The 64,804-nt window shown below is 45.4% G+C and overlaps 3 protein-coding genes and 1 pseudogene across 5 annotated transcripts; 3 read left to right on the top strand and 1 right to left on the bottom strand.

The window, feature by feature from the left end:
- The first annotated feature begins 5,245 nt into the window (after positions 1–5,245).
- Positions 5,246–11,293, top strand: LOC123068632 (uncharacterized). Of its 3 annotated transcripts, XM_044491240.1 has the most exons (6): positions 5,246–5,365; positions 7,352–7,593; positions 7,961–8,058; positions 8,529–9,837; positions 9,946–9,987; positions 10,241–11,293. In XM_044491240.1, exons 2-6 carry the CDS (start codon positions 7,434–7,436, stop codon positions 10,939–10,941), a joined length of 2,310 nt encoding a protein of 769 aa, XP_044347175.1. In that variant the 5' UTR covers positions 5,246–5,365; positions 7,352–7,433; the 3' UTR covers positions 10,942–11,293. The 3 variants fall into 3 exon arrangements, with proteins under 3 accessions (XP_044347175.1, XP_044347176.1, XP_044347174.1); XM_044491241.1 differs by lacking the exon at positions 9,946–9,987; XM_044491239.1 differs by having other exon boundaries at positions 8,529–9,987.
- Positions 11,294–13,293: 2,000 nt separating this feature from the next.
- On the top strand, positions 13,294–24,688 carry LOC123068630 (uncharacterized; annotated as a pseudogene).
- Positions 24,689–28,539: 3,851 nt separating this feature from the next.
- Positions 28,540–32,063, bottom strand: LOC123068629 (uncharacterized). Its single transcript, XM_044491238.1, has 6 exons — positions 31,811–32,063; positions 31,104–31,707; positions 29,466–31,018; positions 29,282–29,380; positions 29,138–29,206; positions 28,540–28,905 (listed from the first exon to the last, which is right to left on the bottom strand). The coding sequence occupies exons 1-3, from the start codon at positions 31,996–31,998 to the stop codon at positions 30,101–30,103; spliced, it is 1,710 nt and encodes a 569-aa protein (XP_044347173.1). The 5' UTR covers positions 31,999–32,063; the 3' UTR covers positions 28,540–28,905; positions 29,138–29,206; positions 29,282–29,380; positions 29,466–30,100.
- A 545-nt stretch (positions 32,064–32,608) lies between these two features.
- On the top strand, positions 32,609–33,715 carry LOC123068628 (metallothionein-like protein type 2). The gene is made up of 2 exons (XM_044491237.1): positions 32,609–32,894; positions 33,202–33,715. The coding sequence occupies exons 1-2, from the start codon at positions 32,659–32,661 to the stop codon at positions 33,377–33,379; spliced, it is 414 nt and encodes a 137-aa protein (XP_044347172.1). The 5' UTR covers positions 32,609–32,658; the 3' UTR covers positions 33,380–33,715.
- The last annotated feature ends 31,089 nt before the right edge of the window (positions 33,716–64,804 follow it).

The following is a 64,804-nucleotide window of genomic DNA, read 5'->3' as shown; positions in this document are numbered from 1 at the left end:
TTCTTGTTAATTTCAACGTCTTGGCTGGGGTTGTGTGGCTGCGGCGATGTACCTCAATAGGAATAATGTCACCCATGTTCTATCCCTGTCCTGATGGTGCCTCTAGCTTCATTGGAGGGCGTGTGGAGGTGTGTCTCCATCGGATCTCATGGGATTTGGTCGATGCTGGTCTCAATGGATCTATGTGGATCCGGCCTTTGTTCGTCTTCGTTTGAGTGTTTATAGGTTTGATCCTTCCAATTTACGCCTTTCCTCATCAGTGATAGTTGCTGCTCTGGTGCGCTAGAGCTATGTGGGCTTAGCACGACAAGTTCCCGCATGTCTATTACAAGAAGGTTTGCCCGGCTCCGGCGAGGGAGGGGCGATGATGGCGGCACGCCTTCCGCTCGCTCCAGTGCTTGTAGTCGCTAGGTGGTCTAGGGACCTGGTTGTAATTTTTATTACCTCTGTTGTTCTATGTACTAGCATGATTGAGAATGAATAGATTTAAAAAAGAAGAGATAGTCATCTTTATCATGCATTTAGGCAGCAAATTAATTAAGGGCACACTACCACATTTAATATCAAATCATCAAAGCAAAGTATGGGTGCGAGTAGTACAATAGTATGTGAGCCGTGTTTTCTTCCAGCTCTTCTTTACACCATTTGCTTTATTTTTCTTCTGACAGCGTATTATTCCTAGTGTCCTACTCCTTTTTGTCACCATGTGTACTTGTTTTCACCGCGAAGGTGAGTCATATGAAAATTAAATTTTAATCTGATTTACCCCTCCGCCCCTCGAACTAAGGCCGACGATATTTTCTTTCTCTCAAGGCATATATTAATTTGTTTGTGTTGTATCTGACAACTTTCTTGAATACGCACGAGTATACGTACTATATGTTAAAGGGAGAAAAAAGGGGGGAAGAGCCCCTCCATGTTGGTGTTACATATTGCACGTACCCAACTCTACCGAGACACTTGCTAGTCTAACTTCTCGTCGTAGCCCACGCCGACAACGCTCCTAGGAAGGAGGCTACGTCCCCTTTGATGAGGCCGGCCTGCCTCCACGTTTGCCCTTCGGCTTCTATCCTACTGATTACATGTGCAAAGATCTTGTCGAGTTAGAATAATATGTTTCATAGCTCAACCTCGGTACTCGATTAATTTGCAAAATAATAAGATGGTACTCAATTAATTGTACACGATATAACTTTGGTACGTACTCAACTAATCGTGCAAGAATAATAAGTTTGGTACTAAATTAATTGCACAAAATATAAAAACTTTGGTACTTAATTAATGCAATAATAAAAAGTTTGGTACCAATTAATTGTGCAAAAACAAGAACTTTTGATACTCAATTGTAGTTGTACAGGATATACAAGATATAAATGGACGGATTAATTGTACAATATTTTCTTATTCAAATGGTTGAGTGTAGTGCACGCAGCAGCTACGATCCGATCAAACTTGGCATGTTTTTTGAGACCACTAGCGTATCAAATTGGTCCACCGCATTCACTCATCAAAAAACAGAAGTGAAAATGGGAAGCAAAAGCAAAAAAAAAAAAAATCTTGTGTATATTGACTTGTTCTTGGTCAAGAGGTACTATATGCCACTGGGAAATAAATTAAAAGGGAACCAACAAGAGGTACTATATGGTCAATTTAGGTAGTTCCAAGTATGAAAATGGCAGGTGGTAAATGAACTTTTACTCAGCAGTGCCTAAACATTAATGTTTACTTATCTGGCTTGCAAAACTGCATGAAACCCCCTAAGCTATTATCAGTTTTCACTTGCCTCCATTAGTTTTGGATCCCTGTGTTCCTCCCTAATCTCGTATCTGCTTCTCAAAAAGATTAAACGATTCAGAAAAAATCATATATGATTTTGATACGATAGTGGTCTCAAAATACATGCCATGTTTTATCGGATCGTATATGCTGCATGCACTACACTCAACCATTTGAATAAACAAATCTTGTACAATTAACCCGTCCATATAAATCTTATATCTTGTACAATTAATAATTGAGTATCAAAAGTTCTTGTTTTTGCACAATTAATTGGGTACCAGACTTTTTATATCTTTGTTGCATTAATGGAGTACCGAAGTTTCTATATTTTGTGCAATTAATTTCTGCATGATTAACTGAGTACTACCAAAGTTATATATCTTGTATAATTAATTGAATACCAACCTTATTATTTTTGCATATTAATTGAGTACCAAAGCTGATGTATGAAAATTACAGTGTTCAGACCCTAAATATATTTTTTTGGAGGGGGGGGGGGAGAGCATATTGTTCTTACTCGAGGAGATCTTTGCACATCGCGATCGGATACAACACAAATTTAATATATGCCCAGTGAAAAAGAAAATATCGCCGGTCTTCGTCCGAGGGACGGAGGGGTCAAATCAAATTCACACCAACTTTGATTTTCATATGACCCACCACCCCGGTACAAACAAGTACACACGGTGACAAAAAGGAGTGGGAAACTAGGAATAGTAGGCTTTGGGAAGAAAAAGAAAAGCAAACGGTTTAAAGAAGAGAGCTGGACGAAAACGCGGCTCACATATTGTACTACGCTCACCCATACTTTGCTTTGATGATTTGGTGTTAAATGTGGTGGTGTGCCCTTAATTAATCCGCTGCCCCAATGCATGATAAGGACGGCCACCTCATCTCTTGTCCCGTCACCTTTGGTTCTTTTTTTTTTTTGGAAGATTCGACGATGTGTGTGTTAATTCTCAACAGTGAATTGGCAGCCTCGAAAAATATTGAGTGAAAGGGCTATGTTTGGTTTTTACTCGGTATCAAAGAATAAATATCCAGGATTTGAGCAAGTTAATTGGGGTCCAATAAATGAGCTAAAGATATGTTTAGCATTTACTCGGTATCAAAGAGAATATACTATTCAGGATTTGAGCAATTTAATTGGGATCCAATAAATAAGCTAAGATATGTTTCATTTTTACTCATCATGAAGTACCAAAGAATAAATTCAATATTTTAGCAAGTTTAATTGGGGTCCAATAAATGAGCTAAAGATATGTTTCATTTTCACTCATTATACCAAAGAATATATTCAATATTTTAGGAAATTTAATTGGTGTCCAATAAATGAGCTAAAGATATATTTGGTATTTACTCGGTGCCAAGAATATATCCGGGATTTGAGCAAGTTAATTCGGATCCAGTAAATGAGCTAAAGATATGTTTGTTTTTTACTCAGTACTAAAGAATATATGCGGGATTTGAGAAAATTAATTGGCGTCCAATAAATGGGCTAAAGATATGTTTAGCATTTACGCAGCACCATCCAATAAACGAGCTAAAGATATGTTTAGCTAAAGAAAACATAGTTTGACACAAAATTATTAGTGTCCAACCAAAGGATTAACATGCAATTAAACATGTTTCTTTCTTTTGAAAGAAACTTGGTAAAAACATTATTGTTTTGCTCAAATTTATTTGTATCCAAATAAGTTGCTATGTGAGTCTTGCAATTTAACACCCCTTTTTCTATTTGAGCTTTTTAAGAAGGATATACAGTTCCGCCCGTTAAACTAAAGATCACAAAAGAAACAAAGAAACACACCTCCATACCATAACTCTATTCGATTTAAAAAAAATACCTTGAGATATGTGAACCAAACCAATAGTACGAACATCTCTAAAAAATTAAGAAACTACAACGAGGTTCCTAGAAGGCTGACCATCTTCCTTGAGTGCGCCGATGGCTTCTGGTGCCATCATATCGTTGCTGATCGAGGACAGAAAGAACCAAGGCCACAATCCTACCTGACCAGTGCCGTGAAAAAGAAGACATAACCATCAGAAGAGTCGCGTATCCAAGAGACAAAATTCTAAAAATTCTCACAAGCCCCACGTGTGGCACCAGAGGTTGAAGTGGCATGATGAAGGACGAGATTGAAGGACCAAACTACAAAGGGGAGTTGCAGTCGCCTCATCACAAATCTTGCAAAGCCTAGCCTCACCGACCAGAAGGGCCAATTGGAATCTACACCACTGCAGACGACATTGTCGACAAACCGAGATGGGGAGGCTAAGGAAATCTTATTCGCAAAGTCAGCTCCACTGTTGCGAAATCATAACCCTAATCTATCTATGGGGCAACATCAAGGCACTGGGTTCCCCACCCGTCGGGAAGCTGAGCGAAGGAGGGAGGAACCTTTAGGCTCGATGTCGATGATTGACGATGGGGGGCAATGGATCTCTCTTATCGCCTCGCGGGGAAGGGAGGGGGAACCGTGGAGTTTGTGTGTGGGGGGAGGGGGAGGGGACGGTATTTCACCGATTTATAGGAAGTTTTAGCTCAGACACAACTTAACACGTGTATGCGTGCACTCACTATTGTCTAACAGTAAATTCTCACTCCCTCCACTCCGCTCACAAAGAAGAAAGAAGCGCACATTCATCGATATTCTGTGGTAATTATAACTCGATCACAACTTCGTATGTGTACATGTCTGATGTATAAAACCCTACTTCCCGACAACCAAATTTTGAAAAGCCATTGCGGTCCGAACGCCTCACTCCCTCGCTCAACTCACGCTAGCGCCTATTTCCTCCGCGAGCTCCCTCCCCTCCTACCCCAACTCTACCCGCGCGGAAGTATAACCCCATACTTCCCGGCAACCGGATTTTGAAAAGCCGTTGCGGTCCGACCGCCTCACTCCCCCACTCCACTTACGCCCCCCCCTTCCGTGAGCTCCTCCCCCCACTCTCCCCTCTTCCCGCGAAAAGAAACTCCGCCCTCCCCGCCACCGCGTGGCCCACCCTCCCCACCCCCAGCGTCGGTAACTTCATCCCGACAAATCCGCACCTTCCCCCGCGCTGCTGTCGACTCCTCCCGAGCCACCGTGTACTCCGCGTCGGCCCAACTCCATTATCACAAGCTTTTCCTACCCGATTTTCAGCGTAAACATTCTATATATATGCTCGAAAATAAAAGGATGGCATAACTTGCACCGAGCACATCAACATGGACAAACAACAATAGCAACTAACAAAACAGTCTAAACCGAACTACCGAAGTGGAGTGATCCCATCACTGTTCGGTGGCGGTCCAAGGGAGGGGAGGGTGGGAGAAGCGTTCAACAGCAGGTGAGGTCAGCACTGGAGGCGAGGCGAGGACCGGGGCGGAGGGAGGGATTTAACCCCAAACCCCCCGCAGCTTTTTCCACCCTCCCCCTCCCGGATCCGTTCCTTCCGTCCTCCCCCTTCCTCCCTCCCTCCACGGCTCCACCCACCAACTCTCCCTCCCTCCCTCCTCCTCCCGGAGGAGCGCCACCCTCGCCTCCCTCTCCGCCTCGTCGTCACCGGCGCGCGTCGCCCGCGCCCGTCCACCGAGGTTCGTCGCCGGTTCCCGCCCGCACCGAGCACGCCTCCACGAATTTCTCTCTGTTTCGTTTGGTTCGGGTTGGGTTTTACGAGCCCGTACGTACCCTGCGTTGCGTGCGTTGCGTCCTCTCTCGATCGGCGCCATGGTTCGCGGCCGGCCCGGCCGGCGCCGCCGCTGCCGCGTTCCCGTGCGGCTCACCTGTTCGCCGAAAGGCGCCTGCGCGCTGCGTGCGTGCGTGCGTTTCTCCTCGCTCGCTCGCTCGCTCGTCCGTTCGCCAGGACAGGATGTCTGTTCCCTCGGTATTTCGGTTGCCTTTTCGCGTGTTCGTTATTCCTCTGTCTGGATCGCTCCGAGACCACTGCTGTGTTCACCGGCCGACGCTCGTGTTTGTTTGTGATTGAGATTTTGCTGCCTGTTGTTGATTTGTCTCCACTCTGTCTGCACCACAGGCCCACAGCCCTTCCGGTCGCTGATCCTGAATGTGTTGGCACTTGGCAGATACTCTCTGCCTGGCCTCTCTGTTTTCCTTTCCATGGTTGTTTCTGGCGTTTTTTCATTTTGACGTCATATGGATCGGGAGTTACCAAGTGGGAAACCTCGAGCTGTTCGTCGTGAATTCGTGATATGTTTTTCATCAACCATCATGCGTCAAGTTACGCATGGACTGAGTCACTGCACTATGTCGACTCCATTCCAGAGTAGATGGGTTGCTGAATCTGATTCTGATGGATGAATTTTTCTCCAGAAATTTAATGGATGGGTTGTGGGATGGAGTGGATTGGTTTTGCATGCAGCAGTCCATGATCTGATTCATGGTAGAAGTACTAATTGTTTATTTTTGACTTTGTTGATGGTTGCTGTTGGTGCTATTGTTTGTAATGGATGGATGGATGGACGGGTTTTTCCTCCAGCAATTGAATGGATGGGTTGCTGAACGGAGTGGATTGATTTTGCAGCAGCCCATGATCTGATTGATGGTACAAGTACTAAGTACTAGTAACTACTTATTTTTGACTCTGTTGATTGAGTAATGAGAGTAGCCCTTTTGGTTGGAGTACAGAGTTTTTCGTCCAAGGAGTCGAGGACAGTATCTGTCACACTGCCTCCACAGTTTCTGTTGTTTAGATTTGTAAGTTGGAGATCTCGTCTCAAGTGAATCAGCCTAGTGATGATATTGAGTAGCAAACCGGATTCCGCCCTCCCTACGTTGTTGATTTCAGAGTCCCAATTAATTAGTACTTCTTTTTGCCTAACCAAGGGCATTGTTTAGTAATTTTTCATACACATGATTTGTTTTTTGAGTCATGAGAAATGGATGTGCTTCCCTATGGTTTTTCTTAATCCTCCTGGGGTCACTCTCTTTTTGTGTCAAGTTACTGAAAAGAGTTCTGAAGAATCACTTGCTTAACATGTGACCAGATTTTGCGCGACAGTTCTCCGGTTCTTCCTTGGAAGCTTTCTCTGCCTTCTTGATTTGCCCTGTTGGTTGGCTGTGCATGTGCTTTCTTCACTAAAGTGGCTCTTCCTAACTACTATAGTTTTATTTCGCGGTCGTCTAATGATTGATTAGTGGTTCAGACACTAACTAACAAGGATACAGATAGGCGTTGTTTAATTGGCGTGTCTTCGGAAATGGTTCGGTTGCAGTTTGGTGGGTGTCTGTGTGCATGTTTTCGGAAAGATGGGTGTTTACATCACCATCATTGACCCCCCTTTTTAATCTAAAAAAGGCGCAAACGACCCTCTTAAGTTACTTCTTATTCGCTTGTTCGTCGGTACTGTGTTACTTTATGCCTTTCCTCATGATTAAGACCTTCATTTGCCCTGCCGATCTTTGTGGATACTTGGCCAGGCACCATCTTTATCTGTACTAAATCTGTTCGGCCATACTCTTTTCCATTATGGTCTTGAGGCAATGATCTGTTTGGAGTTGGAAAAGTCATTAGGTATGTGCTTTGATAGGTTGTTAATCACTGTCCATTATGTTCATGACAGGTCACAGACCTAACCGGAGTCGAGGCGTTGTTCCATAATCAGCACGGGTGGTGCTCTGCTCATAAGGAATCATCCTTCTTCTATGCTGTCGGGCCCAGGACAAATGGCCCAGCTGTTGCACCCTCAGGACTCTGGGTTCTATGGAAGAAAGGAAATGGGGGGCCGGTGGAGCTTTCTTGAGTTGTTTGGCCTTCGCCGGCGCCTACGGTCCACGAGGAAGATGATCTCTGACAAGAAACATGGTAAGGAAAAAAGCGCTGGTGGTAAGTTGGGGTTGTTCTTTAACCGTAACCGAGTGTCCTTGAGTAAATTGATTTGATTCACTGAAAAAACAATAGGAGTACAGTTGTGGTTGTCATTCATGTATTCAAATACTTTGATTTTCCCATTTGACCTTTTATAAGTAATGATAAAATATAAACTCATAAGCAGGGAAGCTTGTATAAACAATGATAAAATATAAATTCGCACGTTGGGAAGTTACTGTTTAGCACTTAGTGTACTGAAGAATTAGAACCCTACACCTTGACCTGAAATATCTACAAGTATGACAGCTTATGAGCCTACACAATATGTTGTAATTTTTATTGACCGTGAAATTGACTGCAGGAAGTAAGCTTCGAGGTTGCTATGTTCCATTCAAAGACGAAGACAGCGGTGTCACGGATGAGCAGAGAGTTGTCATAGATGAGTACAAAAACACAAAAGTATATACCAATTGCCCACCTTGATTATCAACTTCCGAAGTTCTCTTGATACTTGAATACTAGTACTGATATCCTTTGCTCTGTTAATTTTTCCATTTGTATCCAGTAGTCCATTTTCGTCCTCTGTTTACAGTTCAAGAGAAAAGAACTAAAATCATATGCATCACTGGTCCTTCTCTTTATGTATATCAGTACATAAATTATTGTATATTTGTGTCAGCATCTAGTGTGTATATAAACTCGAATCGCCTCTACTCGTTGTAGTAATACATCTGAAACTTGTTTAGGCAAGGGCATGGATTATTTTGTAAGCATAATTATATGATGATCTGCGTGCTGCTACTGCATTGCATATAAGCAGTTTTTACAAGTACTTCTGTCCTCCAAAGTACTTGCACACAGACAACTAGTTTTCCTCTGGATTTGGAGATGTGAACTGATCATATTCCATCAATTTTCTGGTATTTCAGGTTAAAAATAAACAAAAGGGTTCAAAAAGGAGTTCTGGTAAGTCTGGTCTGAAGTCATTGTTTTCAAGAAAATTGCATGGAAAGGAAGATCAGAAAGAGAAGATGCTTCCTGTCGGACCAAAGCTGCTGCGCACCCTTTCCATACATTACTTGGAAAACAATGACTATGTTCTTAATGGTCAGTCAGCTGCCAATGGTGACGGTTCTTCACACGGCGCTAAACTGTCACCACCAAATGACACCAGTACAAACTTGCAACAGGATACGTTAAGCAACCAGGATGGTTCTGGTACTGACCATGTGAAACGGAAGAGCCACCGTAGCATCTCCATGGATGGGGTTCTTCATAAGGTCCCCTATGGGCAGAGGCTTTCTGGAGATAACATTAGACAAGAACTTCCTCGATCAGCCTCTGCCACATATGACAGGGATGGTCTGAAACCTTACATTGGCACTGCTGCAAAGAGACATGGGAACAGCGGTTTTCGGCGTTCGCGTTCCCTATCTGAATCACTGGAGAGCTACTCTCACTTGCTGGATTCCATTTCAAGCAGTGAATCCAAAAGGGTGCTGACAAGCTCGAAGTCCACTAGGGACCACTCTTTGGATGGCCCTGTTGCAGCAACTGCACTGCAGAGAATTTCCAATTCTCAGCTCAGATCAAAAAGTGTGGTTAGACTTGCTGAATTTCTTGTGATTCCAGAAGACACATTGGCATCAGAAGTTTCAGAGGAAGTTGCTGGAGATGTGAAACTTGCTGTGGATGAGGCTTCTTGTAGTGAGGTTGCTGGTGGCTCTGAGAATCCTGTGTCACTTGAAGAGTTGTTGAGCGAGTGTGATGTCATGGAATCATCGACTAAAGACAATTTATGTATTGCTCCTTTAGCTTCAGAGGTGGTTGAAGTTTCAGAAGAACAAGCTCCTTTAGCTTCTTCAGAGATGGTTGATGTTTCAGAAGAAGCTGCAACTTATGATGATGATCTGGAGGTTCTCTCATCGACCCAAGCCAAGCTGTGTACCGACCCTTCAGCATCTGAAGTTGACATCCCAGAAGAACATGCAACAACCTGCAATGATGATGATGATGATGATCTTATTCACTCATCAACTGGAGCTGATCCATGCACTCTTCTTAGTCTTCTGCAATCAGAAGACGTCGACATTGCAGAACAGCAAGTGCCACCTTCTGATGATCAAATTCAGTCATGCATCACCCAACCTTCAGAAGACATGGACATTGCGGAAGAACTGGCAACAATCTCTGAAGACAATCAGATTCATTCATTTGATGCTTTGAAATCAGTGAAAGGTACTAGCTGTGCCCCTGACCCCAATAGAGATACTGAAGATGAGTTAAATTTATGCTGTGAACAAGAAACTGAAAGTCCAACCTCTGTTCTGGATGTGGCCTTCTCAGACCATCCTGCTGCTAGTTCAGAGAACCATATCATGCTGGATGGTGAGATTTTCATCTAGTACATATGCAAAAACCTGCATTAGCTTTCGATAATTTCAAAATAATCTTGACCTGGATTAGCATCTCAGAATGGCATTCTAAACAAGCAAAATAGCAAAACTTATTATCTTATAAAATATTAAAATACAGCAAACTTGCTACCAAATTACCAACGAAATTAACAAATTCTTGAATTTGCTTTGAATTTGCCCAACTTCTTATTTTAATCTCCTTTTCCTGTTCGTCTGTTTCACAGATTCATCGCTGGTGGAAAAAACTGCCCATTCAAATGAAGTGCACGATCATTCAGTTGGCAGTGATGATGATCTCGATTCTAGCACTTCTGTCAAACCACCAACTAGCTCATTGACTCTGGAGAACATACTTCAGGAGAACAACCTCAGCGACCTGAACGCCCTCCAAGAAGCGGCAGCAGACCCAAAGAACGAGGCCGAGCTGGCCTACGTGAAGGACATATTCAACAAGTCGAGCTTCCGCGACGAGGCGCTGTTCGAAGCTTGGTGCTCGCAGAACCGCGCCGCGCTCCAGGAGGACGACTGCCAGCACTACGATGCCGCCGCCGCGGCCATCGACTTCACCGACATGTCGGCCGACGAGCTGCTCCTGTTCGACCTGACGAACGAGGCTCTTCTCGACGTGTACAAGGACTACGCCGCCGGCGAGTCCAGGCAGCCCCGCTTCTCCGCCTTCCAGCGGCCCAAGCCCGTCGGCGAGCGCGCCCTCAGGGAGCTGCGGTCCAGGGTGGGCCGCCGGCTCGACGAGCGGCCGCAGTCCGGCGTGGAGGTCGACGTCGACGCCGTGCTGTCGAGCGACCTGGCCAGGGCGGACCGCTGGAGCAACTTCCGGCGAGAGGCCGACCAGGTGGCGGGCCTGGTGGCGAACTCCGTGCTCGACAGGCTCGTCACCGAGCTCGCGCTCCAGCTCGCGAAGTTTTGAGTCTGCATAGATAGTTAGCCAGCCATTCATTTATTCTGCCTGCCCCCTTTTTTATTGGTTAGTTAATTAATTTAGATGCTTGATGATGATACATATACACCATGGAAGTGTGAGGGGATGTTACATTACATTACATTATCATGTAGATATCAGAAACCATTTTTGGTTCTTTCCTCCTGGGAGAGGAGAGGAGAATACATAGGAACATGAGTCAGGAGAATGTTGTTAGGTCATCTTAGTGAGTCATCTAGACTAGCTGCTGAGAATTGGGTGGACATGGGAAGCACCTGTTTTGTACTAGTGTCTGTTTTGATGTATCTTACTTCAGGTAAGAAAAATCTTGGAACAACCATTTGTCGGTTCATGCCTTTCTGGTCTTGCTCAAATTTACATGAGGAGAATGCAAGAGATAATTCTTCTGGGTTGATTGGGTTCTTTTTCTTTATTGATTGGGTGCTTGTTCTTTACTTCTTTCTAGACCTTTATTACTGCTTCTCCTTTTGGGGTAGCAAGAACTCACTGATGACAGTGGTCACCGAGAGAGGCTCATAGAAGGCTTGAACCTACTGAAGTGTCTGTCACCAGGACCATGATGTCCAGTCCAAACCATCTACTCCCTCTGTCCCAAAATATAAGAGCAAAAACGTTCTTATATTACGGGACAGAGGGAGTATTGGGGAGCAAGGGGGCGAAGCAACACAAGACAGGGGTGTACAAATATACACCCGTTAACTTTGTCTGTCACCGTAAGAATGTGTAGCTGCAAGCTTAATGGAAGTATTCAAGATATATTATTCCATTTTAATTAACCAAGATAACACTAATCTTCATCTCTGTACATCCATTCGTTTAAAAGACTAAAACTCGCTCCCCCCGGCCCCTGCCTTAGAGCCGGCCTCCAGGTTGCCATGGCCGGGCGTGGTCGAGCTCTGATCTCAGAGCATCTTCAATAGATGACGTAAATTTCAAAAAAAAAAAAAAATAGATGATGTAGATGTAAAAATAACAGACTTTTACATCATCAAGTGACAGAAAGATAGCTCTAACAGATGATGTAGATGTATATTTTTTACTTAAGGATTGCCCGTGATGTAAAATAGGGCCAAGTGATGCAAAAATTTGCATCATTTGTGCTTCTCAAGTTAAACTCGACGGGTCGCACGCAGCCCCAGCCGCCTGACCACCCCATGACGCTACCCGTCCCCATGGACGCCTCCTCTGACCCCGCAGCCGCCAATGCCGCTCCTCGCGGTGGCCGCCTCCACGCTTATCATCGCCGTTTCCGCCATGCCTCCCCCAAATCGGCGCGGCGGATTTGCAGCCCCTCGTTCCGCTGTTGCTAGCGGAATGGAACTGTTGGCGATGAAGATGACAGCGGCTTCGTCTCGAAGAAGATGAATGTGACCCGCGACTGCTGCTTCTGCATCATCACTGGCAGCTGCTGCTGCCGTGCCTTCTCCCACACCATCTCCCGTCCTGTCACCGACCGTATAGGAGCCGTTGACGCCCGCCGCTCTTGTCTCCAACTTGCTCGACGCAATGCCGCGGCCATGGAAGAGTAGACCAGACTATCGCTTTTACATCATCTATTAAAGTTGGAGGTTTTTGGTGATGTAAAAAATGCACTTTTAGGTGATGTATATTTTACTCGAACCATAATTTAGTGATGTAAAATACATCATCTATTAAAGATGCTCTGAGACCGCATGTTAGTGGTCGAAGGGGTAAGAAAAATAAAGAGCCAAGGAGGAATTTTTTTAGGTAAAGAAAGAGGAATAGATGTGGGCTTACATGGGAAGCTCCATGAGGAAGCTACACCAACCAAACTTGACTAGATGGCCTCGCCTGGCCCGCCCGGCCCCGGCCCGGGTTATATGGGCCAGGCACGCTAACTGCATGGACCGCACGAGTGCTGCCCTCCCTGGCTGAGACACGACATTACTATTAAACGGGCCGGCCCATCAGCCTGTTTAGCCGCCAGCCCACCTATTATTCAGCCTTTAGGCCTATAAAATTTTGGAAAAAACTAAATGGGCCATGCCGTGTCGGCACGCATGCCCAGCCTCCAGGCCCAGACCGGCACGCTTGCTTACGGGCCGGCCTTCCAGGCAGGGACGAGACTTACATGCTCCCTCCCTGTGCTTCCATCCGTGCTCCCGCGTACGTGGCTTGATTTGATTGGAAGAAAATAAGGTCCGGCCCCATTCCCTGAAAATCAGAGGAAGATGATTAGATTAGAAAAGAAAAAAAATGACAGCCGTAGGATGAAGTGGGAGCACGGATGGGAACATGGGAAAGGAGCAGGCAAGCCGAATCCTCCAGGGCCCAGTTGGCCAGGTTTGACACCAACCGAGCGCAATCGATCGATCGGCCGACCAAATTTCCCCGATATTTCCCTGGAACAAATAATTTTCCCAATATTTTTAAATCCCTAGCGGGCCGCCGCTGGTCTCTGCGCACGCCGGCGCTGGCAGCCCGCCACCCCTTGACCTCGAAGGCTCGACGGGCGACGGATCCGCCTGCCGACCTGCCCACGGCGCCGCTCGTCTCTCCACCCGCGCACGCCGGCCCCGCCGCTCCCTGCCTCCCCCTGCTTTCTGCAGCAGTGCTGGGGAGGAGGCAGAGGAAGCGGCCAGCCGCAAACGGTCAGGCGACACGGCAATTTCCAGCAGCAGCAACAATAACCCGGTAGGCATTATCCTTTCACCGTCCGGATGAAGTGATTAATTCTGACACCCCACCGTTGTAACCAGACAGGGAGAAGCTCTCCTCGTTGCTTTCTCCAGAAATCAGCAACTGGGATTTGGCAAGTACTCCCTTCGTCCCATAATGTAAGATGCTTTTTGACACTACACCAGTGTCAAAAAGCGTCTTACATTATGGGACGGAGAGAGTAGGTGGTTTCCAAGTAGTTACGAAGGAAGTAAAATTCTACCTAAGTCAACTATGCTTGATATAAAATTTTAAAATAGCAAAGAGAGAAAAACCTTCTCTTAAAAGTTGTTGAAGATTTCCTCCAGGCATGAAGTCATAAACAAGAGCTAGGCCCTTTTTATTTTGGCAATATCCTTGTAGAGTCACGAGATTCTTGTGATGAACTTTGGACAAGGCTTGCACCTAGGCAACAGATATGGTAATCAAATATCCTAGAACTCAACCCAATTGCATCATTTCATAGGATATGGACCCTGGGAAGGGTTTTAGATGTCTTGGAGACTTATAGTTTACTTCTTATTGAAGAGAACATTAATTTGACCTAGTTGGTTTTGTCGTATATACCTCAGGGAGGAAGTCTGTTGACTCTGCTATTGATGTCTCTATAAGCACTTTAACAGCTAGTTCATCACCATTTTCCAGTATGCCATGATAGACAGTACCGAAACCTCCTTTTCCAATGATTGACACGAAGTCCTTGGTTATTAGCTTCAGCTCTGCATATGTGAACCATCTAATATCGATATGGAGGGGAGTTTCCTCTTCATACATATTGTAATCCTCATTGTCTCCTGTCTTCCCTTCAAGGTTAGGAAGTCGTGTTTAGATCAAAGATTTTGACTATTGTTTAATGTCTAGCGTCAATTGCATTGATGAAAACAGAATTTTAGATAGTAGCATTTTGTTTTACCTTTCCAGCATAACATCCAGAATATGCCCATGCACTACCAGAAAGGATACCAGTATCGCTAGAGCTATCACTGCAATGAACAATACATGCATGGTGTTCTTCTTCTTACTTTTTTTTCAAAAGGGGGGACTCCCCGGCCTCTGCATCAGAAAGATGCATACGGCCACATTTATTAAATAAAAATAAATAAGTTCAACAGAGTCTAGCGGTCTGCTCCAAGAAGAGTTGGCTCACACAGAGCAACAAAAGCAAAAAAGGCCCAAAAGCCACAACCGGCTGGCAAAAGATGAATAGGTAAACTAGTCATCTATCCTATTACATGACCGCCATCCAAACCGGTTGAAGATATCCCGTGCTACCATCTCCCACCGGAGAGATCCAGTAACCAAACGCTCCCTGGCCTCCGTCGGAGTGAGTAAGGACCACATACGGATTAGTGCAGTAGCCCGGAATAAAACCTGCAAAAAATGAATAGTTGTTTTGTTAAAAGCCAAATCATTTCTGCAGTTCCAAATTGCCCATAACAACGCACACGCTCCTACGCGAATTTGTCTAGCTGTTTCGGACTCTATCCCAACCAGCCACGTTCCAAATAACGACCTAACCGAATGCGGAGGAGGAATGTTAAAGGCAACTTGCACCGAACGCCATAAGACCTTTGCCAACGGGCAATCAAAAAAGAGGTGCTTGATATTTTCATCCCGATCACAGAAACTACACCTAGTAGATCCTGTCCAGTTTCGCTTAACCAGATTATCTTTCGTTAAGATAACTTGTTTATGTACAAACCACATAAACACTTTGATTTTCAGAGGAACCTTAACTTTCCAAACATGTTTGGATGTAGGAATCACACTAGAATTGATGGCATCAATATACATCGACTTGACTGTGAATTCCCCTGATCTAGTAAGCTTCCAACACAACTTATCGGGCTGATGCGTAAGCTGAACCTCCATCAGCCTACGCACCAGATGAAGCCAGTCTTCCCACCGGTCTCCAACAAGCACCCTCCTAAACTGAATATTCAGGGGAGTGGACTGCAAACTCGTTGCAACCAGAGCATCACGACGCTGCACAATACGATAAAGCGAAGGATACTGAAGCGCCAACGGCGCATCCCCCAGCCAAGTATCCTCCCAGAAGCGAGTATTGTTGCCATCACCAACAATAAACTTTGTTCTGTTAAAAAAAGTGGCTTTGACTCTCATTAGCCCTTTCCAGAAAGGCGAATCAGTCGGTCTGACTGTCACCTGCGACAAAGTCTTAGAGTAGAGGTACTTGTTACGCAGAATCTGTGCCCAAGTAGCTTCAGTCTCAGCTGCTAACTTAAATAGCCACTTACTGAGAAGACATCTGTTCTTGACCTCAAGATTTTCAATACCAAGACCCCCTTGGTTCTTCGGACGACAGATGACGTCCCATTTGGCTAAACGGTACTTTCTCTTAAGTTCATCACTTTGCCAAAAGAAACGGGACCGATAGAAGTCCAGCCTTTTCCTAACTCCAACTGGTACTTCAAAAAAGGACAGAAGGAACATAGGCAAGCTCGTGAGCACCGAATTAATAAGAATCAACCGGCCTCCATACGACATGAGTTTGCCCTTCCAGCAACTCAGTTTCTTCTCAAACCAATCCTCGATACACTTCCATTCACTGTTAGTCAGCTTACGATGGTGAATGGGGATAACTAGGTAATTGAACGGGAGTGCTCCCAATTCACACCCAAAAAATTGCTTATAAGCATCCTGTTCCTCTTTGGCTCTACCAAAACAGAACAACTCACTTTTATGGAAGTTAATCTTCAGACCGGTCAATTGCTCAAACAGGCACAGCACCAGCTTCATATTTCTCGCTTTGGCCAAGTCATGCTCCATAAAGATGATCGTATCATCCGTGTACCAGACCACCTACCTGGCCGGCCTCCTTTGCCCTACCTATCAGGATTGCCAACATGTCAACAACGATGTTGAACAAAATAGGAGACATTGGATCACCTTGTCTCAGACCCTTATGTGTCTGGAAATAATGACCGATATCGTCATTCACTTTAATTCCAACACTTCCTTTTTGCGTGAAGGATTCGACTTGTCGTCTCCAAACTTCATCGAAACCCTTCATGCGTAGTGCCTGTTGAAGGAAAGGCCATTTGACTTTGTCGTACGCTTTCTCGAAATCCACCTTGAAAACAACGCCATCAAGTTTTTTTGTGTGAATCTCATGGAGCGTTTCATGCAAGACCACAACCCCTTCAAGGATGTTCCTGTCCGGCATGAAAGCAGACTGAGTAGGCTGCACCACAGTATGTGCAATCTGTGTGAGCCTATTCGTCCCGACCTTGGTAAAAGTTTTGAAACTAACATTGAGAAGACAGATAGGCCAGAATTGCTCAATCCACACTGCCTCTGTGTTCTTGGGAAGTAACGTTATCGTTCCAAAATTCAGTTGAAAAAGGTGAAGCTGGCCGGAGAATAAATCATTGAACAAAGGTAATAGATCTCCTTTAATAATGTGCCAACACTTCTTGTAAAACTCTGCCGGGAAACCATCCGGGCCAGGAGCCTTATTATTCTTCATCTGGGAAATGGCCTCAAACACCTCTTTCTCAAAGAAAGGAGCTACTAAAATATCATTCTCAACAGCCGTAAGTTGAGGCATATCCTCAATCCTAGACTCATCCAGTAACACACAGTTGTCCTCTGGAGGCCCAAACAGCTGCTTGTAATACTCAGTAATATATTGCTTTAAGTTTTCCTGGCCAAGAATCGTTCCCTCGTCTTGTTCAAGTTGAAAGATCCTCTTTCTATGCTTACCATTGGCGATCAAGTGAAAAAATTGAGTGTTTGCGTCCCCCTGAACGACTCTACAGACCTTAGCCCGAAGCGCCCACTTTAGTTCTTCCTCGTGAAGGAGCTCTTTCAACCTCATTTCCGCCTCAAGCTTGGCATGAAGCTCCGAGGCTGGCAGGATCATGGTTTCGACCTTTACATCAAGGGACTGAATAAGCGCAAGGAGCTGCTCCTTTTCAACCTTATAAATCCCGCTGAGATGCTTAGCCCACCCACGTAGGAAGCTTCTCAAATGCCTAATTTTATTCTGCCAGCGTTCGAGTGCAGACTGACCTCCTGCATCTTTAGCCCACTCTCTGGCTACGAGATCCAAGAAGCCTTCTCGCTCAAACCAAGCAAGCTCGAACCAGAAAACATTTTTATTTCCCAAGTGGGTGGCCTCCCCCGAATCGAGAAATAAAGGCGTGTGGTCAAAAATACCACGAGTAAGCGCCTGGACTGTGACATAAGGGAATTTCTGCTCCCACTCGACGCTAGCCAGAACTCGATCCAGCTTCTCAAACGTCGGATTTGGCAAGGCGTTAGCCCAGGTAAACTTGCGGCCCGAAAGCTCTATCTCCCGCAGGTCAAGGCTTTCAATGATTGTATTAAACATAAACGACCATCGTCCGTCAAAATTGTCATTATTCTTCTCATCACTCCTGATGATATTAAAATCACCCCCCACCAGGATAGGTAATTGTTCAGACCCACAAATCCTAACCAGATCGGCCAAGAAATCCGGTTTGAGCTCGGGCTGAGCGGCACCATATACCGCTACCAAAGCCCAGTTAAACCCATCTGCCTTCGACCTCACCCTAAACTTAACCGCAAAATCTCCCATGACCACGCTCCGGACTTCTAACGAATCACATCTAACTCCGAGTAAAATCCCACCCGATCTTCCTCGCGGAGGTAGACAATGCCAATCAAAATCAATACCCCCCGACAGAGTATTAAGAAATTGTGGCGAGAAGTTGGCTCTACCCGTTTCCGACAAAGCAATAAAGTCCAACTTGTGTTCAATAGAAGCCTCAGCAAGAAACCTTCTTTTAGCCAAGTCTTTCAGACCTCTGCTATTCCAAAAGATTCCCTTCATATCTCATCGTGGAATTTTTTCGCCGTCCTAATCCGAGCACTCCTCCGCACAGCGGAAACCGGGTAAATCTTCCGCTTCCATTTGCATTTAGGAGCAATGAAACTCTCCAGCTGGTCCTCACAACCAGTCTCAGAGGTATGCAAGTCGACAACGTCTACTCGCTCATCCTCCTCCTCAGGCTCAGGAGACGGTTGAGCCAGATCCGCACAAAGATTATCGAGCGCCCTGACCCCTAAAGCGTCGATATCTGAATCATTCATGGGTTTGACCGCAGCTAAGTTACGAATCATCTCAAGCGCCCGATCGGCTTCTAAATCCAGCATATCATTAACCGAGGTTGAGATTTCACTATCATTACTACCTAGTGAAATTCCTAACTGATTTGCATTATTAATAATCTCATCATTAGAAAAATGCAAAATAGAATTAGAGGTATTGACCGACATACCAGTAGTGACATCCACGTCACGTAGCTTGGCCGCCCTCATAGCGCACTGCTGCTGTATGTCGTCCACTTCCGGGTGGTCCTGGAGATGGCTACTCAACCGTCGCCCCTCAGAGACCGGATCCGGAATACCCCCGAACGCAATCACCTCCTCCCGAGTTGCTGCAGAGGAGAACTCCAAAACGGGGGAAGGTGGAACCAGGGCCTCCTGCCCGAGCTCCCCATCCATCCCGGCCCAACGACTAGGCAGCGACACCGGCGTAGAAGGTCCGCAGGCCTCCCTAGGCGCCCCCGGAGGAGAGAGCCCCGAGGCCACCTGCCCTGAGCCCTCTCCGGAAATCAACGCCAACGCCATCGCAACCGGCCCGGCCAAAGGGGAGGAGGGATCCCCTCCCGATGAGTGAAGCAGCACCGTGTGGAGCCCGTCCTCCGGAAGCCCCGATGGTAGCGCGGAGGCCTCCTGCCCCACGCCCCCATCAAACGAAGGCACCGCCTTCCGAACCTAAGAGACCACTGATGCAGCGGAAGAATCCGAAATCACCATCTTCGGACCCCCGCCAGCGAGTGCAGTCACCGCCGCCTCAACCCTGACCGAACTCGGTGAAGCACCAATCAAAGGAACCACAGACTCCTCAGACTCCAGCACCGGCAGCGTATGCTCAAACGCCTCATCAGACTCCACGCGATCACTCCAAAGTCTCGGAGACGCAGACGCCGGCTCGAACGACCCGAATCTGAGAGTAGTCGAAGGGACTGTAGAAGATGGTGGCGTACCATCGGCAGACGTCTGAGAGTCAGCACCCGGCACAGTGGACAACTCTCGTCCGGTGTCCGCTGCTGGTGCCTCCTTTAAAGCCGAACCATCATCACCCTCATGCATATCAGTATCCGTCCCATTGACCACCTCAGCAAACAGACTCTCATCCTCGAACTCAATGACAAGGTTATAGATGTGGCCGCGATAAGCCCACTTAACCACCTCAGGTACGTACTCGATGTTCAGCACACTAACCAGAATACGGGCAATTCCATGGGCTCTGGTGAAGTCCATATCCACTCTCTCTGGTCTGCCCACCATGATACCCAAACTGGCCACCACCCGAGCATCCTGCATCGGCTTGGAGGGGGCCCCAGAGAACCGCAACCAAACCTGAGTCAGCGGCTTGCCCATAGGCTCAATCCTCTTCCACTCGTGGAACTCAAGCACCCCATCAGTACCCAGCACCTTGCACATTCCGAAGCTTAGAAGTCTCTGGAGATCCTCCACTGACGGAAACTCAACCCGAAACAGATTGTCCTCGATGGTAACAAGCTCCCACTGGAAATCCCCAGGAGCTAACTCTTTGAGCCTCTGAACAATCTGTGCCTCCGAGACATCTCCTCTGGCCACTTTGACTAACCCAGTCGTTAAGCTCAAAGTCTCGTCAGGAACCCTCACCTCTGCTGGAGATTCAAAGAAAGTAAGCTCGGCACAATACACTCCATACATCACGAGTGCTGGTGCCTGATCTCTCAAAAACGGACAGTCCCCCGAGTCGTGTGCTGATTTTCCACAAGTGCCACAAAGCTCAGCTAAAAAATATATCTTACTTGAGCAGAATATATCTTTGACTTTTGAGCATATGGGACATGATTACACAACATATAAAATAAAAATCAGCTCAGCTAAAAAATATCAGCTGCAACTGGTCTATCAATTAATGATTATAAGATTATAACATGTCTGCATTTTCTCACATGACAAACTTGCTAGTGATCTTTCTAAACAATTGAACCTTCTCAAGGAAAAAAAACATAGTTTCTAAATATGTGTGGTTATTAATTGGTTCTTACTTCTTACGTGCCTTTCATGTTGAAAGCACATAGGTTATAAAGTTCTACATGCTAGTATATGCCACCTAAACTGGACTTCGATAACCATCCGTTTGGAGCTCCACTGCTTCAGCTATCGGGCACTGCAGCTGGAGTAGCAGCTTACGTTTAAACAATTTCTAGTTCAGATTAGGTTTCTGCTACCTGGGGCAGATATTCCTGTACTTTCCTTATCTAAGCGTATATTCGGGACGGAAATCTCCTGTTGAGGTGGTAAATTTGAGTACCAGCAGGGAGTGAGCCCAGCCCAGCACTACCTGTCAGTTTGCCAATTGAATGTTTCTTGCTTGATTCGGCTTTCATTACAAGTCTCGTCTTTAACCAGTTATTGCTTTCTTAGTAGCAGCATTATAAATCCGCTGAATTGATCTATTCGGATAATACGGATGGACGAGGTCACACAAGCCGTTGAAAACTTGAAAAGGGAATGGAGCCAAGCAGTTGCACAGCTTGAGGTGTGCATTGCTGCAATTGAATCTTGTGGGAAGATGGGAAAAGGGACGGAAGAAGCGATGTCTCTTCCTAGGTTGAATGGTTCTGCACAGGATGCGCTGCAATTGCTCAATGCACTGCAGTGCAGGCTTGATCTTCTGGCAGAGCAGCTACCCACTTTTGAAGAAGTTCAGTCTGGACAGGCAACCTTAGGGTCATGGAAGGAACAATATCAGAGGTAAGCTGTTCTTAGAGTTCTTTTTGCTTGCTTTGTTTCTTTAGTTTTTGTATACAACTGATTTTTGTTTTTCAGGCTGCGTGTGAGCCTGAGGAGTGCTAACTTACAAGCAAAAGCGAACATTGGAAAGGCTGCTCAAGAAGAGGTGTGTGGTTTTTCTTCAGAGTATGCTCCATTAATTTGATACTTTACTAACTGAGCAATGCTAGCTTACCTGTGATTTAAGGTGCTCTCACAATCTAATTTTGCTTTCTCTAGAGGGAGCTTCTTCTGGGAGGTGGTGAAGATTCAACTATCCGGAGGCGTAATCTCCAGTAAGTTGATTAAATGAGGTCTTTGTATTCTTGATATATTTTTGGAATATTTGAGACGTTAGTTATAAAATGGGTTTGATGATCTGTTCAGTTTCACCGGAATTTCCTCAAAGTGTAGAACTCGTGAAGGCCTCCATAGGCTGTGAATTAGTTCTAATGGAACAAGTCTACTTTCCTCATTCAGACTATTGAGATAGTCGATTTAACTCCTTCAATTATGGAACTGGTTATTTAACCCTCTCATATGGCCATTAGTGGTTCTGCTGACGCGGAGGTGGTTTTGCCACTCTAGCAGCTTACATCGCAGAATATGCGATGGTGATATCCAGTCAATAATCAGCAGCAAATAGAAAATGTAACTCTTCGAGGACGTATCTGGTGTACCGGGGTAATTGGTGCTACAGGTGCACCGGACCCCGGTTGCACATTCAAAAAAGTTCAAAAAAATCCGAAAAAAAATTAGTGCATTGACACAACATCATTCGATGTTGTCACAAAATTTCATATCAAAATTCGAACCATTGCACGAGATACAAAAATGACAAATTTGGCATCAATGTGAACCTATATAAGTTGGGCTTTAGATTTGGCACATTATCACATTGATGTCAAATTTATCATTTTTGTCTCGTGTAATTTTTTGAATTTGGATATAAATATTTGTATCTCGAGCAATTTTTTGTATCTCGTGTTCTGTCTTCTTGCCCGCTCCATTACTGGTAGAACTCCCATGAATGTCATGCTCAGTTAAACTGCAGGGAGCAACTGTAACAATATTTATGCAGCCCCAAGCACATTTCTTGCCTAGAAGAATGCAGATATGCCAAGTCCTTCTATCGAGAATTTCTGTAAGGTATGCCATGTCTTTTGAAGGTAGACATGTCAGTTACCCATGTGGTTGAGAACCTGAAGTAACTGAATCCAATTGTGCAAATCGAAAGGGGTTGATAAATTGAGCAATCCAAACAAGAATTGAAATAGGCAGATGCCAAAGAAGAACAAAAAGTACACAAATTTGGCAATGACTCCCGTGCTTGAAGGAGAGCTTGGCTTCTAGAGGGATCAGCAAGCTTGTTTTCAAAGTAGGTGCAACCAGACAGATGTGATGGTTGGCTTCTACAGTGAGTGTTGCAAGGCTTTAAAGTTGGAGTCATTGAGACAGTCGGTGTGCATAGGGTGCGACAGGCAGGTGGCATTTTTCGAATGTGTCGACATAGCAGCAGCAGCCACTGCCACGCGTAGTTAATCAATCATGATCTCATCTCCTTTCTATGAAGGCAGTGTGGTACTCACTGGGGATGCTTGCAGATTGGCAGTGGATGTGTTCAGTGATGGAGGGTCATGCCCTTATGGGTGACAGGCATGGTGATGTTGACCGCGGATATGGATAGAATAGGGATAATGATAACTTCTCTTGCTTGAACTATGAAATGTGGTCAACAAATTACAAATTGTTGTGTAACTCTTCTATATGACCTCAAATTGAAATCGCACTGCACTAATTAAAAAAATCACCTTATATATTATTTAACAATTCTATAATTTATGTCTGTACAATGAACACGAACCTGCTAAATGATGCAGGACAAAGACTGGGATGACATCCGCGGCAGAAAGTATTACTGAGAGCCTCCGTAGGTCTCGGCAGTTGATGGTTCAGGTAAGCACTCCTGCTTGTATAGTTGATTTCTCATATGCTAATGATTTCCATGTCGTAAGTTCAGAAGTAATTTATTATATATGTTTTGACAGGAAGTGGAAAGAAGCGCTAATACCTTGTCAACTTTTGGTAAGTTTTCCTGTGATTAAGCCTGTGCGTAGGATGCTCGCTTGTAAGGTTCTGTACATTTAAGCCTGATCAAGCTTTCCTCACAAATGTACAGTTATTTGATTGTAGACTTTTGTTGGTTATTCATTTGTTACTAAGGAACCATGGCAGTCATGTGCTTCATGTTTTCCATATGAATAAGAACTACTCTTTTTCTGCCATTTAACGCATTTCCAGACCTATCGAGGCAACGTTGCTAGCTACTTTTTATTTTATTTTGATGCAGATGAATCGACAAGTGTTCTCCGAAAGGCTGAAGGTGAATATCAAGGACACCGCTCTTTGCTGATGCGCACCCGTGGTTTGCTCTCCGCGATGCAACGACAAGATGTTCTTGATAGGTATGTAGCACCAACCGTTTATGATGTTGGTCGTGCAGTCTTCATTCTGATCTTTCAGTGAAACAAAAGAAGTGGAACAAATGTCTATTTTAAGTCATATATACCTGCTCTGGTTGCGATATGCATTTGGTTTCCATCCGCAAGACGAGTTTCTGCTTGTGTAACAACAATACTGTCTGGGTTGGGTTATCTCTTTCCAGGATCATCCTGACTGTTGGGTTCCTCATATTCTCCTTGGCGGTTCTGTATGTTGTCTCGAGACGTATTGGCCTGTTGACACTGCAAAGGAAGTTGGCTGATGCAATCAGATCGGGCTCAGTATCAGCTGGAGACATATTGGGTAAAGTGCCCCAAGATGGACCTGCCCAGCAAATGCTCCTCCCATCTATGATGAACTGTGATTTACTTCCATCCATTGTTTGTTGTACGTGAGCTTACAACCAGAAGCAAGCTTAGCTTTCAGAGTTGTTATTTCTGGGTACATGTTGTCTAAAGTTTTGAGTCTTGAACTCTTGATAGATAGATAGTATAACCATTTCTGACTCGAGATGTGATATATGCATATCCCTTTCTTTTGTACTCCCTCCGTAAATAAATATAAGAGCGTTTAGATAACTAAACAGGGGGAGTATTATTCTGAAGTATTCTATTTGTGAGTTCTGACTGCATACATAGCTTCAGAAACGATCTTATATTATGTGATGGAGGGAGTAGCATTTATCTTCTGCAAATTCTTTCATTCATATTTTAGAATAGTGCTTTCTTCTCCACCAGTCTATTATATACTTAGGTTCTGTATCAATCCACTTCTTTTCATTATCAAACACAGGGTTCCTTTTTGTTTTCTACTTGGATTCTGATGTGAACTTGTAAGCATTTTTTTAAGCTATTTCCAGTCTGTGCCAATCTGTTCTGAATGAAGATTCAACGGTTCCCTGACAAACCATTCATAATCTTTTTTTTTTTTTTTTGCGGGTGAACCATTCATAATCAACCAAGTCTTTCTAGACCTTTGTGCTTTAGAACTATGTCACCAGTGTGTCAGGGGAGGAAAATGAAAGGAAGTCAAATTCAGATTGTGTTTCATACCAAGAAAGAAACAGAAGGGTCGGGAGAAAAGCTTAAGTGGCCATATATGAGTGCAGCTTTCTCCAGATATTTGCTTCATGCGTGGCAAGTGGTGAGCGAGCTAGTGGCGATCGATTGATAGACAATGAAGTTCACATGGTTATGCAGGTGCTGAGATGCATGACTCGAATCACGCCTACCGTATATAGTGGATTGCAAATTCTGTCCGGGTCGTATTCATCTTCTGGTCCATCAATTTTGATTCGACTGATTTGTTGGCTGCTCCACCACCATGTACAGGGGCTGGTCCAACGCATGGATAAGCACAAGCGCAATGATACCCCGATTCTCCACTCATTTACAGAACAATTTGTGAACACTTTTCTAAAACTCATGAAGATTTTCTCATATTTGTGAACAATTTTTAAATTCACAACTTGTTAAAATCGGCAAACTTTTTGAAAAAAACCATGTCCATTTTAAAAAACTGTTATTTTTTTATAACTTATGAACATTTTAAAGTTTCGTGAGTATTTTTCCCATATTAGTGATAATTTTAAAACCTAGGTTATTTTCTAAATTGGTGAGCATTTCCTAAATTTGTAAATATTTTTTGCACTTCACAAAAATGTAAATTCTTGAATATTTTTATCTACTGGTCCATCAATTTTGATTCAACTGATTGGTCTGCTGGTCCACCACCAACCAACGCATGGATAAGCACAAGCGCAATGATACCCCGCCGATACTCCACTCATTTTATGTTTTTTGAAATTCATAAAGATTTTTTTCATATTCGTCAATATTTTAAATTTGCAAATGTTTAAAATTTATAATTGTTTTTGAAAAATTCAAGACCGTTTTAATATTTTTGTGTATAGATTTAAAACTCATGATTTTTTTTTAAAAAGCATGACTATTTTGAATATTACTGAATTTTTTAAATTTATGATTATTGTCTAAATTTGTAAGCACTTCTTAAAATTGATGAATATCTTTTGCAATTCAGAAAAAAAAATCTTGCATATTTTTTCATCTCGGTGGCGACCAAAACCCCGGCGCACGAACAACTGCATTCCTAGGGAGGTTAGAATTTTAGAATGATTTTAAAATTCACAGACATTTTCCATAAAAATTTTTGACCAAATACATCGGCACCTTGAACACAACAACCTTCTTTTGCTCCTTGACTATACAACCAAATAGTGGGAAGGCAACATGTAGTGGACTAAATTTTGACCAAAGCAAGAATGTCGATTCCCATATTGTCATGTGAGACCCATGACTGACTAGACTCTTACAGGTGGGGTCCACATTGAGAAAAAAAATTGGATCTCTCCTAAGCTTCCATTCTTTTTTTTAGGAAAGACAACACAGACGCAGATGATCACAATGCACATGCACACTCATCTCTATGAACACATGCACGAAGTCTCTACCCCTTGAGCATCTCCAAGAGACCGAGACGACAGATCTTGAGATTGACGAAGTCGTTGCTACACCTTGTAGTCGACGGGCACGCCATACCATCAAAAGAATTACGCCAAAAATCCTAAAAATATCCAACATATATGCAAGCATCCATGTCAAGTCTAGGACTTGAACCATCCGGGTGGGCTAGTTCCACCACAGGGAATCTTCTTACCACTAAGCTAGGCCTTTTTTCCTAGGGAGCTTAGTAAATTGTAAGGATACTATGTAACATTTTGTCGCTCACCTTGTTATGCATTCAACCTCACATACACTAGCTAATTGCCCGTGCGTTGCAAGGGACGCATACATATTCTAGTGGTTAACACTAATTATATCTGGCATATGCCTTATACACATTATATTCTAGATTTTAATAAGATTTAATTTGATTTGAGTATGTATAGGGAATGCAATGGAAGTTTTCATTTAGTTGAGGTTTTGGTAAGATTTGTTTTGATTTATCCATAGGTGAAGAAAAAGAAAGTTTCAGTTTAGTTGTGATTTTGGGAAGATTTGTTTTGATTTGATTGAGTTAATATAGGATATCATTTTAGGGAAGTATCGATTTGGCTGTGATTTTAGGAAATTTTGATTTGATTCAATTGAGTTAATGTTGGGCGTGATTTGAAAAGTATCGATTTGGTTTAGACTGACCCAAGTTACTCTGTTTATGTTGGTTTTAGTTTGGTGCAACATTGGTTGAGAGTGCCAAAAAATCAACAGAAAACCAAGGTGGGAGGGGGTCGTGGAGAGGAAAAAACCGAGTGAGGAGGGGTGGCAATGAAACCAACTCCCTTCTCTCTGTTTTGATTTTGTTCCTCCTTTTGTATCTCTATTTTTTTAGTGGTTTTCCCTGAAAACTGCATTAAATGTCCTTTATTGACTTGACAAATATTTTTTTTCCTTTGGTAAGTCAAAAAAATATTTACCAAATAAATCTTAGATTTTTTCTCTGTAGGTAAGTCATGTACATGATTTTATTTGGTAAACATTTACTTACACGATTATTATGACTGAGAATGTAAATCATGACCTAACGTATTAAAAATAATATACGCATTGAAACACACATGAATTATCTTTGCCACTAAAGAGGAGTTATGTTACCTGATCGTTCGAGATATATGGTGCTAGATATGGAGATCAAGGCGATGATGAAGGACGAGAGAGATATCTTCGCTACTAAGATTAGTCGTACTCGGAATAAAGTTAACCATGCCCTTGCTGTCTATGGGCGGTGCACTCCACGCACTACGGTGTGGTTAGGCGGAGGCACTGATGATATTGTTACTCTTTATAAGAATGATGCACCACCCTAAGTAATGAAGATCTCCTTAACCCCGCAAAAAAGAAAGGAGTTTCTGGGTTTGTGTCACCTCTTTCCCCGGTTTTTCCTCCCATGCCCCCTTTGGTTCGTTGATCAAAATAAAACCAATATAAATAGAGCAATTTAGAATAATCTAAATCAAATCGGTACTTTTAGGAAACACATCCCACATCAAGTCGATCAAATCATATCAAATCTCAACTAAATCAAAATATTCTCGTCTTTCACCACTTATACTCAAATCAACTAATAATATATGTTGCAAAAATATAGAATACGATGGGGATGTAAGTGTCATATGTCCGAGAAGATTGGTGTTGTATGTCCACACTACAACGTACGGACAGTTAACCACTATTCTAGTTTAAAGTGAAATGATATTGAAAAATAGGATGTACTCGTAGTGATCTCTGTCCGTATAGAAAAGAGAGAATTCCTTCTATGACACTACTCCTAAAATATGATGCCTTATGTGACACTCCCAACTTTTTGCTTCCTTCTATGGCCACTTGTGTAAAATTTATGCCTCACATGACACTCTAGTGTATTTTTAGAGCTAACGGTGTCAACTTTTCACATGCAAAGTCACTTTTGCCCCAGGTGCAATGTGTGACAAAAAATACAAGAAATATTGTTGTACTATGTACTATGTAATATTGTTGTACTAATTCAAAAAAAATTCAAAAAATCGGCAAAACCTCCCCTATATTTTGATGCCATATCCCTTGCACACAGTTTACATGTATATAATCGATTGAACAATTTTCAACAAGTGCCATAAGCAACCAGATTCACACATATAAGTCACCAATAGTTCACATATGTCAGGCTAAAGGACTTCCAAAAGAACCGTCATATCACAGGAACTCCAAAAGAACCATTACATCAATGGAAGAGCATAGACGCATATGAAATTACAGGCTGAGCCTTCTTTTGCTTCTTGTGCTCATAGCAGGGCTAGGAGGATTAAACTTTCTGCTCCTTGTGCCCATTGCTGGGCTGTCAAGTGGCACCGGAATCTTCTCAGCAACCTTCTTTTTCGTCTTGGCCTTCTCAATGGAGCCAGTTTTTGATCTGCACATGCGTGTATGGCAACAGTAAGTTTAGGGCAATAATGACAGCATAAAGTTTATGGCAGTAGCAAGTTTATTGCAGTAAAGACATAAGCAAATTTATGGCAGCAGTAAGTTTAGAGCAGCAGCAGCAACAAATTTATGGCAGCAATAAGTTTAGAGCAGCAACAAGTTTATGGCAGCAGCATAATACGTACATCAAGTTTATGGCAGCAAGTAATACAGAAAAGTACCTCTTTGAACCTCCAGATTCAGTGTTGTCATGTTTTCTCTTTTTCTTAGTTGTAGTTTCCAAGCTTTGGCTATAATGAGAAAGAAACAACTTAGAACATAAACTGAGTTTTCATACTCACTGGCAGAAGTGTATAAGTGCTAACCTTGGTGGTGGAAAAAGCATCCTTGTTGGTGCTCCATCCTCGCAAGGCACAATGGATTGGGCTGTTTTGCTAGTCTTTGCCCTCTTCTTTGGTGGTTCTCTACATGAGCAATAGGAAAAGTTGTTAAGACATGTAGTTGCAAACAAAAATAATAAGAGAAGCAAGAAAGAGTAATCTATATTACCTAATAGCCAACATTGTAGCAATGTCATCAGGGTTACCCTTCTTACAGTTGTGCCAATGATGCCCATATTCCTTACAAATTGGACATAAGTGCTTGCCCTTTTTTCTTTTCTTGTCACTACAACCTTTATATCTCTCAGTTTTAGGCCTGCCAGCTGTAGCTTTAAGTAGTGGTGGATGCATGAAAAATCCATGGTCAGATTTAGGCCATTGGCTCTTGTCAGGCATAGCAGGGATCAGGTTGGAATAGGCTGCTCTAAATTTTTCAATGGAATAATACAAATCAACGTAATTCTTTATGTGAGCATCGCTAAGTGACGTGATGAATGCAAGAGCATGTTTGCAAGGAAGACCACAAACTTGCCATTGTCGACATGAACATGTTCTATTTTGCAAGTTAACAATAAACCTAAAACTGCTGCCTCCTAATGCAACCACTTCAGCCACTTCTTCTGAGCATTCTACCACCTCCAAGTTGAATTCTCTAGTCAATGCATTTAACTTCTTCATTATGTGGGGTAGAATCAATCCATCTAACTTCTTTGCTACTTTTCTCCTATCATTCCACAAGATCATAATCAACTGCCTTGCCTTGTCCAAGAAATCGTCCAAGTTCAATGACTTGTGGTGCTTGATTCAATTGTTAAAGCACTCTGCCAAGTTGTTGGTTACATAGTCCACCTTGCATATGGTCGAGAATTGACTCCTAGACCACAACCTATTGTGCCACTTCCTAATATATGCTGTTGCGGCTGGCTTTACAGCCTCCATTGCAGCCCAATTCTTGTCAAATATATATGGGTTCCATGAGTAAGCAGCTGACCATAGGTGGTCGTCAAATACTTTTCCAGTAAACTTCTTCTTGAAGTTGCTCACCAAGTGGAACATACATTCTCTATGTTCTGCCTCCGGGAAGACTTCTTTTACCCCTGTCATCACTGCTTGGCCAGCATCAGTGCATATGGCTAAACCTGTTGGTGATCCTATGGCCTGTCTTAGCAACTGCATGAACCAGATCCAATTTTCATTTGTTTCAGAGTCAAAAATTCCAAAGCAAACTGGATACATCCAATTATGGCCATCCACTGCAGTAGCACTAGCCAATTGCCCCTTGAATCTGCCTGTCATAAAGGTGCTATCCACAGCCAAATATGACCTGCAACCACTAAAAAATCCATCTATGCAAGGTTTGAGAGCAACAAAAATTCGTCTAAACCTTATTTTACCATTTATGGTATGATGGTCGATCTGCACTGTGCTATTAGGGCAGCAACTTTCAACTTGTGCTTTAAACCTATACAAGTTGTTAAAACTACTATCCCAATCACCGTATAGTTGCTTCAAGGCTAGCAGCTTACCCATATAGACTCTCTTGTAGTGGATTTTGATCTTGTAGTGTTCTTTCAGCTTTTTTCGCAATTCCATTGCTCCTAGAGTTGCATCTTCAATGAGCCAATCTTTCACCTTCTCACATATCCAGAACTTAGTTGCGTTCTTCACATTCTTTTTCCTTTTCGTACTAGAACAATCGTGCTCAAAAGGTTTCTTTTTCACCTACAAAAGAGGAATACAAGTAAGCTAAAATCTCCTCAACATTTATGCAAGATATATTCAGAAATAAGTACGGTTAGACAATTACCATTACAGTGCGCCTATCAGCTGTTGTAGAAGCATGTATCCTCCATGGGCAATCATCTTCATCTCTTCTTTTACAATAGGCCCTTAACCTACGTTGTGTGCTCTTCTCTGTGTTATACTCAAAGTCACGTTTGACTGCATGCTGAGAAAGAGCCAACTTAAACACATCCACATTGGGATATATGGATCCTACAGTCATTGGAGGGTCTTGTTGGTCATACTCTATATTTGGGGCATGATCTGGCTCATGCAACTCCTCCTCCTCTACTTCAGGCTCCTCCTCGCTCCCATCCTCGCTCCCATCCTCGCTCCCATCCTTGCTCCCATCCTCGCTCTCATCCTCAGAAACATTGGTTTTGTCTTTCTCTTTACCAGAAAAAAGAACCAATTTTGGAGGTATAGGTTCTTTCTCCAAATACATTTTCTCCTCATCAATACCAACATGCTCATTCTGTGGGATTGGGTTGCAAAGATAACTATCATCGGCCTCTTTTGTGTTGTTGTCTGCTTGAACATCTGTCCAATCCTCGGCGATAGGCTCATATGCTTCTTTGGAGGGATCACAGTATGCAATCAACATATGCACTACCTTTTCTGGATCCATCCTGCAAATCACAGAGAAATACATAAACATTGCTACTAAATCTCATACAACAATCGATTAGTAAGAAAATACAATTTTGGAAGTGGGGGTCACGAAGCACTCACCCTTCTTGCCAATCTGCCCAAGCCGACCAGCCCAAATCGGTGCGTTGCTCGCCCTCCGCGCCTCCAGGTCCACCCTCTGCGCCTCCAGGTCCGCCCTCCGCGCCTCCAGGCCTGCCCTCTGCCGCCCCGCCTTGCCCGCCCTCGGCCGCCCCGCCGCCTGGTTCTCCTTCAGCCGCCGCTTGCTCCATGGCGCTCTCGGCCGCCGCGCTTCCGGTGACACAGCCCCGCCGCCGCTGCTAGGGTTTCGCCCCGACGCGTGAGGTGCGGGCTCGGGGTGAGAAAGGCTGGCGCTAGCGATAAGGTGAGGAAGGCTGGGGTGCTCGATCGAGTCAAACGGGGGCAATTTGGTCCAGACGGGTTAAAAGTGACGGAACGATGTAACAGAACCGACGGCAGTGTCATGTGAGGCATAAATTTTACACAAGAGGTCACATGAGGAAGCAAAAAATGGGAGTGTCACATAAGGCATCAAATTTAAGAGTAGTGTCATAGAAGGAATTCTCTCTATAGAAAAAGCAAGCAATTTATCGGGCAAACGTTATCACGGGTTGATTCTGGAAAACCACACCACACTCCAGCCCAGCGGGTGACGAGCTAGCATGTTCGGGATGCTTCGGTGATAATTAATCGGGCGTACGCCACACTTGGCAGGGTAGAATTGTCGACCGTGGACGTGGAGCACGGATGCATGCAGGCCGGTAGCGCATTTTGTCCGCGTCCGCCGTCCATGGAGATGGACGGGCGGGCGGCCACCGTGCAAGTGCGTGCGTTGGTTCAATTCAATCAGCGAGGGGCCACAGCGGCACACGCCAGAAATCGACGGGCACCTCAGCAGTGGCGTCCAGCCCATGGCCTCCACGAGCCCCGAGACGTGGACGGTGGATAGCCCCCCTGCCCGCTCTATAAATCACGGGCGCACCAACAACCTTCCCTTCCAAAGCAGAGCAAGTGCAGATCGGATCAGACCAGAGACACAGAGCAGAGCGGATAAACTCGAGGGCAGTAGATCATCACCAACCATGTCGTGCTGCGGAGGCAACTGCGGGTGCGGATCCGGCTGCAAGTGCGGCAACGGCTGCGGAGGGTAAACCACCATCTCCTGATTTTTCTGCGTTCGATCTCTCCCATCTTCACGCCTTCTTTCTCAATCTTTTCTTTCGTTTCCCTCGATCCATCTCGTTCCGCTGCCTAAGAGATGAGGCCATGCATGTCCGTAGACCCCCTCTGCTCCTCAAGCACGAGAGAGGGATCTGTTTGTTTATCGCCCCCTTTGAGATGGGGCCATCCACGCTGTCTGTTTGTTTATCGATTTCTCAGAGAGATCTACGAGGATGATACTTCTTTCTTGTGATTGATGATGATTTCTGACTCGGATCGATGTATGCATGCAGGTGCAAGATGTACCCTGAGATGGACGAGGGGGTGACCACCACCTCCCAGACCCTCATCATGGGCGTCGCCCCCTCCAAGGGCACCCCGTCGTTCGAGGCCGCCGCCGAGACCGGAGCCGACAACGGCGGGTGCAAGTGCGGCTCCAACTGCACCTGCAACCCGTGCACCTGCAAGTGATCCATCAAATCAGGACAAGGAGATGGCATGGCATGGATGGACCTAATGAAGGAGCACTAGTAGTAGTTATGCATGGTGTGTGCGTTTGTGTTCTCTTTTTAATTGCCGCCGAGAATAAGACGAGATCTATCGTATCGTATCGTATCGTATCGAGCTAGTTCATGGCCCCTTGTGGCTTGTACCGTGTGGTGTGCAAGGCGCGCGTACGTCCTGTGTCTGTGACGCGCCTTTTCCTACTGTTCTAAGCTCCGTCCCGTGCCTTCCCGTTTTATCTACATATATGTAGACAACAATAATTTGGAGTTTCTCTCTATGTATGCATGTGTATCTGTATCACTATATGTGTGGCGCCAGCTCTTTGCTATTTTCTGTTTGTTCTTCTGTGCAAGTACAGGTAAAATGGCGATCCCCCATCGCAACACATAAAAAATAAAAATAAAATATGGCGACTCAAATCAACCTCCCCCCTTTAGTTGTAGTACTAGATGCTCATGCGTTAATTTGCTCTATAATTAGCATCTCAAAAAACAATCAAATTTTAAAATTGATGGCAAAATGTGTCTTTAGATCCAATCAACTGGGTTTAAACAAGTTTACTTCGCCGAGCTAGAGGCCCAGAGGCGGCAATCAAGCTTTGCTCTGAATATAATTTTGCATTTCTTGTAAGGGTGTGCTTGTAAAGAATTTTGATATTTTTTTTAAACCACAATACAGTTGCAGAAGCTCACAAATATATAAATACACGCATCTCTATAAGCACACGCACACAACGCGGGTGAGGTTTGGCGGGTGAGGTTTGATCGCTGGGGCTATCTGCCCTCTTATCCATCCACCTATAGATTGATTCTCAACTCTCAGGACCTGTGATACTTGATGCATGGCCTTGGTCTTTTGGAATAAAAGAAGAATTCTATGCCATCCGTAAAAAGGACGCTCTGATTGTGCTGATTCGATACCAGCCATTTCAACCTGTTCTAGCGAAATGCTCATGTTGCTTTGGCTGGAGCTAGTTCAAACTCTTAGTAATTTGACACTTGGACAGTAAGTTAATTATGAGGGTCTATTATGTGCACTGCACTTTGTGTTCCTTGGATACATTTTCACGGCTTGGAAGAAAAGGTTAACACAAGAAGAAAGAATTGAGGGAAGTAAAATATGTCCAAACAACATAATGATATTGTGCTTGGAGCTACTGCAGATTCGTTATAAAATGTCATTGACACTAGAGACACGCTTGTGCAGAAATTAGTTCGTTACTGTATTCTATTTGAAGTCGCTTATTCTTGCCATTATTTCGACACACCGGCATATATTTGAATAGAAAAGGTTAAGAGAAGTGAATTATGCTCAAAAGAGCAAAATAATTCCACTGGTTTCTGCAACAATGTATTAACAAAAGAAAAACAATAATATGTGGCTGCTGGGATTCGAGCCCAGGTCTCCACTAAACTACAGCCACTTTGTTGTAAATTTTACAATGTAAACCTATATATCCTCAACATTGTTTGCATGTACCGCAAACCTTTGTAGCTCTTGCGCAGGCATCAGCTGATGCAAATCACCAACTTGCCAACCGACTGAGAAATCAGTCGGCTGCACGGGTCTTTTTCAAACTATGTAAGTTTAAGTTTTTTTTGGGTGGAAATTACGAAGTCAACAACAATCTTCTCTCAGGAACAAAAAAAAATAATATGTCAGCATCGATCTCCTTCTGGGCTAAGCCCAGCCCGCAAATTACAATGCCAGCTTGATGGTCTAGCCTATCCCATACTTATACGTAATCTGAGCCCATTTGCACACGTCCATGCCCCTCCCATCCGCCGCCGGCTCCACCTGAACGGGAGCACCTCCCAGCCGGCGACAACCATGGCGGAGGGAGCGAAGCCTCTCCTCCCAGGCCTTCCAGATGAGATCGCCGCCTGGGAGATCCTCGTCCGCCTCGACCCCAAATCCCTCCTCCGCTGCCGCGTCACATCCACCCAACTTCCTCCGGGCCCACCACGCCCGCCAGCCCGCCCTCCCTCTCCTGTACGGCGAGAGCAGAGTCCGCGGCGAAGACGAGTTCGCCAGCAGCAGCGACGAAGACGGCGACGGCTGCCCCGACCGTGCCGACTGCTTAGATATCATCCACTTCGACCACCGCGCCAGCGACCAGCTCCAGCCCGTCGCGCGATTTGCCCACGTCTGCATCCGTCCGGAAGTGCTTGGCATGTTCAGCTTTAATCGTGGAGAGATGCATGTCAGTTGACATCTGGGTGTTGCAGGACTATGAAAGCGAGGTCTGGACCCTCAAGTGCCATATTAAATTGCCGGTTACAGAGGTTAGGGCGCGGTGTGAAAGTCTTGATGATGATGAATACTGGGATGTGGTGGTCGAGCCTGGGGATGGTCAGTTGATCGTGCTGGTCAAACTTGCCGAGTGGCTGCTTCAAGTTGACATGGATGGCAAGTTGGTCGCCAATTTCCATCGCCAAGGTGTCTGGCCTACTCAATTTCAACTCAAACAATCTCTTGTTCCGCATGCCTTCTTTCCAACACTAGAGGGCTATGTTGTGAACGAGGTGCCTTTCTTATGAAGATTGTTGATTAGTGAGCCGCAATATGTATGAGGTTTGTTTGAAATGCAATATTTCTGAATTGGGTCCACTATGAGCCTACTAGCTTCTTTGTCTATGCGCATAAAATTCTAATCAAGAAGCTTTGACTGTTACATAGTTGTATGAAACTATGCTTTGTGTCGAGACCATTTCAGAATGAAGGGATTATTGTGCGTGTCGATGCCAAATTTACCAAGTCATTTTCGTGTGTGTGAAATACTGAAATATGTGCTAATTGATCTACCTATGTCCCCATTTCCCCCTATATCTCTATTTTTCCCAAGGACTGTAACAAGATCCATGTTCTATATAAAATAATGTGCTATTTGCTATTAAAAAGGATTAACATAGGCATGCTTGCAACTGCTAATACATTTTCACACACTTTCTATTGCAAAGCTTAGGGTAACGCCTCACTCTGAATGTACAAGAGATCTAGTTGAGTGAGTTTGAAGTGCGAGATGGTTGTTGTATATAATATCACTCTAAGTTCCAACGCCATGTGTTCACTCTTACAAAGTACTCCTTACTTCAAAAAATACTAATAAAAAATAAGAAAATTGATATGAGTGAAATGTGCATAAGCTGTTACTCCCTTCGTATGAGTTACATTTTTTGTTTTCTGCCACTTCATCTTCAGCAGTTGACAATCTATGTGCATCTGAAGGCTGGCTGAAATCTGTGGGACTAGCATGTTGTGTGAAAACAAACGCAGTAGGCGACCGAGGGAAAGAAAGGACTAAGTTTGAGTGAGCTTTTACCATTGGTCCTGCTTGCTTGAGTACCCTATTTCATTTTCCTATTATGCGTGCAGCTCATAAGTTGCTGGAGAAAACAGTGGTAGCTGGGTCTTTCATATGAGACTTTTTCAGGCTGGCGTAGATAGAGGGTGCAATCTCAGCCATGCTCTTCAACCAAGTGATAAGAAGGAAAAGTTCAAAAAAAGTGATGAGGAGGAAGGTAAAGTTCAGAACTGTTTTTCTTCACCAAGTCTCAGTGTACTATCCACTACTGAAATTTCCCTGCCCCTATATGTAGTACTCTCTCCGATCCATAATAAGTGTAATGGTTTTAGTTCAAATTTGAACTAAAACCACGACACTTATGATAGATCTTACTAAATATTATAACAAATGAAAATAGTGGTTGATTTCTACTAGAGAAGCCGCCAGCATCCGTAGCAAATAAGAAAGCCAACAGAAAAGGAGTCCCACTGCCCAAATCTAGTTATTACAGGAACCAGCTTAGACCAACGGTCATGCCCATAAGCAAAACATGTCCAAAATTCACAGGAAGATAGAACTGCAACTTGCAAATGTCCCAAACACAGGTGCCCATCCATGTATTTGGGCATAAGCTGCCTGGGCGACCATCTTCAGCATCAGAACTCCTTCCTCAAGTTCTTTTTGCTGAAGCGTTAAAACGCTATCTGTAATTAAGCATCAGCCACAAGAATATCTTGGTTTTGGGCTTTGGGGGGAACTATAAGTTTCCACATGAATATGTAGTTCACCAAGGCCCTCTCTTTCAGTTGAAGGTATAAAGATCCAACACTGATTTTTTGGTTCCCATATGCCCAAAGCCCCATTTTTAGTTATCCTCTCAGTGTATCTCAGACGATCCAGATGGAAATATCTTCCCCTTATGTTCTCCCTGCAAAATTTTTTTGGTTGCTTCACATTAAGTGGCTGTTATATATGCCTGATAGTTTATAAATGCAATTCCTGTTGGGCTTTTTTTTAAACGGAGGCAAAAGATTTGCCTCATTCATTAATTAAGAAGTTAGAACGTGACCGCTTTCCATGAACGAACATGACCGCCAGATCAACGAACGGCGCTACAAGCGTTAGGCGCTCTCGGAACCGAAACTATGTCCTTTTATTTCAAAGCAAGAAAATTGCACAAACCATCAATTATTGGTGTTGCTTTTGCACACAACGAGAAAAATTGTGAAAAAAAATCTAGCATATTTTCACAACATTTCATGTCAAATTCAAAACATTGCGTGAGATACAAAAATGACAAATTTGACATTAATGTGATAATGAACCAAATCTAAAGCCCAACTTATGTTATGTACTATTCTGTATCGTATTTGTTATTTTTGTACCTCGAGCAATATTTCGAATTCTGATTTGAAATTTTGCGACAACATAGACCGATGTTGCGTGAATGTGCTAACTTCAACTTCAAAAGACATAAAAAATCAAGCATTTTAAAATACGTTAAGGGCATCCAGTGCACCGGTAGCACCACAAGCATTGATGCACCAGATACATTCCCTGCACAGAACACCTATTCTACGGGTTTGTTGCACATAACAAGGCATATTGGTGTAATAGCTACGTCTAATCCAGTTTTTAGCTGTGTTGATGTGATTTTACATGGGTGGGGCCCGCTTGTAAGCGCATCTGTGTCAAACAAAACCGGCAGCTAGCACTGCATGCATGCATGCATGCGGACTGCTAGTGATCTGCTACACGGCCAAGATCACAGATCGTGGTGATCTTTCTTAGCTAAGGAATCTCGGTAGAAGGGGCTGTGCCGCAGAGAAGAGAAGAAACGACGGGGCGCCACACAAAAATCCCGGACTTCCCTCAACTAACCGCTCCCTCGTCGTATGCATGGCATGCATAAGTATGGGCGTTGCACAGCTGCTCGGCCTGCCAAGTACATAAATCAGTGAAGCCATGGCGGCGATCCAGCGGCACACGTCCCTTCCTCTTGTGCTCCCCCTCCTCCTTCTCGCGGCGGCTGGTGTGGCTGGCGCTGCGGCCGGCGGCGCATCCTCCTACCTCATCAAGTCGACGTGCGCCGCGCTGACCAACACCACCTGGTTCACCCCCTACCGCTTCTGCGTGCGCACGCTCTCCGCCGACCCGGCGGCGACATCGGCAACCGACACGCGCGGGCTGGCCGCCGCCGCGGCCAACCTCACCGCCACCAACGTCACGTCAACGCTGGTCGTCCTCACCAGGCTCATGGGCAGCCTCCAGCAGTGCCTCGTCCAGTACAAGATCATGAACGGATCGGTTGTCAGCGGGCTCAGCGACCTCCGTGCCGGCCGCCTCGACGCGGCGTGGCACAATCTGAAGAACGCCTCGTACATGCCCAATTTCTGCGAGCTGGCGCTGGTGGAGGGAAACCCCAAGAAAGACCCGCTGAAAGAGGAGAACCAGGGTAACATGTTGCTATCAGGCATGGCGTATGATATCATGGAGCTCATCGCCGCACCGCCGTACTGATCCATCTTATTAGAGATATAGTAGTTGAACAGAATGGCTAGTTAGTTTCTTCTGTTTGCAAAAATAATACTAGTAGTGTTAATTAAGTTGATCTTCTATTTGATTGGTAACCCCCAAGTATATGTACGCGCTGTGGATTCTGGTGGGAGGTTTCAGGCTGCTGCGGTGTTCTCGGGTGCAGCTAGCGCATCCTGGAAGACACCATCCAAAGGCTGTCCCACACATGTCCTGTATATACTAGGTGCGGCAATGCTACACGTACAAACGATTTACAGGCTTTTAAAGGATGGTTAACCTTGATTTGTTGTTAGATGGAAGAAACGTGTAAAAACGTGTAAGTCTTTGTATGTCTAGCATTCTTGATACTAGGTGCCTGCCTATGCTAGCAATAGCTACCTTCTTCCTTTCGTTGCGAGCGAGCGACGCGCAATTCCCTCACTTCTTTCCTCAATCATCAATCAATCGATTAATCATTTTCTTTAAAAAAATCAATGTGCGCGCGCGCGTGAGTCACGCCTTTTTAGACGTGCACCTAGTCTATCTAATAAGCTGATTCGAGTTGTTGCCTGTGATCCAACCCAAAGTCGACCCACGCATGCATCTCCCTCCTTCTCTCCGGTCGCCGGATACCTCCTCTTTCTTCCGCCTACCGCCGCCACCACTCCTCCTCGGCCAAAATACGGCAACACATGCATCCGATTCAGCAGTTGTAACTCGCAAGTTTCAACGGAGGAACGTACGTACGGGGATGGTTGAGCGGATTGCATGCCGGCGAGCGACGGCGTCGTTGCACACGCGGGAAACAAGAGAGAGGGCCTCGATCGTCTACTCCTTCCTCTCCGGCGAACCCGTCTGTCTACGACATCCTCGATCGTCTCCTTCCTCCTCTCTCTCTCGCTTCGCTCTCTCTCTCTCTATACACGTACGACGGTACGAGGCGAAACAAACGGCGTTGGCTTCCGTTTCCGGCTCCAGACTCTCGTCCTCTCCTCCAAGCAAGAGTCGAAGATCAGTGGCGGACTGGACTGCTCGCCGGAGTGACGGATATGCATGCATGCATGCATACATGGACAAGTGATCACTGGCTGGGTCTCACACCGATAGAGGACGCGCGAGGAGCAAGGCCGCTGAGTGACACTGCATCTGCATGCAGTTCCCCCGGCCCGCTCATGCATGCATGATGGGCCGCCGCCGTGGTTGCCTTGCCGCAGACCAACTCCAACTCCGATCAAATCCGTCCCAGCCGATCGAGGAGTCGCCGTGCATGCATGATGCATCTCCATCTCCTCGATCGGTGAGGATGACTTCCTTTTTCTCCTCTTCATCACACAACATAAACATGGGGGAGATCTGTCGTGCCGTGCCCAACGTCCGGCGTGGGCGCTGAGCATGCACGGGCGGCCGGCGCTCCAAGGTACGTCAGTGCTCCTCCCGGAGGTGATCCATGTCCAGGAACGGCCGACCAACTCCTCCTCCTCCTCATGTTGCAGTCCACCGGTCGACGAGCTCCCTCAAACAAACTGAGTTTCAGTTTCTTCTTAGTTAATTTGCGGATAACAAGAGCACCCGATCGACCGAGCGGCCGTCAAATCAATATAAAGACGTCCCAGCGGATCGAGGAGTCGCCGTGCATGATGCATCTCCATCTCCTCGATCCAAGGAGAAGAAGGCAGCCTAGCTAAGCTACGTCAACGACGACCTAATGAAAATCACCTCTCCATCCATCATTTTCTCAGTAACACAAAAGGTTGGATGCGTGCACTCCGACCGGCGTTTCATTCACGCCTACGTGCCTTAGCTACACACGTAGATAGTCCTAACGACATGCATATGCACGCATATCAATCTATCTACTGATCCCTCGTACCATAATATATGTCGTTTTAGCAGCTCAATATTATGGTATATATAGAGGGAGTAGCATCTTTCTACACATGCATCTACTACAGCCTCACCCCCCTCCTCCCTATAGGCGACGCGGAGGGAACCAGTAGCCCCACCTTCTCCTCCCTCGGCACATCCAGGGGGTAGAGCCTAGATGGCGGAGGCCCTTCTCGGCGGTGGCACTCAGGGTCTTCAGTGGCGGTGGTGAGTTGCGTGGTCACCACAGAGGAATCGAAGGCAAGATAATTCTCCGCTCACCCTAGGTGCATGCAACATGCATGGACAAGAGTGCAAACACATTAATTGTAACTCAAGAAAGAAAGTTGATCCCTGATCAAATATGTACTCCAATACTTATATATGTATTAACATCTCCAATACTTAAGTTATATGTTATGAAAATTAATTTCATCATGCATCTAATATTATTGATTTCATAGCGTGGATGTTGATATCGTTTCCTAGAAAGCCAGTCAAATTATAGAAAATTTGACTTTGACCAAATCTTATATGCAAACTGAAAAGAAACGGAGGAAGTACTATGCGTTGCCACATGCAAGGAACTATGTCCACTTTTACCACCACTATGACCCCTCTTCCAACCACTTGGGTGAGAGGACATGCCACAAATACCAAGGTTAGCCACACGTCATACTCGTGGTCAGCAAGGCCACCACGGCTTTGACAAGTAATCAATGAGATTGGTTGAGCTAGCCTTTTCGTCTTCACCCTTGAAATCTTTTTCATATATATGTGTTGTCTTCTAGTGCATGTGATTGTAGCCCTGGCTACTGGCTAGCCCCTTCATGCATGCAAACACATGGTATGCATCTTGTTACCGGCAAACACATGGTATGCATCTTAGATTGAATGGCCTTGTTACCGGTTCACACCATACAACTTCTGTACATGCATCAATTATCCTATAATCATTTTTAATGATTTTGGGTCGTCATAGTTTGTGCATGATAAAAATTACCATGTACATCAAAGGCATGGAAGAAAACCATGTTTGGTAACTACCATTTCTCAACATCACTCGCCTAGTCAGCATGAAGTCAGTTATTTCATGTGATGGAAATGGTTAATGCCTATCATTTTTCATGTGCATGCCAGTTTTTTAAGCTTTGTTGTGGTATCATTGCCATCTTATTATGTATTAATTGTTTTCACGTACATATGTAGGGGATAAGAGTGCTTGATTGAACGGCATGACGCCATTCTATTAGCTCACCGACTGGATTGTTGCCAGCAACGACAAAGAGTGGTCTCCGACCTCACGCACTTAAATGAGGAAAATTGCGCTCGATCATGAACCAACCAGCTCTCTCGTCAGTTAGATGTGGGTGGGCGACTGGGATAGGTTGGATATGAGGATTGATCCGCGGGAGGTCATGATTGACCACTCACAGAGCAATCAACACTCGCTCATGGGGTGAGCTATATTTTGACACTTGTGTGCCATTTGATGTGACCTCCGTTTTCAAGCACGTGAATGAGATAATTCAGTTCCACTCATAATCTCTGTTATGTCGGATATGGGCGGACGACTCAAATTGGCTGGAGAGGGGATCGATCCCTGGGAGGGTCGCAACGGGTCTCGTGCAGCTGTCGTTCTCCTTGTTTGTGTGGCTCGGCTAGATTTTGCCGCCCAAAATATTTTCAGATTACTCTGAAATGCTCCTGGAAATGCGTCAGGTCCCGCTCTTGCTCGTGCTCGCTTAGGCCGTCTAGTAAAGTAAAATCCTTTATGGCTAAGCGCTAATAAACGAAAATAGGTAATTTCAGTGTTACATACAAAATGGAATTGGCATGTGCAATCTAGACAGCGATGGCAAGCCATATCTATGGTGCACACACGGGTTTTGAGTCCGCCGTGCTCTTCGCCTCTTCAAGAAGACGAACAATGATGTTACTACTTCTACAGTATTGAATCAACTGCTGCTTGTCTGTCCACAACGTGCGGCAGGTATAGCTTCTTGTTGTAAGCAAAAGCCTGCCCTCGTCTGCGAGCCACCGCGTGCATGGGCGAGGGAGAAGGCGTGTAGTAGTAAAATCAAGCTTCTTCTAGTTGTACAAGTTGAAGCGACACATCATAGCACTGGCTCTACATGCTTGCCTTTAAACTTGGCTGAAAGACCCGAGTGTACAATATATTTGCTGCAACCTCTAACATTTACCCCACCACAAATTAATATATATATATTCCTGTCTTGACCAGACGAGCGTGCAAACTACAATCACCAGGATGATAGGTAGGGCCAGAAGATTATTTTAATCAAAAAATGCTTCGAGACGGCCTCATAGCATGGAGCCGACCCAATGATTTTAAGCATAGAGGCACGATACACGCTATCCTGGACTACTCTACATATGAAATTGCCAGACGGGCGTCTGGGTTGCGCTTGGCTCTTCGCCTCTTCGGGAAGTCGAACAATGATGGTACTACTGCAGTGGAGTACTACAGTATGCTTCTGGCCATCTGACACCGAATGAAATGCTGCATGTCCACCGCGTGCGGGAGAGAGGGCGTGTAGCGAAAGCTTCTCCTAGTCCTGCGAGCCACCACGCTCATGAGCGAGGGAGAGGGCGTTGTAATCAAACTTCTCCTTGTTGTACGAGTTGACGCGACACATCAAAGCAATGCACTCGATATATTTCAATAATTTGCGTTTTATTGATGCATTAATTACAACGCATGCATGCTATGACTTTCCTTTTGATACTTGCATGTGTTGATTTAATGCACCTTGAAATAGTATGAATATGTGACAGTAAAGCTTTGTAATGCCCTGGCCCTAAAGCTAGAGATGGTTGTGCACGAGGAGGGACGACAGACGAGGAGCTCCGTCCTGGTTTATTGGTTCCTATGATAATCTATGCCAAATTTTGACTATAAATTTAACTAATCAAATGTTCATGCATGTCACAAAAAATTACATCATTGAAAACTATGTTCAAATACGAATCAAAGGATATAATTTTTGTTAACATGCACTAACATTTTGGCAGTTAAATCTTTGGTCAAAATTTAGCACAAAATACAAAGGGGCCCAATAAATATTGTACTCTCACATTTTGTTTTGAGGATACTCCCACATAGAAAATATAAATAATAATGCATGTTGGGGAAGCCCACGTTTCCGATAATTTTAGCCGTGGGCTTGTTCACAAATTTTATGAGGCGGTGGTTGTTCATTTAATGGAGGGTCTGGTACCAGAATTGAACGATACAAAGTGCGACCTGGCACACGGTAACACCATTTGATTTCAGAAAACAATCAACAACTCAAAAATAATGGCGACCTGGCATGTACACAATTTTAAACGATTGTTTTGATTGAGTGAAAAAAGAAAACTACCCCAGTATACATATATATATATAGGCCGGAGCCTCCGTGCTTGCTTGCTAGGGTTGCTCTATTCACACACTATCATCCTCTCCAGATCTAAACAAGATAACGGTGATAACATTGTCTTTCTATCCTCACCGCTGGTTACAGATCTGGATGTATCCCCCTCCGCCGGTGAAGGGGAGGATGGGCAGCGTTTAGGCCGTCGTCGACAGCGAGGGAGGAGACCCACTTACGGCCACACCGTTATCTCTGGCCGAGCGCCGGCGCGGGAGGTCCTCCGATCCCTTCGTCGTTGCCCTAGTGTGGGCAGATCCGGCCTTCTGCTGTTCACCTATCAACATCCCGACGACTTTCAGGTATATCCTCCTTCAAAACCGGCCTAGCTCTACTTCCCCAGCTCGCTACGTCGCTGCATGTGCATCATTTTCTACCTCTCAGCCCCTCTTGATCGGATGGTCCAACATCACCTATTTTTTTCTGTTGTTAGAGGTAAAGCTACTTCATGGAGTCGAATCTTGTACTTGCTTCAAACAAGAAATAAGGGGGGGGGGGTAATTTAGTATGTACATCGGACTTGGTACAAACAGGAAGGAAAGGGGGTGAAAGTAGTACAGACTGTTCATCCAACCGGTCTCTTGGTCGAAAAGGGAAATATAGGGGAAACGTTGTACACAGTGGTATGACCAGGACTAGATTTGCTATCCACACATAGGAGTAGGTGGCTAGAGTGAACAAAAATGGGACCAACCCAGATATATTTCTTGGATGTCGTTTCTCAGGGCAACAAACTTTGAATCTACATTTTATGCCCCGGTTTAGGTACATGGTGCTTGACTGCTGGTGCACCCACTGTCCCATGCCCTTATACCAAATATTTAGCTGTTCTTAATCTAACGCCCCTGGTAAAAATGAAGCCATGCCACTATTATAAGCCATGCCTAGTTTAGCCAAATGTTTTTGCCAGTAATTCTTTGGGACTCTGACTGTTTCCTCTGTAGCTTTTTGTGCGAACAGGGATATCCCTATAGTACTGTATGATTTTGTAGGGATAGCTTTCTTTGGCCATGTTATTTTGAGAAGACATGATTGCTTTATTAGTATGATTGAAGTATTATCATTTTTATGTCAGTATTAAACTTTTATTTTGAATCTTATGGATCTGAACATTCATGCCACAATAAAGAAAATTACATGGATAAATATGTTAGGTAGCATTCCACGTCAAAAATTCTGTTTTTATCATTTACCTACTCGAGGATGAGCAGGAATTAAGCTTGGGGATGCTTGATACGTCTCCAACGTATCTATAATTTTTGATTGTTCCATGCTATTATATTATCTGTTTTAGATGTTTTATATGCATTAATATGCTATTTTATATTATTTTTGGGACTAACCTATTAACCTAGGGCCCAGTGCCAGTTTTTGTTTTTTTCCTTGTTTTTGAGCTTCGCAGAAAAGGAACACTAAACGGAGTCCAAACGGAATAAAACTTCACGATGATTTTTCTTGGACCAGAAGACACCCAGGGGACTTGGAGTGCAACTTAGAAGAGCCACGAGGCGGCGACAAGGGTGGAGGGAGCGCCCTAGGGGGGGCGCCCCCTACCTTGTGGGCCCCTCGTGACTCTCCTGACCTAGATCTTCCTCCTATATATTCACATATATTTCCAAGTCACTAGAAGCATCAATGAAAACACTTTTCCACTGCCGCAACCTTCTATTCCCATGAGGTCCCATCTTGGGGCCTTTCTGGCATCCCACCGGAGGGGGATTCAATCATAGAGGGAATCTATATAAACTCTATTGCCCTTCCGATGAAGCGTGGTCCATAGCTAGTAGCTAGATGGCTTCTTCTCTCTCTTTGTTTCTCAATACCATGTTCTCCTCGATGTTCTTGGAGATCTATCCGATGTAATCTTCTTTTGCGGTGTGTTTGTCGAGATCTGATGAATTATGGATTTATGATTATCTTATCTATGAATATTATTTGAATCTTCTCTGAATTCTTATATGCATGATTTGATATCTTTGTATTTCTCTTCGAATTATCGGTTTGGTTTGGCCAACTAGATTGGCTTTTCTTGCAATGGGAGAGGTGCTTAGCTTTGGGTACAATCTTGAGTGATTTCACCAAGTGAAAAATTAGGGGTAGTGAGACACGTATTGAATTGTTGCCATCGAGGATAAAAAGATGGGGTTTACAACATATTGCTTGAGTTTATTGATACATCTCCAACGTATCTATAATTTATGAAGTATTCATGCCGTTATATTATCATTCTTGTATGTTTTACAATCATTTTATAGTAATTTTATATCATTTTTTGGGACTAACCTATTGACCCAGTGCTCAGTGCTAATTGCTGTTTTTTGCTCATCTTTTACATCGCATGAAATCAATATCAAATGGAGTCCAAACACCGCGAAACTTTTTGGAGATTTTTTATGGACCAGAACACCCTTGATGGCTAGAGAAGCAGCTGGGGGGTGCCCCGAGGGAGGCACGACCCACCAGGGCGCCCCTAAGGGTCCAGGCACGCCCAGGTGGTTTGTGCCCACCTCGGTGGCCTCCCGCACCCCCTCTTTGCCCTATAAATTCCCATATATTCCAAAAACCCCGGGGGTTACCCTAAATCAGAAGTTCCACCGTCGCAAGGCTCTATAGCCACCGAAAGCCAATCTAGACCCTGTTCCGGCACCCTGCGAGAGGGGGAATCATCTCCGGTGGCCATTTTCATCATTCCGGCGGCCACCACGATGAGGAGGGAGTAGTCCACCCTCGGGGCTGAGGGTTTTACTAGTAGCTATGTGTTTAATATCTCTCTCTCTCTCTCTCTCTCTCTCTCGTGTTCTTGAGATGTCACGATCTTGATGTATCGCGGGCTTTGTTAATATAGTCGGATCATATGGTGTTTCCCCCTCTCTATCTTGTGATGAATTGAGTTTTCCCTTTGAGATTTCGTTTTATCGGATTGAATACCTTTATGGATTTGAGAGCACTTGATATATGTCTTGCGAATGAATACTCGTGGTGATAATAGGGTATCGTATTGATTCACTTGATATATGTTTTGGCACTCAACTCGTGGATTCCCGAGATGACATTGGGGTAATCTATGCATAGGGGTTGATGCACGTTCTTGTCTTTGTTTCTCCGGTAGAAATCTTGGGGAACTCTTTGAAGTTCTTTGTGTTGGATTGAGTATTATGAATATGAATTTGCTTTGGTGTTATTTTAGTACGAACTCTAGGATAGATCGAACGGAAAGAATAGCTTTGTTTTATTTTAGTACGAACTCTTGAATAGATCGAACGGAAAGAATAGTTTTGAGGTGGTTTCGTACCCTTCAAACAATTTATTCTGATGTTCTCCTCTAGATAGGAACTTTGGAGTGATTCTTCATCGCACTTTGAGGGATGGTTATATGATCCAATTGTATTAGCATTGTTGAGAGATTACACTAGCGAAAGTATGGACCCTAGGCCTCATTTGCAAGCATTGCAATACCATTTTTGTGCCCGTTTACTATTTGCTATCTTGCTGTTTTTATTTATTCAGATTATAAAAATATATTTCTACCATCAATATTACACTTTTATCACTATCTCTTCACCGAACTAGTGCACCTATACAATTTGCCATTGTATTAGGTGTGTTGGGGACACAAGAGATTTCTTGTATTTGGTTGCAGGGCTGTTTGAGAGAGACCATCTTTATCCTACGCCTCCCACGGATTGATAAACCTTAGGTCATCCACTTGAGGAAAAATTGCTACTATCCTACAAAACTCTGCGCTTGGAGGCCAAACGTGTCTACAAGAATAAAGTTGCGTAGTAGACATCATTTATTCCTCTACATCATGTAATCTTACTTAAGGCTTTACTCTGTTCTTTATGAACTTAATACTCTAGTTGCATGCTGGATAGCGATTGATGTGTGGAGAAATAGTAGTAGATGCAGGCGGGAGTCGTTCTACTTGATACGGACGTGATTCCTATATTGCATAATCATTGTCTTAGATATCGTCATAACTTTGTGCTTTTCTATCAATTGCTCGACAGTAATTTGTTCACTCACTGTATTATTTGCCTTCAAGAAAGAAGCTTCTAGTGAAACCTACGCCCCCCGGGTCTATTTTCCATCATATTAGTCTCCGATCTACTATTTTGCAATCTTTTACTGAACTGAAACCACTTCAGAAGAGCTCAAGAAACAATATCCTGCGTACCCAGTAATGCTGGCAAGATGCTTAGCAAGCTTATTAACTTTCTCTTGTTTGGCGCTTAAGTCCTCCAGCGCCTGCTGTTGCACCAGAAAGTATGCATCTGAATTCTGCAGGGACTTCCTCAGTCCTTCGGCTTCCTATCGCATAACATCTGATCGATGTCTTTCAACTTGAAGTTGAGACTCAAGAAGCCGAACTGATTCAGGCAATGAGTTCGAAGAGCTGGTGCCAGCAGTGGTAGCCAGTAACTCGAACACTACAGCAAGCCTATGAATGGACAACTTATGATTATCAAGAATGTCAACAAGAGCTGCTACCTTTAGTGCCTCTGATGTAGTCTCGCTGACATGGTATAGAGAGAGAAATCGTTCCACGGCCTATATATGTGTGTATATATATATAGAGTACGGGGTAGCGACTATCGGGCTGGCAGATTAGCGCAATTGTTCGTTGATGCTCATGTTGTCGTCAGTTCGCTTTACTTTGATATTCTTTAGGTTTTCTCTCTTTCTGTCCCTTCTATTTTTTCTATGGTTTTCATTTGACTAGGTTTTTGGTATCTTTTCTTTGTTATACTTTGATTTCTTTCCCTTTCACGGATTTTTTTGTCATACTTTGGTTTTCTTGTTTTTTATTTTTTAATACATGTCTACTTTTTTGTCAGTACACATTTTACATTTTTTATGCACATGTGAAACAGTTTTTGGATACATGTTGGTCAGTTGACAAATACATAATATACATTTTTAAATACATATTTTGAACACCTTTTAGAATACACGGTAACATTTTCCACATACTTGTTGTATATTTTTTGAATGTCAATAATTTTTTATAACTATGAGAATATATTTTTACATTGTATAAACATGTACAAAAACATATACCAGCTTTTTTCTGGAAAATACATGAGTATTTTTCTTTAAAATGTAACGTACACAGTTTTTTAAAATATGCGAACATTCTTTGCAATATTTTTTTAAATATGACAAACATATTTTTCAAGCGTTGGAATACTTCAATAAGATGTTAGCTACATTATTCAAATGGCACAAAACATTTTTGAACATTACGCAAATAACTGTTTTACACTGTACACACATTTTAAAAAGTTCGCATATATTTTGCTGATATGGGGAAACAATTTTACATCGTCAAGAACATTTTCTAAAGTTTTAATCAACATTTTAAAAACTGTGCTAATAAAGTTTTTATACTATCTGAGCACTTTTTAAAATTTATGTTTTTCCTTTTTTAAGTAAATGCATGTTTCTGAAATATATGCATTTCAAATAGAAATAAAAGCAAAAAAGAGAATAAAAAGGAAAAACAAAAAATGAGTGATGTCGGCAGGACGACCCATGTCCTTATTGGTGTGGCCCACCACCGGTTCCATGTAGCATCCTTACTGGCGAGATTCGTCTGTCGCGTTATAAGGAAGACATTGGAGCAACTAGTTGACGAACGCTCCTTCGGGAGCGTCGCAACGATCAACGCCACTTGGCACGCTCTCAGCTGCCCACCACGTGTCGTGCTCTGGGCGCTCCTTTCAGATTTTGTTTTTTTGCATGTGTTTTCCGATTTTAAAGCGTTTTTCCGGGTTTTTTTTGACGTTTTGGTATTCCACCAGTCTCCCTTAGCTTTTGGATAAAAAAATCAAAATTATTTTTGCGTGAAAAACGTGCTTTTTTTCAAGAGAGTCACAGTTTTGCTTTCGCGTGAGGCACGGTTTTGCTTTCGCCGGAGTCACGGCCGTGCCTCTCGGAAGCGAAAAAAACATGTTTTCTGTTTTTCCTTCCGCGAGAGGCACACTATTTCTTCCGCAAGAGGCACGGCTGTGCTTTCGCGAGAGGCACAACCGTGGCTCTCGGAAACGAGAAGAAAAATGCTTTTTCTGTTCTTTTCCGTCCATGAGAGGCACGGTTTTGCTTCCGCGAGGAGCACGGTTGTGCATTCGGGAGAGTCACGACCGTGCATCTCGGAAACAAAAAAAATGTGTTTTCTATTTTTTTCTTTCGCGAGAGGCACGGGTTTGCTTCCGCGAGAGGCATGGTTGTGCTTTCGCCAGAGGCACGGCCGTGCCTCTCGAAAACGAAAAAACACATTTTTGTTTTTGTTTTTTTTCTTCCGCATGAGGCACAGTTTTGCTTCCGCAAGAGGCATGGTTGTCATTTCATGAGAGTCATCGTCATGCCTCTTTCGGAATGGGAAAAAACCTATCAACATGGGATCTAGTTTAGAAGATCTCGACGCGAGCAATCCAACGGTGAAAACGGTTCACGACTTGGACGCACGGTTTAAGAGATAAAACATTTTGAATAAAAGGATCTACGAAAAAGGGAAAACTTCCAGGTTGCGACTAGTAGCGCACATGTAGCACGCCACTTGTCGCAACCTGGGAAGATGAGAGTGATCTTTGTAATGAGTACTATTCAATTAGTGATTTCAGCAAGACATAACACTACTAGGAAAAACCTTATACACAAAAATTTAGCAGTAACGCTGGTTAAAATGAGGCGCTAGTGCTAGATAGCAGTAGCGCGTGCATGTGAACCGCGCTACTGATACGGGTGTAGCAGTAGCGCTTCTCAACGGAAAATCGCAACTACTAAAATTCCCACTACTAAGCCGATAGGCTATGAATAGTAGTAGCGATCTTGCGCAAACCGCGCTACCGCTAAGATTCTTGTAGCAGCGCATTTTCCATGAAAAACGCTACTGCTAATGAAAAGAAAATAAAATGGAAACAAATACAAAGTAAATGAAAATGAAAGAAATAAAAAAAGGAGAAAGAAAAAAATAAAATGTAAAGAAAAATAAAAATAAATGAGAAAGGCTTAGCAGTAGCGTGTGTTCATAACAAGGGCTATAGATAATACAGCAACAACACATTTTCTTGACCCCCGCTATAGAAAGGGAAAATGAAATAAGAAAAGAAAATGAAAATAAATAGCTATAGCAGTAGCCCGTTTATTGAAAAGCGCTATAGCTAACTTAGCTATAGCGCGTTTTTTACTTCCAGCGCTATCGCTACGTCTGACTTAACCCCCGCCAGGTTTCCCTCCACCCCGGCCAACACTTCTCCCCTAAATCCCTCGCCCCACTTCACCGCCGTCTCCCCACTTCACCATCACCCCACTTCGCCGCCATCTCCTGCCGATGTCGACGCTCCTGGAGCCACCAGAGTCACGCGCCGTCGACGCCACCGGAGCCGCCCCCAACACCACCGGAGACGCATGGCCTCATCAACGCCACCAGAGCCGCCCTTGCCGCCACCGGAGCCACCCTCGACGACCTGCCTCCCTCGCCACAACTTTCTCCCTCGCCGTCAACGGAGACGCCCCTGCCTCCCTCTCCACCTCTGCCTCCCTCGCCACCACCGGAGCCATCCTCTGTAAGCCCCCACCCTCCTCTCTCTCTCTCATGCATAGCACAAATATTGGACAGAGAACTAGCTAGCTAGATTAACTAGTTTAATTAGGTTAATTATCTAGGTTAGTGCAAAAATTTAGTTAGGGGTTTTGACAGAGAACTAGTTAGGTTAACTAGTTTAATTAGGTTAATTATCTAGGCTAGTGCAAACATTTAGTTAGGGCTTTGACAGAGCACTAGTTAGGTTAACTAGTTTAATTTGGTTAATTATCTAGGTAAACTAGGTTAACTAGCTAGGTTAACTAACTAGGTTAACTATGTAGGTTAATTAGGTTTGTTAGGTTAGAAGGGCTAGAGAAAATGGAGTTCCTTTGCAATTTAATTGGGTTCTGTCCTAGGCAGAGAAGGGTTAGAGAAAATAATGTGTGTGTGTGAAAGGAATAGCTAGAACAGAATTTGGGTTCTGTCCTAGGCAGAGAAGTGTTTAGTGAGGTCATTTTGCAAAGGTTTTTGATTTTTGAAAAGACCACTATTTTTCAAGGAAAAGAATTTAGGCAAGTTTTATTTGAAAGATGATCCCTTCCTAGACTTTTAGCTTTAAACAAAAAACAAAAGCATTTAGCTAAAAATAAAAAAAACAGTAGCTATGGCATTTATCTATAAACAAAAAATAGAATTGATGTTATATGATATATGTCATTGATGTTCATTTGCATATTCCATTATTGTTGATTATATCTTTTCATTGAAGTGGTCATGTTATATCTTTTCATTGAAGTGGTTCGATTGTGCCCAAGTGGCCTTTTGTTGTTTCTAGGGAATGAAGCCGAGTGGCCTATGTTTTTCCAGAATGTTGATTCATTTTCGTTCCGGCAAATTTTAGGTGCTTGATTTGTTCACTTTTTAGCAGTGGTCATGCTGAAATTTTCCATGAATTTCAGCATGACTTGTGCTGCAAACTAGGACATATCGAGTGCCCGGGATTTGCCGCACCGGGAAGGAATCAACATTCTTGCAAAACATAGGCCTTTTTTATGTCTTTATTCATTTCATTATGTCTAGAATCAATTGACTACATTTAATCATAGGAAACATGGCTAACAATGATGGAGGACAGGGTTCTAGTGATTGCGACGACGTCTACCTGGAGGCCGACGAATATTTGAACCTTGTCGACGATCAACGGTTGTTGTTGCTGGGCCCACCTGTCACATCGGGGACTGAGACTGACATCGAGACCGGCACTGAGATTGAGACCGGCGCCGAGACCGGCACTGAGACTGGCGGAGCCGGTATAGAACCGAAACCAAAGAGGCAACGACGCCCAAACCAGCTCATCACTACTAGAGTGGTGGTCACGGAGGTGGAAGACGGCAATTTTGAGCCAAAAGAGCCCACGAAAGCACGCGCGTGCTACGACAATCAAATAGGCTGCATACTACGGGCTTTGCGCCACCATTAACGATGTGAAACTACGGAAGATACTAGATATGAAGCAGTCCCTCCTAACGAAGATGCACCAGGTGTTCTTGTTCCCGGGCCGGGATGAAAAGAAATATAAAAATCCAAATGAAGACCCGACAATGAAGAAGATAAACAGACGCACCATGGGAAAGTTTAGCTGCGTGTTGTTCGCCTGAAAAGTAAGGGTAAAAGCAAGGATCATCAACAAAAAGGAGCCCTACTCCGAGATTGTAAAGGATAATCCGACAATTATGGAAGAGCAGTTTGAAATATTCAAGGCGGCTTGCGTTGCCGAAGCTGCCAAATAAAACTCGGAGTACATGAAGGGGCTTCAAGAGAGGAACATGGGGTGCCACCACCTTGGAAGCCATGGTTATGTTGGGAAGAGGTCCATATGGGCCAAGGAGGACGCGGAATGCGAAAGTCTGGGCATCCCAGACCCCTTGGCGGAGTTCACCGCCCTGCAGGAGCGTGACGTCCTCAGGGCCCGGTACCATTGGGACCCAGTCAAGAAGGTTTTCGAGACGGACCCGGTCACGACGGAGTTCATGAGACTGTTGGTAATTTTTACTTACCCCCTAATTTTAGCTTCCGATCAATTTGAATGCACATTTAGTCATATTTGTAAACATCCTTGTTCCTTTTGCAGAGAGAGAGCAGCATAGGATCACAGCCGTAAGCGACTCGCTGTCTGAGGCGTTGGCAAGGCCCAAGTGGGACACCCCATTCAATCGAGCCTTGAACATATTGAGAGGACTACCGGTGGACAGTCGACCATCGTATGGACGCGTGCACGGTGTCGGAGACGGTGCCACGTGGAAGAAGTACTACCGTGAGACCATGGAGGAGAAAAGGAAAGATGGAGGTTAACTGAAGAAAACATCGACAAGAAGGTTGAGATTGCGGTTGAGAAGATATCAGGTCAGACAATCAAAGCAGCGGTAGCTGCCGCAAAACGGGAGATGGCAGCTATGTGTGCTGTCTTGGTTCCGGCTATCATCAGTTGGAGCAGGCAAAATCCAAATAAAGATGCAGCGGACTTTCCCCTTGCCGACTTCTTTGGGAGCAGCTCGACTAGCGTTGCACCAGGACCTGCTCCCGCACCTGCACCAGCACATCCTCCTGCACCGGCTGCCGCACCAGCTCCTACACCGGCTTCCGCACCTGCTCATAGCAGCCCGTCCTCCGTCTCAGACGTTCTCGGTGGTGCTTTGTCTTTTTGGCTGAGCTCGATGCCCTCACGGTACCTGTCACACCGACCCTCTTCAATAAATGTATAATCTCCCGTTTCCGTTGCCTTCCGGATGTCTCACGTCACAGACATGTCTTTGGAGGCCAACGAAACCCCGTGCACCATACTGTATAGTATCAACGGCCAGAAGGTGGACGTGGGGAATGCGACGATAGTGAAGCCGAAGGAACCATTGTTCCACAACCGGCCAATCCCCCCTGACGTCTTCAAGGTTTCCGTGGCCAGTGTCAAACCGGGCCACGAGAATTTGGCTCCTCCGGTACCCGGGGGAGATGACAACGAGACCCCACGGCGGCTTGGCGATTGCAAGACTTGGGTGCTGTTGTGGCCAAAGAGTCTGCTTCATCTGGAGGCGGCCGGGACACCCACCACGACCACGCAGCTCAGCAAGGTATGAACATCAACACCCCACCTACCCAATTAGCGTTGCCTATCATGCCGGGTGATAGTGGTCAGGGTAAGGAAGAGGCTCCATTAGTCGCTGATGATGTCGCCACCACCGAAGAAGCAATGCATGATGCCATCAACGAGGATAATGATGACCCTCTAAACTATCTCAATACTGGCGCCTATGACAATGGAGGATTGATGGCTCAGCAGTATGAGTACTCAGGGTTTGAGCATCATGAGTCGGTGCCTGAATTGCCAGAGGATGAACGTATTATAGACGACCTTCCGGTAGCAAAGAAGCATAGCAAGAGACCGAGGAAAGGCAACAAAGCTGCTTCTATGATCCAGCCGCCTCAGCAACCTTGGGTTCAAGATCGTATACCTATCCCAGGTGCGGCAAAATGGCATATCCCCGATGAACAAATCCTACCTAAGTTAGCGGTAGAGGCCATATACGGCGATCTAAGGAGACTTCATGATGATGTGCTGTGGAGAGAGAAAAGCCTCATCGCCTCGGAAAATCCAGGGTACCCACTCTACGTGGTTAACGTGCCGCGGCAAAGTTTGTACGTGGACACATTCCCTGCGGAGAAGTTCTTCCTTCGATTTGATTACATCTTTGACATGTTTCACTTGAAGAAGCTGGATTTACATTTGTCCACCTTTTTGCCTTGTACATGAACTACATCATTGGGATTGAGAAGATACCTTATATCTGTGTCGCTGACCCGTACTTCATGCACGAGGGCTTCTTGGTAGTCTGCCCAGAGCACCGTGAATAAGCGAGGGACTACATCGTCAATTTCATGGTTGCCAATAAGGACAAGGAGATGATTCTTGTGCCTTCTCATCCCACGTAAGTCATCTGCGTGGATATCCTTCCTTCGATTTCAATCATTCATTTGCACGATGGAGGCTAATTTGATGTGTACTTATTTTTCGCAGCGGCGGGTGCGCCATCCTCATCATCCTTTACGCCCGATTCTCAAACGCTCTTTACTTAGACTCGTCGAAGAACATGGACAAAAAGGATTACACCCACATCAAGTCTATTCTCGAAAGAGCTATCTTTTAGTACGACGTACGGAGTGAAGAGATCAATACCAAGAGGGCAAGGAACGGTAGGCCCGCCTTCGGCTATAAGACCGACTTCTGCTGCATCCAGCAACCGAGTGATACTCTTAGTGATGGATTCTATGTCCTACACCACATGCTGGAGTACATACGGGATCAGTAGAACCTTCGCATGTCACCTACATCCGGCGATGCCCATAGTCTACAATGGGCAAAGAACCTAGGAGATCCGGGATCATCGACTTCAAGCTGAGTTCTATCACATCCAGTGTGAACTTGCCCAAATCATCATAAAGGAGGTCCTCGACAAAATAGGGATGTTCTACGAGGAAGGGCAAATGTCGCGGGAAGACGTCCGAACAAGCGTAGCCGCTCAGCGTTGATAAGTCTCCAACGTATCTACTTTTTCTCACGCTTTTCCTCTTGTTTTGCACTCTAATTTGCATGATTTGAATGAAACTAACCCCGGACTGACGCTGTTTTCAGCAGAACTACCATGGTGTTGTTTTTGTGCAGAAATAAAAGTTCTCGGAATGGAATGAAACTTTGCGAGGATCTTTTATATCAATAATAAGAATTTCTAGAGCCAAGACCCACCAGGGAGGGGCCCCTGGCTGGGCACAACCCACCAGAGCGCGCCCCCCTCTCCTGGCATGCCCAGGTGGGTTGTACCCACCTGGTGGCCCCGCTGATGACCCCCCTGATACTATAAATTCACATATTTCCAGAAAAAATAAGAAAAGAGGAATTATCGCAATCCATGAGATGGAGCCGCATCCAAGCCCTGTTCTTCCTCGGGAGGGCAGATCTGGAGTTCGTTTGGGGCTCCGGAGAGGGGGATCTTCGTTCTTCATCATCACCAACCATTCTCCATCGCCAATTCCATGATGCTCCCCACCGGGAGTGAGTAATTCCTTCATAGGCTCGCTGGTCGGTGAGGAGTTGGATGAGATTCATCATGTAATCGATTTAGTTTTATTAGGGCCTGATCCCTAGTATCCACTATGTTCTTAGATTGATGTTGCTATGACCTTGCTATGCTTAATGCTTGTCTCTTTGGGCCCGGGTGCCATGATTTCATATCTGAACCATTTATGAATTCATCATTATATCCATGTTCTAGATCCGATCTTGCAAGTTATAGTCACCTACTACGTGTTATGATCTCACAACCTCGGAGTGACAACAACCGGGCCCACTCTCCGTGATGACCGTAGTTTGAGGAGTTCACGTATTCACTATGTGTTAATGCTTTGTTCCGGTTCTCTATTAAAAGGAGGCATTAATATCCCTTAGTTTCCAATATGGCCCTGCTGCCACGGGAGGGTAGGACAAAAGATGTCATGCAAGTTCTTTTAATAAAGCATGTATGACTATTTACGGAATACATGCCTACATTATATGGATAAACTGGAGCTAGTGCCATATCACCCTAGGTTATAACTGTCTCATGATGAATATCATCCAACAAGTCACCGATCCAATGCCTACAAATTTGTCCCTTATTGATCTTGCTAAGTTACTACTGCTGCTGCTACTATCACACTTGATACAAAATACTGCTAACACTGTTACTGTTACTATTGCTGCAGTCACTTCTATCAAAACTATCATATTACTGTGCTACTAATCACTTTTCTGCAGATAATTAATCTCCAGGTGTGGTTGAATTGACAACTCATCTGCTAATACCTTCAAATATTCTTTGGCTCCCGAGGGAGTTCCGGACTAGGGGGTTTCCGGATAGCCGAACTATCATCATCGGCCGGACTCCAAGACTATGAAGATACAAGATTGAAGACTTCGTCCCGTGTCCAAATGGGACTTTCCTTGGCGTGGAAGGCAAGCTTGGCGATACGGATATGTAGATCTCCTACCATTGTAACCGACTCTGTGTAACCCTAGCCCCCTCCGGTGTCTATATAAACCGGATGGCTTTAGTCCATAGGACGAACAACAATCATACCATAGGCTAGCTTCTAGGGTTTAGCCTCCTTGATCTCATGGTAGATCCACTCTTGTAACACACATCATCAATATTAATCAAGCAGGACGTAGGGTTTTACCTCCATCAAGAGGGCCCGAACCTGGGTAAAACATCGTGTCCCTTGTCTCCTGTTACCATCCGCCTAGACGCACAGTTCGGGACCCCCTACCCGAGATCCGCCGGTTTTGACACCGACAATGGTGCTTTCATTGAGAGTTCCTCTGTGCCGTCACCGATAGGCTCGATGGCTTCTTCGATCATCATCAACGACGCAGTCCAGGGTGAGACCTTCCTCCCTAGACAGATCTTCGTATTCGGCGGCTTCGCACTGCGGGCCAATTCGCTTGGCCAACTGGAGCAGATCGAAAGCTGCCCCTGGCCGTCAGGTCAGATTTGGAAGTTTGAACTTCACGGCTGACATCCGCGGGGACTTGATCCTTGATGGATTCGAGCCACAGCCAAGCATGCCGCACTGTCACGGCGAGCATGATTTAGCTCTGCAGCCGGACAGTGCCCTGGAGGCCGCACTCGAACCCACTCCGATCTTCAATTCGGAGCCGGCTGCGCAGGTCGAGGACGGATGGCTAGACACCGCCTCGGGGGCTGCAACCTCTACAGTGATAGAGCCAAACACTGACCTTGTCCCTCATGAAGCTCGTGACTCCGAGGTGCCGGACTCCTTGCCGGACTCCGAACCTCCCGCGCCCCCTCCGATCGGATCTGATTGGGCGCCGATAATGGAGTTCACCGCAGCGGACATGTTTCAACACTCACCTTTTGGCGACATCTTGAGTTCGCTAAAGTATCTCTCGTTATCAGGAGAGCCATGGCCGGACTGCGGTCAGGATGGTTGGGATGCGGACGACGAAGAAATTCAAAGCCCACCCACCACCCACTTGGTAGCCACTGTCGACGATCTAACCGACATGCTAGACTATGACTCCGAAGACATCGACGGTATGGATGACGATGCCGGAGACGACCAAGAACCAGCGCCCACCGAGCATTGGAAAGCCACCTCATCATATGACATATACATGGTGGATATCCCAAAGGATGGGAATGGCGAAGGAACAGCGGAGGATGACCCCTCCAAGAAACAGCCTAAGCGCCGGCGTCAGCGGCGCCGCTCTAAATCCTGCCACAGCAAGAATGAAGATTCCGGCACCGGAGATAATAATACACCGGACAGTGCCGAAGACAACCCACTCCAGCAAGATCAAGCGCAGGAGGACGAAGACGCCAACCCTCATGAGAGAGCGGCAGAAGAAGAGGTAGAGGATTATATGCCTCCCTCCGGAGACGAGGCAAGCCTCGACGACGATGAATTCGTCGTGCCTGAGGATCCCGTCGAACAAGAGCGTTTCAAACGCAGGCTTATGGCCACGGCAAACAGCCTCAAGAAGAAGCAGCAACAGCTTAGAGCTGATCAAGATCTGCTAGCCGACAGATGGACTGAAGTCCTCGCGGCCGAAGAGCATGAGCTCGAACGCCCCTCCAAAAACTACCCTAAACGCAAGCTGCTCCCCCGATTAGAGGAGGAGGCGTATGAACCCGCATCACCAGGAGACAATACGGCTGACCGACCACCCCGTGGTCGCGATAGAGAGGCCTCTAGGCCCTTCACTAGACCTGTACCCCGGCATCACTCGAAAAGCACAAGGCCACAGGGGAACGCTCCAGACTTGCGAGATATATTGGAGGATAGGGCAAGACAATCAAGATCGATCTATGGATCGCATGGGCGCCCCATGATACGTGACGACAACCATCGCGCCGGACACAGTAAGTCCGGCCGGGCCGAACAAAATAGACAAAGCTCTTTCGAGCTCCGTCGTGATATCGCCCAGTACAGAGGCGCCGCACACCCACTATGCTTCATAGACGAAGTAATGGATCATCAAATCCCCGAAGGGTTTAAACCCGTGAATATTGAATCTTACGATGGCACAATAGACCCCGCGGTTTGGATCGAAGACTATCTCCTTCACATCCACATGGCCCGCGGTGACGATCTTCACGCCATCAAATATCTCCCCCTCAAGCTTAAAGGACCAGCCCGGCATTGTCTTAACAGCTTGCCAACAGAGTCAATTGGGAGTTGGGAAGACCTGGAAGCCGCATTCCTCGATAACTTCCAAGGCACGTATGTGCGACCACCAGACGCTGATGACCTAAGCCACATAATTCAGCAGCCAGACGAATCGGCTAGACAATTCTGGACACGGTTCTTAACCAAGAAAAACCAAATCGTCGACTGTCCGGATGCGGAGGCTCTTGCAGCCTTCAAGCATAATATCCGTGACGAGTGGCTTGCCCGGCACCTGGGACAGGAAAAGCCGAAATCCATGTCAGCCCTCACATCACTCATGACCCGCTTATGCGCGGGTGAGGACAGCTGGCTAGCACGCAGCAATAACCTCAACAAAAATTCTGGCAGTCCGGATATCAAGGACCGTAATGGCAGGTCGCGTCATAACAAAAACAAACGCCGCATTAACGGCGACAATAGTGAGGATACGACAGTCAATGCCGGATTCAAAGGCTTTAAACCCGGTCAGTGGAAAAAGCCATTCAAAAGAACTACTCCGGGTCCGTCCAATTTGGACCGAATACTCGACCGCTTGTGCCAGATACACGGCACCCCCGAAAAGCCAGCCAACCACACCAACAGGGACTGTTGGGTATTCAAGCAGGTAGGCAAGTTAGTTGCCGAAAACAATGACAAGGGGATGCATAGCGATGACGAGGAAGAGACCCGACCGCCGAACAATAGAGGACAGAAGGGTTTCCCCCCACAGGTGCGGACGGTAAACATGATATACGCAACGCACATACCCAAAAGGGAGCGGAAGCGTGCACTTAGGGATGTATACGCGATGGAGCCAGTTGCCCCGAAGTTCAATCCATGGTCCTACTGCCCGATCACTTTTGACCGAAGGGACCACCCCACCAGCATCCGCCACGGTGGATTCGCTGCATTGGTCTTAGAGCCAATCGTCGATGGATTTCACCTCACCAGAGTCCTGATGGACGGCGGCAGCAGCCTGAACCTGCTTTATCAGGATACAGTGCGCAAAATGGGCATAGAACCCTCAAGGATTAAACCTACCAAGATGACCTTTAAAGGCGTCATACCAGGTGTAGAAGCCAATTGTACAGGCTCAGTTACACTGGAAGTGGTCTTCGGATCCCCGGATAACTTCCGAAGCGAGGAGTTAATCTTCGACATAGTTCCGCTCCGCAGCGGCTATCATGCCCTGCTCGGACGTATCGCGTTTGCAAAGTTCAACGCGGTGCCGCACTACGCATACCTCAAGCTCAAGATGCCAGGCCCTCGAGGAGTCATCACGGTCAACGGAAACACTGAACGTTCTCTCCGCACGGAGGAACATACAGCGGCTCTCGTGGCAGAAGTACAATGCAGCCTCTTAAGGCAATTCACAAGTCCGGCCGTTAAGCGGCCGGACACAGCTAAGCGCGCCTGGAGTAACCTACAACAAGACCACCTGGCACGTTCCGAGCACGCATAGAAGTGCGGCCCCAACCCCAGCCCCTGTAAAACGTCAAGACAGGTCCTTCACGTACACCATTACGCTATGAAGATACCATGGGCATGGGGAGAGGGGCGCGACCACGATAGGCCCAGACTGCGGCTCAACCACAACAGGGGCTCTCAAGTGTGTCGTTCTTTTTTTCTTTTTCCTTTTTATTTTTACCCACAGGACCCCGTTCGTCAGAGGCCCTGTCCGGCAGTAGACCTGCCGAACTCACGATGCAACAGCCAGGGAAGAAGAAAGGCTACAACGAATATCCAGGTGGTCTCCATTACGAGCATTAAATCTGTTTTATGCACCATTCCGCAGCCTACCCCTGGAGGGGGACATGTTTAACAGTCCCATCCCTTGCTTATCGCACCATTTGTATCGTTCTGCACTTACAGCAGTTTTTCTTGAATAAGTAATGCAGCACCTTTTTGCTTCCAATTGCATTTCTCTTTTACACATATGTTCATTTGTGACATGTCGCATCCATACGTTTTGGTACAGCTAAATACACCAGGGGCTCACGTTTCCCGAATCATGGTGTGATAAGTCCGAACACTTTCACAAGTGCGGCACCCCGAACTTATAGCATTATATGCATCGGCTCCGAGTCATGTCTTGGGTCAATAGTTGGGTTTGCCCGGCTCCCATGTTTTGGTACCTTACGTTCCGTTGTATCGGCTAAGGTAGCACTGGGAGAACCACTGCGATTGCGCCCCAGTTGAGCTGGGTTAACGCCTCAGTGGAGAAAGCTAAAACTGACCGTCATGATGAGGCGAGAGCTGGTCGCTGTTCGAGAGGTTTTTTGCGAGTCCCTAAAGACTTATGCCGCTTAGAGCGAGAAGCCGGTTTTTGTCCGGCCCAGGCGTGGATAGCGCCCCAAATTCGGCCTTCCGAAGACTAGGGGCTTCGCCGAAATTTAAAATTACAGAATTCTATGGCTAAGTGAGAGTGTTCAAGCATTATAAGTCCGGTTGCCTTGTTCGTTGTGTTGAGCGCCTCCCTAGATGGACCCAAATATGGGAACAAGAGTGCTCAAATTTATCCCGAACACCCCAGCACTCGTGGCATGGGGGCTGAAGCCGACGACTTGCCATCTCTCAGATTTGATAAACAGCCGCACAGAAGGTAATATTTTAAATTAAAATGTGTTGCTTAGTGCAAATGAACTAAGTTTTCAGTGCACAAGATAACAAAATGTGAGTCTACTCAAATATTACATCTTTGGAGCACTCACCCGCAATAGTGCGGGCGCCCTTCAGCACACTCTTATAATACATCTCGGGCGTGCGGTGCTCCTTGCCCTGTGGCAGCGGGTCCGTCACGAGCTTCTGGGCATCCAGCTTGCCCCAGTGCACCATTGCGCGGGCAAGGGCCCGACGGGCACCCTCAATACAAGCGGAATGCTTGATGACTTCAACCCACGGGCACGCATCCACCAGCCGCCGCACCAGGCCGAAGTAGCTCCCGGGCATGGCCTCCTTAGGCCATAGCCGAACTATGAGGCCCTTCATGGCCTGTTCGGCCACCTTGTGGAGCTCGACCAGCTGCTTCAGCTGGTCGCTAAGGGGCATCGGATGTCCGGCCTCAGCATACTGAGACCAGAAGACCTTCTCCGTCGAGCTCCCCTCCTTGGCCCGGTAGAATGCGGCGGCATCGGATACGCTGCGAGGAAGATCTGCGAACGTTCCTGGAGAGCTCCGAATTCGGGTAAGTAACAGGTAATTAACACTCACATGCTTACGTTGCATGAAAAATGCCTTACCCGCCGCTATTTTCTTCAATTCCTCGATTTCTTGGAGGGCCTTGTAGGCTTCGGCCTTAGCGGCTTTGGCACTCTCAAGAGCCGTTGCAATCTCAGACTCTTGAGTCTTCGAGTCATGCTCCAGGCTCTCATGTCTTTTCACGAGATCCTGGAGCTCTTGCTGTACCTCCGCCACCCGCGCCTCCTGCTTCTCTCGCTCGGTGTGCTCCGCGGCCGCATTGCGTTCGGCCACGGCCACCGCCTCTTTCAGGGTCGCCACCTCGTTAGTGGCCCCTGCAATACCCATGTTATCCTTGTCATTCTTTTTGCAACCAAAATCCTTTTCTGTAAGGTACAATTTTAATAAGGTGTTACTCACCTTCCTTGTCCTCGAGCTGCTTCTTGGCACGGCCGAGCTCGTTCTCGGACCGCTCGAGGCTTTCCTTCAAAGTATTGACCTCCGCAGTCAGTGCGGCAGAGGTCAGCAGCGCAGCCTGCAATCCCATATTGACATATTTTTTATGACTCCTGCGTATATCTTCTTAAGATCCTCAGTCCGGCTTTTCTTTCCGAACACCGAACCGAGCATCAGGGGCTACTGTCTATGCGGTACTATTTTACATATATCAAAATTCTTACCTCAAAGCCTGTTAGAAGGCTGCTGTAGGCTTCAGTCAGCCCGCTCTTGGCGAGCTGCACCTTCTGAATCACCGCACTCATAACAGTGCAGTGTTCCTCTTCGATGGAGGCGCCATTGAGCGCCTCCAGCAAGCTATCCGGTGCCTCCGGTTGGACGGAGTCTGCCGGTGTCACGGTCTTGCCCTTCTTACGAAGGGGCTGCCCGCCGGACTCCAGAGCCACTATGGGATCCGGAGCCGAGTCCGGTGCAAAGTCCGGGAGGTTGTCCTGCGACACCTCCGGGGCCTCCTCCTCCGGGCGGGTCCCGTCCCGGGATCCCACCTCGGCATTGTCCGTGTCACGGGGGGTGGAGGCAGTCGGAAGAGAATCCATATCCGACGCACCTAAGGACCCGCTCGACGAAGCGGGAAGATCGTCCTTGGGCGGACTGTAGGGTTTTATGCGGCATTAGAAAGACACTGTGTGGCAAAATAGAAAAACCATGGAGTTATTCGGGAGTTCGGATACTCACAATCTCGCCAGGGGCTTGGCCCTTGGGGGCCAGTCCTCGTCGTCGTCACTGGCGTTGGCAGAGCAGTCCGGGGGAAGAGTTTTTCCTTTCTTGGACCATTCGGCCTCCCTCGTTGGGGAGGCCTTCCTTTTCTTCTC

This window comes from Triticum aestivum, chromosome 3B (genome assembly GCF_018294505.1).
Source record: "Triticum aestivum cultivar Chinese Spring chromosome 3B, IWGSC CS RefSeq v2.1, whole genome shotgun sequence".
NCBI classification, from domain to species: Eukaryota; Viridiplantae; Streptophyta; class Magnoliopsida; order Poales; family Poaceae; genus Triticum; species Triticum aestivum.
This window is presented reverse-complemented; position numbering and strand designations above follow the sequence as displayed.

Excerpts from the sequence above, each read along its gene's own strand:
- LOC123068632 (XM_044491239.1), top strand. The coding sequence starts at position 7,434 with ATGCTGTCGGGCCCAGGACAAATGGCCCAGCTGTTGCACCCTCAGGAC. Across the intron at positions 7,594-7,960 it reads GATCTCTGACAAGAAACATG|GAAGTAAGCTTCGAGGTTGC; the intron begins GTAAGGAAAAAA and ends AATTGACTGCAG. Across the intron at positions 8,059-8,528 it reads ATGAGTACAAAAACACAAAA|GTTAAAAATAAACAAAAGGG; the intron begins GTATATACCAAT and ends CTGGTATTTCAG.
- LOC123068628 (XM_044491237.1), top strand. The coding sequence starts at position 32,659 with ATGGCCTCCACGAGCCCCGAGACGTGGACGGTGGATAGCCCCCCTGCC. Across the intron at positions 32,895-33,201 it reads TGCGGCAACGGCTGCGGAGG|GTGCAAGATGTACCCTGAGA; the intron begins GTAAACCACCAT and ends GTATGCATGCAG.
- LOC123068629 (XM_044491238.1), bottom strand. The coding sequence starts at position 31,998 with ATGGAGCAAGCGGCGGCTGAAGGAGAACCAGGCGGCGGGGCGGCCGAG. Across the intron at positions 31,708-31,810 it reads TGGGCAGATTGGCAAGAAGG|GATGGATCCAGAAAAGGTAG; the intron begins GTGAGTGCTTCG and ends TGTGATTTGCAG. Across the intron at positions 31,019-31,103 it reads CTGATAGGCGCACTGTAATG|GTGAAAAAGAAACCTTTTGA; the intron begins GTAATTGTCTAA and ends CCTCTTTTGTAG.